The 72,089-nt window shown below is 33.5% G+C and overlaps 1 protein-coding gene across 1 annotated transcript; it reads left to right on the forward strand.

The window, feature by feature from the left end:
* Window positions 1-15,430: 15,430 nt before the first annotated feature.
* LOC131803403 (uncharacterized) lies at window positions 15,431-42,543 on the forward strand. Its single transcript, XM_059124688.1, has 4 exons — window positions 15,431-15,755; window positions 15,826-18,046; window positions 24,034-24,336; window positions 42,379-42,543. The coding sequence occupies exons 1-4, from the start codon at window positions 15,433-15,435 to the stop codon at window positions 42,541-42,543; spliced, it is 3,012 nt and encodes a 1,003-aa protein (XP_058980671.1). The 5' UTR covers window positions 15,431-15,432.
* The last annotated feature ends 29,546 nt before the right edge of the window (window positions 42,544-72,089 follow it).

Here is a 72,089-nt window from a genome sequence, read left to right on the forward strand (position 1 = left end):
CCTTTAGACCAATAAACGTGGATTTTTTAAAGAATTTTTAACAAGGACCTTTAGACCAATAAACGTGGATTTTTTAAAGAATTTTTAACAAGGACCTTTAGACCAATAAACGTGGATTTTTTAAAGAATTTTTAACAAGGACCTTTAGACCAATAAACGTGGATTTTTTAAAGAATTTTTAACAAGGACCTTTAGACCAATAAACGTGGATTTTTTAAAGAAGGACCAAGGACCAAAAGACCAATAAACGTGGATTTTTTAAAGAATTTTTAACAAGGACCAAAAGACCAATAAACGTGGATTTTTTAAAGAATTTTTAACAAGGACCAAAAGACCAATAAACGTGGATTTTTTAAAGAATTTTTAACAAGGACCAAAAGACCAATAAACGTGGATTTTTTAAAGAATTTTTAACAAGGACCAAAAGACCAATAAACGTGGATTTTTTAAAGAATTTTTAACAAGGACCAAAAGATCAATAAACGTGGATTTTTTAAAGAATTTTTAACAAGGACCAAAAGACCAATAAACGTGGATTTTTTAAAGAATTTTTAACAAGGACCTTTAGACCAATAAACGTGGATTTTTTAAAGAATTTTTAACAAGGACCTTTAGACCAATAAACGTGGATTTTTTAAAGAATTTTTAACAAGGACCTTTAGACCAATAAACGTGGATTTTTTAAAGAATTTTTAACAAGGACCTTTAGACCAATAAACGTGGATTTTTTAAAGAATTTTTACAAGGACCTTTAGACCAATAAACGTGGATTTTTTAAAGAATTTTCAACAAGGACCAAAAGACCAATAAACGTGGATTTTTTAAAGAATTTTTAACAATAAACGTGGATTTTTTAAAGAATTTTTAACAAGGACCTTTAGACCAATAAACGTGGATTTTTTAAAGAATTTTTAACAATAAACGTGGATTTTTTAAAGAATTTTTAACAAGGACCTTTAGACCAATAAACGTGGATTTTTTAAAGAATTTTTAACAATAAACGTGGATTTTTTAAAGAATTTTTAACAAGGACCTTTAGACCAATAAACGTGGATTTTTTAAAGAATTTTCAACAAGGACCAAAAGACCAATAAACGTGGATTTTTTAAAGAATTTTTAACAATAAACGTGGATTTTTTAAAGAATTTTCAACAAGGACCAAAAGACCAATAAACGTGGATTTTTTAAAGAATTTTTAACAATAAACGTGGATTTTTTAAAGAATTTTTAACAAGGACCTTTAGACCAATAAACGTGGATTTTTTAAAGAATTTTTAACAATAAACGTGGATTTTTTAAAGAATTTTAACAATAAACGTGGATTTTTTAAAGAATTTTTAACAAGGACCTTTAGACCAATAAACGTGGATTTTTTAAAGAATTTTTAACAATAAACGTGGATTTTTTAAAGAATTTTTAACAAGGACCTTTAGACCAATAAACGTGGATTTTTTAAAGAATTTTCAACAAGGACCTTTAGACCAATAAACGTGGATTTTTTAAAGAATTTTTAACAATAAACGTGGATTTTTTAAAGAATTTTTAACAAGGACCTTTAGACCAATAAACGTGGATTTTTTAAAGAATTTTTAACAATAAACGTGGATTTTTTAAAGAATTTTTAACAAGGACCTTTAGACCAATAAACGTGGATTTTTTAAAGAATTTTTAACAATAAACGTGGATTTTTTAAAGAATTTTTAACAAGGACCTTTAGACCAATAAACGTGGATTTTTTAAAGAATTTTTAACAATAAACGTGGATTTTTTAAAGAATTTTTAACAAGGACCTTTAGACCAATAAACGTGGATTTTTTAAAGAATTTTTAACAATAAACGTGGATTATTTAAAGAATTTTTAACAAGGACCTTTAGACCAATAAACGTGGATTTTTTAAAGAATTTTTAACAAGGACTTTTAGACCAATAAACGTGTATTTTTAAAAAAAATTTAACAAGGACCTTTAGACCAATAAACGTGGATTTTTTAAAGAATTTTCAACAAGGACCAAAAGACCAATAAACGTGGATTTTTTAAAGAATTTTCAACAAGGACCAAAAGACCAATAAACGTGGATTTTTTAAAGAATTTTTAACAAGGACCTTTAGACCAATAAACGTGGATTTTTTAAAGAATTTTTAACAAGGACCTTTAGACCAATAAACTTGGATTTTTTAAAGAATTTTTAACAAGGACTCTTAGACCAATAAACGTGGATTTTTTAAAGAATTTTTAACAAGGACTTTTAGACCAATAAACGTGTATTTTTTAAAAAAATTTTAACAAGGACCTTTAGACCAATAAACGTGGATTTTTTAAAGAATTTTCAACAAGGACCAAAAGACCAATAAACGTGGATTTTTTAAAGAATTTTTAACAAGGACCTTTAGACCAATAAACGTGGATTTTTTAAAGAATTTTTAACAAGGACCTTTAGACCAATAAACGTGGATTTTTTAAAGAATTTTAACAAGGACCTTTAGACCAATAAACGTGGATTTTTTAAAGAATTTTTAACAAGGACCTTTAGACCAATAAACGTGGATTTTTTAAAGAATTTTTAACAAGGACCTTTAGACCAATAAACGTGGATTTTTTAAAGAATTTTTAACAAGGACCTTTAGACCAATAAACGTGGATTTTTTAAAGAATTTTTAACAAGGACCTTTAGACCAATAAACGTGGATTTTTTAAAGAATTTTTAACAAGGACCTTTAGACCAATAAACGTGGATTTTTTAAAGAATTTTAACAAGGACCTTTAGACCAATAAACGTGGATTTTTTAAAGAATTTTTAACAAGGACCTTTAGACCAATAAACGTGGATTTTTTAAAGAATTTTAACAAGGACCTTTAGACCAATAAACGTGGATTTTTTAAAGAATTTTTAACAAGGACCTTTAGACCAATAAACATGGATTTTTTAAAGAATTTTTAACAAGGACCAAAAGACCAATAAACGTGGATTTTTTAAAGAATTTTTAACAAGGACCAAAAGACCAATAAACGTGGATTTTTTAAAGAATTTTTAACAAGGACCAAAAGACCAATAAACGTGGATTTTTTAAAGAATTTTTAACAAGGACCAAAAGACCAATAAACGTGGATTTTTTAAAGAATTTTTAACAAGGACCAAAAGACCAATAAACGTGGATTTTTTAAAGAATTTTTAACAAGGACCAAAAGATCAATAAACGTGGATTTTTTAAAGAATTTTTAACAAGGACCAAAAGACCAATAAACGTGGATTTTTTAAAGAATTTTTAACAAGGACCTTTAGACCAATAAACGTGGATTTTTTAAAGAATTTTTAACAAGGACCTTTAGACCAATAAACGTGGATTTTTTAAAGAATTTTTAACAAGGACCTTTAGACCAATAAACGTGGATTTTTTAAAGAATTTTCAACAAGGACCAAAGACCAATAAACGTGGATTTTTAAAGAATTTTCAACAAGGACCAAAAGACCAATAAACGTGGATTTTTTAAAGAATTTTTAACAAGGACCTTTAGACCAATAAACGTGGATTTTTTAAAGAATTTTTAACAAGGACCTTTAGACCAATAAACGTGGATTTTTTAAAGAATTTTTAACAATAAACGTGGATTTTTTAAAGAATTTTTAACAAGGACCTTTAGACCAATAAACGTGGATTTTTTAAAGAATTTTTAACAATAAACGTGGATTTTTTAAAGAATTTTTAACAAGGACCTTTAGACCAATAAACGTGGATTTTTTAAAGAATTTTTAACAATAAACGTGGATTTTTTAAAGAATTTTTAACAAGGACCTTTAGACCAATAAACGTGGATTTTTTAAAGAATTTTTAACAATAAACGTGGATTTTTTAAAGAATTTTTAACAAGGACCTTTAGACCAATAAACGTGGATTTTTTAAAGAATTTTTAACAATAAACGTGGATTTTTTAAAGAATTTTTAACAAGGACCTTTAGACCAATAAACGTGGATTTTTTAAAGAATTTTTAACAAGGACCTTTAGACCAATAAACGTGGATTTTATAAAGAATTTTAACAATAAACGTGGATTTTTTAAAGAATTTTTAACAAGGACCTTTAGACCAATAAACGTGGATTTTTTAAAGAATTTTAACAATAAACGTGGATTTTTTAAAGAATTTTTAACAAGGACCTTTAGACCAATAAACGTGGATTTTTTAAAGAATTTTTAACAATAAACGTGGATTTTTTAAAGAATTTTTAACAAGGACCTTTAGACCAATAAACGTGGATTTTTTAAAGAATTTTTAACAATAAACGTGGATTTTTTAAAGAATTTTTAACAAGGACCTTTAGACCAATAAACGTGGATTTTTTAAAGAATTTTTAACAATAAACGTGGATTATTTAAAGAATTTTTAACAAGGACCTTTAGACCAATAAACGTGGATTTTTTAAAGAATTTTTAACAAGGACTTTTAGACCAATAAACGTGTATTTTTTAAAAAAAATTTAACAAGGACCTTTAGACCAATAAACGTGGATTTTTTAAAGAATTTTCAACAAGGACCAAAAGACCAATAAACGTGGATTTTTTAAAGAATTTTCAACAAGGACCAAAAGACCAATAAACGTGGATTTTTTAAAGAATTTTTAACAAGGACCTTTAGACCAATAAACGTGGATTTTTTAAAGAATTTTTAACAAGGACCTTTAGACCAATAAACTTGGATTTTTTAAAGAATTTTTAACAAGGACTTTTAGACCAATAAACGTGGATTTTTTAAAGAATTTTTAACAAGGACTTTTAGACCAATAAACGTGTATTTTTTAAAAAATTTTAACAAGGACCTTTAGACCAATAAACGTGGATTTTTTAAAGAATTTTCAACAAGGACCAAAAGACCAATAAACGTGGATTTTTTAAAGAATTTTTAACAAGGACCTTTAGACCAATAAACGTGGATTTTTTAAAGAATTTTTAACAAGGACCTTTAGACCAATAAACGTGGATTTTTTAAAGAATTTTTAACAAGGACCTTTAGACCAATAAACGTGGATTTTTTAAAGAATTTTTAACAAGGACCTTTAGACCAATAAACGTGGATTTTTTAAAGAATTTTCAACAAGGACCAAAAGACCAATAAACGTGGATTTTTTAAAGAATTTTCAACAAGGACCAAAAGACCAATAAACGTGGATTTTTTAAAGAATTTTTAACAAGGACCTTTAGACCAATAAACGTGGATTTTTTAAAGAATTTTTAACAAGGACCTTTAGACCAATAAACGTGGATTTTTTAAAGAATTTTTAACAATAAACGTGGATTTTTTAAAGAATTTTTAACAAGGACCTTAAGACCAATAAACGTGGATTTTTTAAAGAATTTTTAACAAGGACCTTTAGACCAATAAACGTGGATTTTTTAAAGAATTTTTAACAAGGACCTTAAGACCAATAAACGTGGATTTTTTAAAGAATTTTTAACAAGGACCTTTAGACCAATAAACGTGGATTTTTAAAGAATTTTTAACAATAAACGTGGATTTTTTAAAGAATTTTTAACAAGGACCTTAAGACCAATAAACGTGGATTTTTTAAAGAATTTTTAACAAGGACCTTTAGACCAATAAACGCGGATTTTTTAAAGAATTTTTTACAAGGACCTTTAGACCAATAAACGTGGATTTTTTAAAGAATTTTTTACAAGGACCTTTAGACCAATAAACGTGGATTTTTTAAAGAATTTTTTACAAGGATCTTTAGACCAATAAACGTGGATTTTTTAAAGAATTTTTACAAGGACCTTTAGACCAATAAACGTGGATTTTTTAAAGAATTTTTTACAAGGACCTTTAGACCAATAAACGTGGATTTTTTAAAGATTTTTTTACAAGGACCTTTAGACCAATAAACGTGGATTTTTTAAAGAATTTTTTACAAGGACCTTTAGACCAATAAACGTGGATTTTTTAAAGATTTTTTACAAGGACCTTTAGACCAATAAACGTGGATTTTTTAAAGAATTTTTTACAAGGACCTGTAGACCAATAAACTTGGATTTTTTAAAGAATTTTTAACAATAAACGTGGATTTTTTAAAGAATTTTTAACAATAAACGTGGATTTTTTAAAGAATTTTTAACAAGGACCTTTAGACCAATAAACGTGGATTTTTTAAAGAATTTTTAACAATAAACGTGGATTTTTTAAAGAATTTTTAACAAGGACCTTTAGACCAATAAACGTGGATTTTTTAAAGAATTTTTAACAATAAACGTGGATTTTTTAAAGAATTTTTAACAAGGACCTTTAGACCAATAAACGTGGATTTTTTAAAGAATTTTTAACAATAAACGTGGATTTTTTAAAGAATTTTTAACAAGGACCTTTAGACCAATAAACGTGGATTTTTTAAAGAATTTTTAACAATAAACGTGGATTTTTTAAAGAATTTTTAACAAGGACCTTTAGACCAATAAACGTGGATTTTTTAAAGAATTTTTAACAATAAACGTGGATTTTTTAAAGAATTTTTAACAATAAACGTGGATTTTTTAAAGAATTTTTAACAAGGACCTTTAGACCAATAAACGTGGATTTTTTAAAGAATTTTTAACAAGGACCTTTAGACCAATAAACGTGGATTTTTTAAAGAATTTTTAACAATAAACGTGGATTTTTTAAAGAATTTTTAACAATAAACGTGGATTTTTTAAAGAATTTTTAACAAGGACCTTAAGACCAATAAACGTGGATTTTTTAAAGAATTTTTAACAAGGACCTTTAGACCAATAAACGTGGATTTTTTAAAGAATTTTTAACAATAAACGTGGATTTTTTAAAGAATTTTTAACAAGGACCTTAAGACCAATAAACGTGGATTTTTTAAAGAATTTTTAACAAGGACCTTTAGACCAATAAACGCGGATTTTTTAAAGAATTTTTTACAAGGACCTTTAGACCAATAAACGTGGATTTTTTAAAGAATTTTTTACAAGGACCTTTAGACCAATAAACGTGGATTTTTTAAAGAATTTTTTACAAGGATCTTTAGACCAATAAACGTGGATTTTTTAAAGAATTTTTTACAAGGACCTTTAGACCAATAAACGTGGATTTTTTAAAGAATTTTTTACAAGGACCTTTGGATTTTTTAAAGAATTTTTAACAAGGACCTTAAGACCAATAAACGTGGATTTTTTAAAGAATTTTTAACAAGGACCTTTAGACCAATAAACGTGGATTTTTTAAAGAATTTTTAACAATAAACGTGGATTTTTTAAAGAATTTTTAACAAGGACCTTAAGACCAATAAACGTGGATTTTTTAAAGAATTTTTAACAAGGACCTTTAGACCAATAAACGCGGATTTTTTAAAGAATTTTTTACAAGGACCTTTAGACCAATAAACGTGGATTTTTTAAAGAATTTTTTACAAGGACCTTTAGACCAATAAACGTGGATTTTTTAAAGAATTTTTTACAAGGATCTTTAGACCAATAAACGTGGATTTTTTAAAGAATTTTTTACAAGGACCTTTAGACCAATAAACGTGGATTTTTTAAAGAATTTTTTACAAGGACCTTTAGACCAATAAACGTGGATTTTTTAAAGATTTTTTTACAAGGACCTTTAGACCAATAAACGTGGATTTTTTAAAGAATTTTTTACAAGGACCTTTAGACCAATAAACGTGGATTTTTTAAAGATTTTTTACAAGGACCTTTAGACCAATAAACGTGGATTTTTTAAAGAATTTTTTACAAGGACCTGTAGACCAATAAACTTGGATTTTTTAAAGAATTTTTAACAATAAACGTGGATTTTTTAAAGAATTTTTAACAATAAACGTGGATTTTTTAAAGAATTTTTAACAAGGACCTTTAGACCAATAAACGTGGATTTTTTAAAGAATTTTTAACAATAAACGTGGATTTTTTAAAGAATTTTTAACAAGGACCTTTAGACCAATAAACGTGGATTTTTTAAAGAATTTTTAACAATAAACGTGGATTTTTTAAAGAATTTTTAACAAGGACCTTTAGACCAATAAACGTGGATTTTTTAAAGAATTTTTAACAATAAACGTGGATTTTTTAAAGAATTTTTAACAAGGACCTTTAGACCAATAAACGTGGATTTTTTAAAGAATTTTTAACAATAAACGTGGATTTTTTAAAGAATTTTTAACAAGGACCTTTAGACCAATAAACGTGGATTTTTTAAAGAATTTTTAACAATAAACGTGGATTTTTTAAAGAATTTTTAACAATAAACGTGGATTTTTTAAAGAATTTTTAACAAGGACCTTTAGACCAATAAACGTGGATTTTTTAAAGAATTTTTAACAAGGACCTTTAGACCAATAAACGTGGATTTTTTAAAGAATTTTTAACAATAAACGTGGATTTTTTAAAGAATTTTTAACAAGGACCTTTAGACCAATAAACGTGGATTTTTTAAAGAATTTTTAACAATAAACGTGGATTTTTTAAAGAATTTTTAACAAGGACCTTTAGACCAATAAACGTGGATTTTTTAAAGAATTTTTAACAATAAACGTGGATTTTTTAAAGAATTTTTAACAAGGACCTTTAGACCAATAAACGTGGATTTTTTAAAGAATTTTTAACAATAAACGTGGATTTTTTAAAGAATTTTTAACAAGGACCTTTAGACCAATAAACGTGGATTTTTTAAAGAATTTTTAACAATAAACGTGGATTATTTAAAGAATTTTTAACAAGGACCTTTAGACCAATAAACGTGGATTTTTTAAAGAATTTTTAACAAGGACTTTTAGACCAATAAACGTGTATTTTTTAAAAAAAATTTAACAAGGACCTTTAGACCAATAAACGTGGATTTTTTAAAGAATTTTCAACAAGGACCAAAAGACCAATAAACGTGGATTTTTTAAAGAATTTTCAACAAGGACCAAAAGACCAATAAACGTGGATTTTTTAAAGAATTTTTAACAAGGACCTTTAGACCAATAAACGTGGATTTTTTAAAGAATTTTTAACAAGGACCTTTAGACCAATAAACTTGGATTTTTTAAAGAATTTTTAACAAGGACTTTTAGACCAATAAACGTGGATTTTTTAAAGAATTTTTAACAAGGACTTTTAGACCAATAAACGTGTATTTTTTAAAAAAATTTTAACAAGGACCTTTAGACCAATAAACGTGGATTTTTTAAAGAATTTTCAACAAGGACCAAAAGACCAATAAACGTGGATTTTTTAAAGAATTTTTAACAAGGACCTTTAGACCAATAAACGTGGATTTTTTAAAGAATTTTTAACAAGGACCTTTAGACCAATAAACGTGGATTTTTTAAAGAATTTTTAACAAGGACCTTTAGACCAATAAACGTGGATTTTTTAAAGAATTTTTAACAAGGACCTTTAGACCAATAAACGTGGATTTTTTAAAGAATTTTTAACAAGGACCTTTAGACCAATAAACGTGGATTTTTTAAAGAATTTTTAACAAGGACCTTTAGACCAATAAACGTGGATTTTTAAAGAATTTTTAACAAGGACCTTTAGACCAATAAACGTGGATTTTTTAAAGAATTTTTAACAAGGACCTTTAGACCAATAAACGTGGATTTTTTAAAGAATTTTTAACAAGGACCTTTAGACCAATAAACGTGGATTTTTTAAAGAATTTTTAACAAGGACCTTTAGACCAATAAACGTGGATTTTTTAAAGAATTTTTAACAAGGACCAAAAGACCAATAAACGTGGATTTTTTAAAGAATTTTTAACAAGGACCAAAAGACCAATAAACGTGGATTTTTTAAAGAATTTTTAACAAGGACCAAAAGACCAATAAACGTGGATTTTTTAAAGAATTTTTAACAAGGACCAAAAGACCAATAAACGTGGATTTTTTAAAGAATTTTTAACAAGGACCAAAAGACCAATAAACGTGGATTTTTTAAAGAATTTTTAACAAGGACCAAAAGATCAATAAACGTGGATTTTTTAAAGAATTTTTAACAAGGACCAAAAGACCAATAAACGTGGATTTTTTAAAGAATTTTTAACAAGGACCTTTAGACCAATAAACGTGGATTTTTTAAAGAATTTTTAACAAGGACCTTTAGACCAATAAACGTGGATTTTTTAAAGAATTTTTAACAAGGACCTTTAGACCAATAAACGTGGATTTTTTAAAGAATTTTTAACAAGGACCTTTAGACCAATAAACGTGGATTTTTTAAAGAATTTTTAACAAGGACCTTTAGACCAATAAACGTGGATTTTTTAAAGAATTTTTAACAAGGACCTTTAGACCAATAAACGTGGATTTTTTAAAGAATTTTTAACAAGGACCTTTAGACCAATAAACGTGGATTTTTTAAAGAATTTTTAACAAGGACCTTTAGACCAATAAACGTGGATTTTTTAAAGAATTTTTAACAAGGACCTTTAGACCAATAAACGTGGATTTTTTAAAGAATTTTTAACAAGGACCTTTAGACCAATAAACGTGGATTTTTTAAAGAATTTTTAACAAGGACCAAAAGACCAATAAACGTGGATTTTTTAAAGAATTTTTAACAAGGACCTTTAGACCAATAAACGTGGATTTTTTAAAGAAGGACCAAGGACCAAAAGACCAATAAACGTGGATTTTTTAAAGAATTTTTAACAAGGACCAAAAGACCAATAAACGTGGATTTTTTAAAGAATTTTTAACAAGGACCAAAAGACCAATAAACGTGGATTTTTTAAAGAATTTTTAACAAGGACCAAAAGACCAATAAACGTGGATTTTTTAAAGAATTTTTAACAAGGACCTTTAGACCAATAAACGTGGATTTTTTAAAGAATTTTAACAAGGACCTTTAGACCAATAAACGTGGATTTTTTAAAGAATTTTTAACAAGGACCTTTAGACCAATAAACGTGGATTTTTTAAAGAATTTTTAACAAGGACCTTTAGACCAATAAACGTGGATTTTTTAAAGAATTTTTAACAAGGACCTTTAGACCAATAAACGTGGATTTTTTAAAGAATTTTTAACAAGGACCTTTAGACCAATAAACGTGGATTTTTTAAAGAATTTTTAACAAGGACCTTTAGACCAATAAACGTGGATTTTTTAAAGAATTTTTAACAAGGACCTTTAGACCAATAAACGTGGATTTTTTAAAGAATTTTTAACAAGGACCTTTAGACCAATAAACGTGGATTTTTTAAAGAATTTTTAACAAGGACCTTTAGACCAATAAACGTGGATTTTTTAAAGAATTTTTAACAAGGACCTTTAGACCAATAAACGTGGATTTTTTAAAGAATTTTTAACAAGGACCTTTAGACCAATAAACGTGGATTTTTTAAAGAATTTTTAACAAGGACCTTTAGACCAATAAACGTGGATTTTTTAAAGAATTTTTAACAAGGACCTTTAGACCAATAAACGTGGATTTTTTAAAGAATTTTTAACAAGGACCTTTAGACCAATAAACGTGGATTTTTTAAAGAATTTTTAACAAGGACCTTTAGACCAATAAACGTGGATTTTTAAAGAATTTTTAACAAGGACCTTTAGACCAATAAACGTGGATTTTTTAAAGAATTTTTAACAATAAACGTGGATTTTTTAAAGAATTTTTAACAATAAACGTGGATTTTTTAAAGAATTTTTAACAAGGACCTTTAGACCAATAAACGTGGATTTTTTAAAGAATTTTTAACAATAAACGTGGATTTTTTTAAAGAATTTTTAACAATAAACGTGGATTTTTTAAAGAATTTTTAACAATAAACGTGGATTTTTTAAAGAATTTTTAACAAGGACCTTTAGACCAATAAACGTGGATTTTTTAAAGAATTTTTAACAATAAACGTGGATTTTTTAAAGAATTTTTAACAATAAACGTGGATTTTTTAAAGAATTTTTAACAAGGACCTTTAGACCAATAACGTGGATTTTTTAAAGAATTTTTAACAATAAACGTGGATTTTTTAAAGAATTTTTAACAATAAACGTGGATTTTTTAAAGAATTTTTAACAAGGACCTTTAGACCAATAAACGTGGATTTTTAAAGAATTTTTAACAATAACGTGGATTTTTTAAAGAATTTTTAACAATAAACGTGGATTTTTTAAAGAATTTTTAACAATAAACGTGGATTTTTTAAAGAATTTTTAACAAGGACCTTTAGACCAATAACGTGGATTTTTTAAAGAATTTTTAACAATAAACGTGGATTTTTTAAAGAATTTTTAACAAGGACCTTTAGACCAATAAACGTGGATTTTTTAAAGAATTTTTAACAATAAACGTGGATTTTTTAAAGAATTTTTAATAATAAACGTGGATTTTTTAAAGAATTTTTAACAAGGACCTTTAGACCAATAAACGTGGATTTTTTAAAGAATTTTTAACAATAAACGTGGATTTTTTAAAGAATTTTTAACAATAAACGTGGATTTTTTAAAGAATTTTTAACAAGGACCTTTAGACCAATAAACGTGGATTTTTAAAGAATTTTTAACAATAAACGTGGATTTTTTAAAGAATTTTTAACAATAAACGTGGATTTTTTAAAGAATTTTTAACAATAAACGTGGATTTTTTAAAGAATTTTTAACAATAAACGTGGATTTTTTAAAGAATTTTTAACAATAAACGTGGATTTTTTAAAGAATTTTTAACAATAAACGTGGATTTTTTAAAGAATTTTTAACAATAAACGTGGATTTTTTAAAGAATTTTTAACAATAAACGTGGATTTTTTAAAGAATTTTTAACAATAAACGTGGATAGTAGTGTGCTTATGGGGATGTTGGGAATTCACCACGATTTATCACGGCAAATTCTATTGGGGATGTTGATTTGGGTAAATTCACCACGGTGAATTTTAATGGGGATGTTGTCTTGGGAATTGTACCACGGCAAATTCTATTGGGGATGTTGATTAGGGTAAATTCTCCACGGTGAAATATATTGGGGATGTTGTCTTGGGAATTGTACCACGGCAAATTCTATTGGGGATGTTGATTGGGGGAAATTCAGCACGGTGAAATATATTGGGGATGTTGTCTTTTGAAATGTACCACGGTGAAATATATTGGGGATGTTGTCTTTTGAAATGTACCACGGTGAATTATATTGGGGATGTTGTCGTTTGAATTGTACCACGGCAAATTATATTGGGGATGTTGTCTTTTGAATTGTACCACGTCAAATTTTATTGGGGCTGTTGGCGTTGGCGTTGCTAGTTTTAATATGAACTACTAGATGGCGCTAAGTTTAGCGCAGACACAATCCAAAACTGTGTATGGGATGGTGAAATTTCAAGTTTTAATATTCACCACTAGCAGAGACACCCTCCGAAAAAAAAAATGTATTATGATCATATCGAGTGGGGCTAAAGAGATTCAACATGTGAGAAGTGAATATAGCAGAAACACATCTGAAAGAGGTAAGTATCGAAGAAAATCATTTTATCTAGATGGCTCTCAGAATGCTTTTACATAGTCAACATGCTGATTACTGCAGTCAAATGTGCTTATTAATTTATTTGAAAACATATATTTCAAGAAATCGACTTCAATAAATGTGATATATTATAGAAGAGTTTCAATTGACAAATATGCTGCAATTATTGATATTTCAGGGGTTTTAATTTCAGCATAGATGAAAATATAAATGAAAATATAGACAAAGAAATGACATCGAAAAATTCCGGAATAATCAAGTGAAATTCTTGAAAAACGATAACGAAGTCGAGTGGGTTGAACACGAAAATCAGCATGTTGGCTATGCAAAACATGATGAGATAAAAAGACAAAACTAACTTTTCGTTGTACTTGTTTTAATTTGTCTATAATTTTAGCGACTCAAAAATGTTCAGTTATTCCCATCGAAACGATATAGGCGACATCTAACGGTGAGTTCTATCTATACTATCCATAAATTATGTTGTAGCATAGACACACTCCAAAACTATTGAAATATGATCATATCAAATGGGATTAGAGAGATCCACCATATGAGAAGTGAATATAGCAGAGACAAATTTGGTTAGTATCATAGTCAACAAGAAGATGTGTGTTCTATTATTTTGTCCAGATGGCTCTCCAGTCATTTCCCTCGAAACGATATAGGCGACATCTAACCACCAATTAATGTTGTAGCATATACACACTAAAAAAATGCTGCTGTAGCCAATCAAAGCAAATTCTTCTTGTGTGGACAGGCATTTTGGTACATTATATCGATCGCTTTTTGATAGTTTTGTCGATGAAGAATTTGTTTACATTATGTAGCAATTTGAGAGAATTGAAACTGAAAGAGTTTCATGACAAACCCTGCATCAATTCGGTATTGAAGATTGAAGGGATTTGAAGAAGGAAACACCATTGTTTACATTAACTAACAATTGGATTTCTGTGAAATGGATATGAGAATTTGGGGGGAAGCGTTGTTGCAGAGTTTCATGACAAATTCTGCTTCAATCATAGAATTTCTATTTGTTTACAAAATGTAGTCAATAATGTATTGATTGGATTGGAAGAAATTTCAGTACTCAACAAGTCACAGATTAATAAGCATCGTTTCTTAATATTTTTAAAAAAGTTTTTATAATGTCTCAAAAAATTTGTTGGTCATGCAGCCTTTATTTCAAGGAAAAAAGTGAATTTGTGAAACATATGAAAAAGCATTGTATGTTTTGTGATGTTTTATGTGAAAGTGTAAACGATTTAGAATTGCACTTAGAGAACCATCATGGAGATGAGCATGTAATAAAACAAAATCGGGATCAACAACAAGAAAAACTAAAGCAGCAGCATGAAAATAAATCAGCTGTGAAGGTGGAAAAGTTTTGTGGTGATTGTGATAAAATTGTGAATAATATACGATCACACGTTCGTAGCGAAGAACATCGATCCACCGTGAGAAAAAATCTGGATTCTGACATAAAAATTGTTAAAAGTGCATTTAACAAAAATATACTCAGCTATGAGATACAAAACAATAAAGACATTTTGTACCCGATCGATTTTCTTAATGCTTCAAAAGAATTAATAATTAAAACCTTAAAAAATGAGTTAAACGGTAAAACGCTCATAAAATTTAATATGGAACTCCAAGGACTATATGTGAAACCAAACAATGAAAAAGATGGACCTTCAACTTCCAAAGAGTTAACTATTGAAAATATATTTAATCATATTTCAAAAACAACGCTATTAACCCTGGGAGATGATTTGGAAGAGGTCGTTTTCAACCACTGTGTGGAAATTATAGCTAAATCAGAAGAGTTCCAAGAAAGAGGCTCTAATTGGGCCCTGGAGAAACTTTTAAAACTTGACATAAATGTGTTGAGAGCCAACTTAACACGTGGCTCACATTATATTCCAACTCCGAAATCATTAAGCAACAAGAAGGGTGCGTGCCTTAACATCAAAACTATGATGACTTTTGTTTTAAGTGGTGTATGGTTGTTGCATTGGGGGAAACTGCATATGGAGATCCGAGTATAACCTCTTCATATAACGTAGACATACACCAAGATGTCATTATTCTGCAGTCTGGAATATCGCTAAATTTCGAACAATTAAATTTCCCATTGGGTCTTAAATATATAAAAAAATTTGAAATGAACAACCCAGAGATTAGCGTAAATGTTTTCGGTTATGAAAACAAGTCGGTCGTTGGTCCATATTACTTAACAAAGGAGACGAAAAGCAATCACATTAATTTAATATTGCTGCACAACGAAGAAAATTTCCATTACATTTTGGTTATGGATATGTCTTGGTAATTATAAACAAAACTTATCAATCAAAACCATATCATAATAATCATGTATTTGTTCTTTTTTTTTCAGTCTTATGCGGTCTCAATTCACAAGTCATAAGGAGAAAGGTTACTTTTGTTTTGGATGCCTGCAATGTTTCCACGATGAAAATAAATGTATGACTCACAAAAAGCAGTGTGGAAAAGTAGTCTGTGCCCTGCCGAACAAAAAAGAAGCCGTACTAAAGTTCGTCAATCACAAGAAAAAGGATAAGGTGCCTTTCGTTATTTATGCTGACTCCGAAAGTGTACTGGAAGACGTGCAGGAAGATGAGAACAATGGGGCGAGTAAAAAAACGGAAAAGGTAAAGAAGCATATTCCATGTGCTTTTAGTTATTTTATTAAATGTAGTTTTAATGAAAATTTAAATAAGTTATTTATATATAGTGGTCCCGACGCAGCAAATGTTTTTCTGAAAGAACTAATTCAGGATTGTAAATTTTTGTATGATAGTTACCTAACCAAAACGAAACCTATGAATACTCTAACCCCCGAAGAAGAGACAGCCTTTCTTAGGGATATCAATTGTCGTATATGTGGCGACATTTTAGGTAACGATAGGGTGAAAGATCATTGTCACTTAACGGGGCAATATCGAGGTGCGGTACATAACCATTGCAATCTGCAATATCATCTACCTAAATTTATTCCAATATATTTCCACAATTTTTCTTCGTACGACTGTCACCTCTTCTTTAAAGAGTTAGTTGAATTTGGAGGTGAAATAAGAGTCATACCTCAAAACAAAGAAAAATATATTTCAATGTCTTATTTCATTAATATGGATAACGAGTCAACCGACTCTAGTTCTTTAAAAAGTACAGTTGTTGTAGGAGAAGAAGAAGATTCGAGTGAGGAAGATGATGAGGAATTCCAGCAAGAAGAGGAAAGTGAGGGCAAAAAAGAGAAGAAAAAGAAAATGAATAGATTAGAGCATCGTTTCTTAGATAGTTTTCGATTTATGCCTACTAGTTTGGATAAATTAGCAAGGAATTTATCTCGAGATTCTTTTGTTGCTGTCAGATCTCATTTTCCTGATGATGAATCATTTGAACTTATGACTAGGAAAGGAGTATTTCCCTACGAATATATGTCATCATTTGAAAAATTGAAGGAGAAACAACTTCCCCCTATAGACCAATTTTATAATAAGTTGACCGATACTGAATGCTCGTCAGACGATTATAGGCATGCAACAAATGTTTGGTCACATTTTCGATGTCAAACTATGCAAGACTACATGGATTTGTACTTAAAAGCTGATGTCTTGCTTTTAGCAGACGTATTTGAAAATTTCAGGAGCTTATGTATGCGAATTCACGAACTGGACCCTTGTCAATATCTCACAGCACCATCTCTATCTTGGGATGCAATGCTACTATGTACTAAAGTCGAACTTGAGCTACTCAGAGATATAGACATGTACAATTTCTGCAAAAATGGTATTCGGGGAGGGCTTACCCAGTGCTCAAACAGACACTCGGTAGCAAATAATGAAGATGCTCCCAATTATAATAGTGCCAAACCAGAGGTAAATATCTATTATTTGGATGTAAATAATTTATATGGTACAGTTATGACTGAGTGTCTCCCTGAAAAAGATTTTAGATGGGTGGAGGGTTATGAAATGGAGAAATTCAATGATCCAGCTGTAATATTATCTATTCCTGACAACGCTCCTACTGGTTTTATTTTAGAGGTTGATATTGAATATCCACCGCACCTTCACGACAAACATAACGATTTACCTTTTTTGGCGGAGAAAAAGTGTGTTGAAGGCTCAAAAACTGAAAAACTGATTGCAGATTTTACTGACAAAACATCATACACCATACACTACAAATTACTTAAGCAATCTCTGAAACATGGACTAATTCTTAAGAAAGTCCATAGAGTTTTGGCTTTCACACAAAGCGCTTGGTTAGCTCCTTACATACTGAAGAATAATGAACATAGGGAAAAGGCTGAAAATGCCTTTGAAAAAGATTTTTTTAAATTATTGAATAACTCTTCATTCGGTAAGACAATGGAGAATATCGACAAAAGAAAAACTGTGAAAATTGTGACAATGTGGGTAGATGAGGCAAACCAAAGAAGAAGGAATGTTGCTAGTAAATTAATCTCGAAGCCAAATTTTCACAGCCTTTCGATATTCTCCGAAAATATGGTTGCTATTCAAATTAGGAATGTCAGAGTAAAATATGATAGACCATTGTACTTAGGGTTCTGCATATTAGATTTATCAAAGTGGGTGATGTATGATTTTCTGTATGATTTTCTAAAAGTGAAATTTGGTGAGGATTTTATTCTAAATTATATGGATACAGATTCGTTCATATTAACATTTTACGGACGGAATTTGTATTCCGAATTATCTTTAGATGAAATATTGGCTAGATTTGACACCTCAGGGTTTTCAAAAGAAAATAAATATAAACTTCCTCTAATTAATAAGAAAAAACTTGGCATGATGAAAGATGAGAATGACGGAAAAACAATGGTTGAATTTGTAGGCCTTCGTCCTAAAATGTATGCCATCAATGTAGTTGATAGCGAAGAATTAAAAAAATCTAAGGGAGTTAAAAAGTCGGTCCTAAAAAAGTATACTATAGATAAATATCGAGAATGTCTTTATAACAAAAAGGTTTTTTACGGTACCATGTTTTCGTTTAGGTCAAGGCAGCATACAATATATACAGACAAAATTACTAAAATATCGCTAAGCCATCAAGATGATAAACGATTTATTCTAGAGGATGGTATTCACACCTATGCTTGGGGCCACTATAGATTAAATAACCTTCATGAAACAAATGTAAATAACTCAAATGAATCTGTCTCAATGGACTTGGATTAAAATATAAATTTAATTATGATTTAAGTTTCAATATACAGATAAAAGAGCATAGTAATAATATTAATTTAATTGTCTTTATTCACTACAAATGTCATCATATTAATATTTTCTCGCAACACAAAATGTTTAATTTTTAAGTAAATATAAGTGTATTATATTTTAACTAGTCTTTAACTATTCTTATTATAAAATAAAACAAAATATTTTTGTTTATAAATTTATGTAAATTGCGTTTTATTGAAATATTCTTGCAAAGGTGAGTATAAAATAGATTATACTACTTTTCGTACAATTCCTGTTAATGGAACGTACTCGACCAGACGATCATGTATAATTAAACAGTACGCAGAAGTGTTTTGTGGAATTGGTTTATTGGTTTCAAATTGGATTTTTAAATCGATTGGTCCATTCTTAACAGCTTCGTTTTGATTGCTAATGTCAATAACGGCGATGGGCTTGTCTTTAAAACTTGCATATGTAAGAAGTGGTTGTGGCTCCCTCATGTAATATGATTGTTGAAACTTTGTATACATGTCATATAGTACTGCATAGCCATTTTCTTCGAACTTTACATTCAAATCATCGTAAGGATAGGTTTCAGAGTTCAAGTGAACTTTGATGTTTTTAAGTTCGCAATGTTCCAGCTTGTTGTCTTTTTCAAATATCAAAGCAACATATCGTGGTCTTTCATGATTGACAGACAATTTAACACTCCAACTGTGTTGTCTTCCACCAGCAAAAGTTGGATTAAAGTAGCAGTCCCAGCTGCGGAATGCTAAAGGCAACGCTTTTCCATCCTTAATAGTTTTCAAGAAGCTGATTTTTCTATAGTCTGATAATTGAATGTGTTGTACTTTCCATACAACATTTGTTATGGTGAGTTTAATTTCCTCCGTATCCATGGTTGAATAACACACATTTTTATCGTTGGCACTACGCAAAAGAATCAAGTCATGCTTGCTGTTGCAAATTACTTTATCAAAGTCCTCTGCGAACCCTAGTAGACGGTTTAAGGGTACACAAAAATTAAAGTATCCTACTGATAAATCATTATCAGCTTTCCATCCCGCTTTGCTCATAACCTTACTTTCGGATTCGCTTAGAGAAATCCAATTTTTAATTTCTGTAGTTATTCCTAGATAACGAGTACGATCAATTTCAACACCATTTAGTTCATAGCGAATTTCATCAAACATGTATCCCACACAATTATTTCTCAGTCTTGCATTTTGCGATACTTCTCCCTTGCTATTTTTCAAATTTCCTTCAATGAATAGATAACTCTCCGATGGAAGTATGTAAAGATCCTGATTTTGTATACTTATCCGAATTTCATCATTATTTTTAAATGATTGAATATATGGAACATAGCTGTGGTAGTCTCTCTTTACAATATTCTCATCCGAGAATGGACGCTCATTAATGTTAAGTATTTCAGACATTTGGTTTGACTTTAAGCTTAATAAGTTTTAAAAACTCTTTATTTTCCTTTGAAATTGTAGGTCTTGTCGGTTTGACAACTTTGTGTTGAATGTGTCTTGGTATTTGTTTATGATTGTATTTATTGTAGATAATCATGATTGCATTGGTCTTATATGAATACGTAGCGTGATTTCTTCCTCTCTAAAATTTATAAAGCGACCTTCTTGATCTACTATCTTTATCTCCAGACGACCGATTTCTTTGACGTTCACTGGTAAATAAATGAGATTCATTGGCCTCTCTACCAATTTATATCCCGGAGGAACATTAAGAGCAAATTCATGTAGAATATGCGTTGGCGACCCATTCATGAATGATCCAGTTACAATATTGCAGTGTATTTGTATGGCATTAACCTTTAAAATGTCGACTTGAAGGTTTGAAGTATGTTTTTTCCCAGATTCTAAGATTTTTTCGGTAAAACCAAAAAGCTTGCCTATAGATTTTTCTTTATCAAAGTAAATAGGATCATGAGAAGACATGATTTCTACTTTTAGCGTATTATTATTCGCCTTAATTTCAATGGATCTATTCTCGTGGATAGTTTTATATTCCGTTTCCAAGTAATTCGCAATATCTTGCAATTCATAGGATCCTATAGGTATTTTTATAATATTGTCTCCAATGTGAAAGAGATTGTTATCATTATCCACATTGGGTATTGAATTGTATGATTGGAAATCTATTAGGCAACACTCATAACTACTATTTCCCAATTCAATTGGGGGTAAATATGTTGAATGTAGAATTGGAGATTTACCGGACACAGTAAACGTTCTTGACATTGCAAAATTCTTTGTCGTAATAATTGAAACACAAAATATGCATACGTATATATGGGTTTTTATTTATTTAAATATATGCTTGTATATTGTATATCTACATATTAAGATTATATGATATGATTCTTATCTATCCATGAATTATGTTTGTCTGAGAATCCCAGCCACTTAACCAAGACTTTATTACCTTTTGTTTTTAAAATTTTCTCAACTAAATACGTGTTGGGATATTTTGTGGGTAAAAGTTCTTCTTTGTAGAAACATCCTTGGATGGGATTTCCTTCATAGTCTTCTAATAAATAAGTAGCGGGGTTTGTTATTCTTATTGTTCTTATCTTGAATATTTCCGTAGTCCAATTTGGCGTGTATCCCTTTTCAAATTGATGTTTATATTTGCTAATGCGTACATGATCACCCACACGAAAGTTTTGTCTCCTAAAAATTTTTAAGTGGTTATAAGCAGATTGCAACAATGCCTTCTCATTCGATGAATTTACTTGAATAGGGGCCATTTTTATTGTTCGATGAGGTGTTTTATTGTATTGTTTAACCAATTCTCTATAAACGTCAATCCATAGATAATTCCCATTATAACTGAACTCCTTCCACATTAGCGACTTCAAAGTTCTATTAAAACGCTCAACAATTGAGGCCTTCAATACACTATATGTGGAGTAGTGGTTTATGGAATATTTCTGCATTAGTTTTTTAAAATCTGTGTTGAAAAATTCTTTTCCATCATCGGTTTGCAAATTTTTTGGAATTCTTCCTCTTTGTAAGATTTTTTCAAAAGCCATAGAAACATCCGTTGCCGTTTTTGTTTTAAGGGCTTCACACCATGCGAATTTCGAAAATGTATCGATGACAGTTAACAAAAATCGGAACCCCTTGTTTGCTTTTGAGTAACTGCCCATTTCAACTAAATCTGCTTGCCAGAGATCATCAATACCCTTTGTAATAACCCTTCGTCTAGGAAAGTTTTTTCGTGCTTGATGATGAAGTTCATTTACCAAACCCCGCTTTTCCATTGTTTTATTCGGTATGATATATTAAAGCTGGTGAGTTGAATGGAGCTTGCGATAAGGCTTTAAATATTTCGTTTTGTGAACGTTTGAGTTGTGATATTTCTTCTCTTAGGAAGGTGCACTCTTGAATGAATTTTTTCTTTAAAATTTCTTGAATGTGCTTGATTTGCGTATGTACGTATGCTTGGTTGACCGCATCCGCTCCTTCTGCTGGAGATGCAACATTCCTAATCTTTTTATTTTGCACGTTAAGGTTGTTATCTTCATCAATATTGACTCCCAATAATCTCGAAACATTTTCTCTCACTGCTATTGATTGATTTTTTTGATTGTAATGATGTCCAAACTTGTCAACAGTCATATGTTGTATGCTCCTTGAGAGTATTATTTAATATATTATATTTCCTTCTCGCAGTTCCTCGATAATAGAAACAATTTCATTAGTATGGTTATTGTTTCCGGCTTGTTGTGATGCCAACAACAGCTTTAATCGTTCTATCAATTCGTTGGGATCGTCCCAGTATATATAGTTGGGTTTACCAGGATTTATTGTCAGTAAGCCTTTGCCGCTGTGAGTATCCTCTATTATATTTTTTATTATTTTCTTATATTTTTGTCCCCTGTTGGACTTTGTTCGTCCATTAGATTCATAGTTTATTTATGCGCATTTGTGTCTAATAATATTGTTTTGTAAATATCGAGTTCTGTATGATCATAGTTCTTGGGGTCTTGATAAAACAACAGTTCAAACAAACCGGGTGTTAATGCCCAATTTTTATTTCCAATCATAATCTTTTCATTGCTTATTTTGAGTGGTTGGTCCCCAAATCTCCATTCTCCATTGTTATCTTTGTGTGGACCATAGACTACATCTAGTTTTTTAATTTTCTTCAAGAATGATAGATTCATAGGTTCCTCATTGTTGGAATAAAATTTGTCGTCGTCTTGTGATGTATTAAAGGAATCGAAATTTTGTGTGTAATCTACTTTATGCTTTAACCCCTCCAATGCATTGGAATCTAACTTAACATCTGGTTTATAATTCTTAAGGGGTGTACTTGTAATAATAGAATCTCTGTACATTTCCATTTTCTCTTTCTTAGGCATAATCATTTTGGAAGTATTTTCAGTTGAAAGCTTTAGTAGTTTGTTTATTGGCTCCGTTATTGGTTTGAAAGTATTTTTCAATTCTGTAGTTTTAGCTTCTTCACCCATTTTAATGCTTTGAAATTTCTTTTTCAAGACATTTCTGGACTTAACAAGCCGTTTCAGCATTTCCTCCTCCATGGCTGTAGGTGCACTAATATAAATTAACATTTGCAAATACTTTAAATAATATTAAGGTTGAATAAATATATGAAAGCCTTTTCTGTATCTTCCAGAGTGAATTTCGTCATCCTTGGAAATCGTTAGAAATCCATACTTTTCCTTCCAGCATTCATGACAAATTTTTTGAAATCTTCAAAACTAATGTCACATCCGACGTGATCATTAAATATATGTCTTAAATTCAGATCATCTTGTTTAAACACGATTATAAAATTCGCATTATCACGCAATAAATGTTTTGGTATACGTGTGTATGTTTGACACAAATAAAACGAATCAACATTCTTATGTCGCCCCATACTGAAGTAATTTTTAATGTTGTTTTGTTTATCGCATGCAACATCATCAAAAATCATGATTGAGTTTGGCTTTATTTCGTCCGTTTGTATAACATCGTCATTGTTATTAAATGTATACAATCTCATCCCCTTTATAGTGGATATCAGTTTCTTTAGGTACTCATATTTTGTCTGATATAGCGATTTTGAGTAAATGTAAACATTTTCAAATTTTAATCCATTGGGGCTTTCTATCAAACTAAGCATCACATTAGTCTTTCCACAATTTGATGGTCCTACTATTAAGGCTCGTATAGAATCAGGCAGCAAAGTACTATGTCGAGGGGTCTTTCTTTGCATAAAATCCACATTTTTAACAATTATTTTAGCTTGTTGTTCCATTAATCTCATGATTTAAACTAATGAGTTTTAAGAAAACATTCATATTTATAATATAATCAAATATCAATATTTCTTTCGTTCAGCGTCCCGCTAAAAAGTATAAAATGATTGTTTACAACACGAAGCGATTTATTAGAAAGAAACACGTTCAAGGAGGAGGACTGGTAAATAAGTTGATTAACTCTTTACCCGTTGAACTTCATTTACCAGGATATCAATTTTGTGGACCTGGAACAAAGCTAGAAAAACGTATTCAAAGAGGAGATCAAGGTATTAATCCATTAGATGCAGCGTGTAGAGCACACGATATTGCCTATTCACAAAATAAAGATATTGAACAACGTCACATTGCTGATCGTGAACTAACTGAACGGGCTTGGGAGCGAGTAAAATCGAAAAATAGTAACATTGGAGAAAAAATTAGCGCATATCTTGTAACTAACATAATGAAGGCTAAGACAAAGCTAGGCATGGGTAATAAAAACCCCAAACAAATATTGGGTCAACAACTTTTTAAAAACGCTTTAAAAAAAGCTACAAGTTCCCTTAAAAGCAAAAAACCAACTGATATTGATGAAGCCATAAAAATAGCCAGACATGAAATACAAAAGACGTTTCGAGGAAAAAAATCAAAGGTCGCTATACCGCGAGTAATAAGCGTGCCCAAAAGAGGTGGATTTCTTCCTCTCATTCCCATTCTAACTGGATTAGGAGCATTGGGAGCCTTAGCATCGGGTAGTTCAGCAATTACCAATGCCGTTTTAAATGCAAAAAAAGCCAAACAAGAGTTGGATGAACAAACCAGACATAACAAAACAATAGAAGCTATAGCTATGGGTAAAGGTCTCTATCTCAAACCATATAAAAAGGGCTATGGAATTTATGTTGATGAAAATAAAACTCCAAAAAACTAATTAAGCAGCTACCCAAAGGTCCTCTAACCGATGTAAATATTAGTTTTTTTGGGAAAAAATATATACCTCACTTTAGAGGTGTTTATATGCGTGATAATCTACCTAAGAAACCACATCGAATTGAATGTGGTATCATAAATTTGGATGTTAGCAGTGGACCTGGCACGCATTGGGTGGCATATAATAAAATCAATAATAATATCGACTATTACGACAGTTTCGGTAATCTTCAACCCCCGATAGAAGTTTTACGCTATTTGGGACCAGCTATTACATACAATTATAAAAGAGATCAACGATTTCATACATACAATTGTGGACATCTTTGTTTAAAGTTTTTATTGGACATGAACAAAATTTTATAAATACTCCAACATCGATGATATCCCCTCCATTCAAATTCAACTTTCCTAAGAAGATGATTGAAATCAATAGATCGGATATTGCACTGGTTGATTTTCAATATTGCCATGGAAACCACAAGAGTATTTTCGTGAAGGAACTATCATATATGTGTGGTGCTTCTGTTGTTCCAGATTATTTTTTGTTTCGTCCACCTTTTAATATAAAAGAACTTACTGGGGAAGCATGCAGAACAAATGCCTACACCAAGACACATGTGAATGGCTTAGATTGGACAGATGGAGAAAAAAATTATAATGATGTCGAGAAAGCTCTTACACCATTGAACAATTATCAATATATTTTTGTTGTTGGACAAGAAAAGAAAATCTTTTTACAGAAATATATTCATTCTACCATTATAAATTTAGAAAATAATATGAAACTTCGAGCTTGCCAAAATTATTTTACAAACTGTCCTATACATTTGGACACTAGATTTAAGTGTGCCGTAAATAATATATTTAAGATATTTGTATTCATTGAACAAAACTGGAAAGAACTTGGCTACATACTAGACGATGAAATTAATAAAGTTAATAAATAAAAACAAGCAACTGTATTATTTGCATAAAACTTTATTTAAAGCATTAAAGGTAATGAAAGTGAACAATAATAAGAAAATGGGTGAACATTTACTCGCTCCACGACCACAAACATCTACACCAATTTCAGAAGGTGTACAATTCCAATTTTTTGAAATAGTTGGGACATTAGTTGTTTCACGCCCTTCCAGTAATGGGCAACGATATGTCAACCTTGAATGCTCAGTAACAGGACAATCAGTTTGATCCCAACTATGAATGTTTACTTTACAAAAATAACATCTGGTAATATCTCCTACTCCAGTATAATAAAGTCCTACTGCAGCCATTGTCTTGGGATCTGGATAATTTAAAGGCCAGCGAGCAAAGGTTTTTAAGCGTTCGTCTTCCTTATTAAGAAGAGACATCTTCCTTTCTAAAGCTTCACTAATAAACTGAAATATTTCTCTGCACACATTAAAATGAAAACAGCTTGCAATTTTTAGTTTCAAACAAAATATTTATTTACTTTTCAGTTTATGTTAAATATGGTTGATAAAAATAATCTGGTTGATCCAAATGTTTTAATTCTAGTTTGTAAAGACTCTTTCCGCTTCCATCTTTCAACACAGTTTTCGTCACAGAATAACCCCCACCAGCTATTTCTTTTATGTATTCATCCGCCAGCGAGAGGAATCTTGACGGCAAATAGAGGATAGCATCATTAATTTTCAGCACAATTCTTTCCCCATATTTTGTATTTGTTCTAAAGGCGCCATGGATGTTGTATTCTTTGTTATCCTCCATTTCTTTCAAAGTTATTATTTTTTTATAACTGAAAGAATTGAATAAGTTTATTAAATCTGCGTTCGCCATAATATCACGTTCAATGTTTAATTTTATACTGTGAGCCTTACTTGAAATTGTCTTCTATATATACGAATATTTAACGCGAATTTCACAATATTACAGAGTTACTAGAGTTTTTAATTTTGAGCATAGTTAAGCATGTTCTCATTCATGCTCCAATCTATCGTTGAAGCAGAATTTGTCATGAAACTCTGCAACAACGCTTCCCCCCAAATTCTCATATCCATTTCACAGAAATCCAATTGTTAGTTAATGTAAACAATGGTGTTTCCTTCTTCAAATCCCTTCAATCTTCAATACCGAATTGATGCAGGGTTTGTCATGAAACTCTTTCAGTTTCAATTCTCTCAAATTGCTACATAATGTAAACAAATTCTTCATCGACAAAACTATCAAAAAGCGATCGATATAATGTACCAAAATGCCTGTCCACACAAGAAGAATTTGCTTTGATTGGCTACAGCAGCATTTTTTTAGTGTGTATATGCTACAACATTAATTGGTGGTTAGATGTCGCCTATATCGTTTCGAGGGAAATGACTGGAGAGCCATCTGGACAAAATAATAGAACACACATCTTCTTGTTGACTATGATACTAACCAAATTTGTCTCTGCTATATTCACTTCTCATATGGTGGATCTCTCTAATCCCATTTGATATGATCATATTTCAATAGTTTTGGAGTGTGTCTATGCTACAACATAATTTATGGATAGTATAGATAGAACTCACCGTTAGATGTCGCCTATATCGTTTCGATGGGAATAACTGAACATTTTTGAGTCGCTAAAATTATAGACAAATTAAAACAAGTACAACGAAAAGTTAGTTTTGTCTTTTTATCTCATCATGTTTTGCATAGCCAACATGCTGATTTTCGTGTTCAACCCACTCGACTTCGTTATCGTTTTTCAAGAATTTCACTTGATTATTCCGGAATTTTTCGATGTCATTTCTTTGTCTATATTTTCATTTATATTTTCATCTATGCTGAAATTAAAACCCCTGAAATATCAATAATTGCAGCATATTTGTCAATTGAAACTCTTCTATAATATATCACATTTATTGAAGTCGATTTCTTGAAATATATGTTTTCAAATAAATTAATAAGCACATTTGACTGCAGTAATCAGCATGTTGACTATGTAAAAGCATTCTGAGAGCCATCTAGATAAAATGATTTTCTTCGATACTTACCTCTTTCAGATGTGTTTCTGCTATATTCACTTCTCACATGTTGAATCTCTTTAGCCCCACTCGATATGATCATAATACATTTTTTTTTTCGGAGGGTGTCTCTGCTAGTGGTGAATATTAAAACTTGAAATTTCACCATCCCATACACAGTTTTGGATTGTGTCTGCGCTAAACTTAGCGCCATCTAGTAGTTCATATTAAAACTAGCAACGCCAACGCCAACAGCCCCAATAAAATTTGACGTGGTACAATTCAAAAGACAACATCCCCAATATAATTTGCCGTGGTACAATTCAAACGACAACATCCCCAATATAATTCACCGTGGTACATTTCAAAAGACAACATCCCCAATATATTTCACCGTGGTACATTTCAAAAGACAACATCCCCAATATATTTCACCGTGCTGAATTTCCCCCAATCAACATCCCCAATAGAATTTGCCGTGGTACAATTCCCAAGACAACATCCCCAATATATTTCACCGTGGAGAATTTACCCTAATCAACATCCCCAATAGAATTTGCCGTGGTACAATTCCCAAGACAACATCCCCATTAAAATTCACCGTGGTGAATTTACCCAAATCAACATCCCCAATAGAATTTGCCGTGATAAATCGTGGTGAATTCCCAACATCCCCATAAGCACACTACTGTGGATTTTTTAAAGAATTTTTAACAAGGACCTTTAGACCAATAAACGTGGATTTTTTAAAGAATTTTTAACAATAAACGTGGATTTTTTAAAGAATTTTTAACAATAAACGTGGATTTTTTAAAGAATTTTTAACAAGGACCTTTAGACCAATAAACGTGGATTTTTTAAAGAATTTTTAACAATAAACGTGGATTTTTTAAAGAATTTTTAACAAGGACCTTTAGACCAATAAACGTGGATTTTTTAAAGAATTTTTAACAATAAACGTGGATTTTTTAAAGAATTTTTAACAAGGACCTTTAGACCAATAAACGTGGATTTTTTAAAGAATTTTTAACAATAAACGTGGATTTTTTAAAGAATTTTTAACAATAAACGTGGATTTTTTAAAGAATTTTTAACAATAAACGTGGATTTTTTAAAGAATTTTTAACAATAAACGTGGATTTTTTAAAGAATTTTTAACAAGGACCTTTAGACCAATAAACGTGGATTTTTTAAAGAATTTTTAACAATAAACGTGGATTTTTTAAAGAATTTTTAACAATAAACTTGGATTTTTTAAAGAATTTTTAACAATAAACGTGGATTTTTTAAAGAATTTTTAACAATAAACTTGGATTTTTTAAAGAATTTTTAACAATAAACGTGGATTTTTTAAAGAATTTTTAACAAGGACCTTTAGACCAATAAACGTGGATTTTTTAAAGAATTTTTAACAAGGACTTTTAGACCAATAAACGTGGATTTTTTAAAGAATTTTTAACAAGGACCAAAAGACCAATAAACGTGGATTTTTTAAAGAATTTTTAACAAGGACCTTTAGACCAATAAACGTGGATTTTTTAAAGAATTTTTAACAAGGACTTTTAGACCAATAAACGTGTATTTTTTAAAGAATTTTCAACAAGGACCAAAAGACCAATAAACGTGGATTTTTTAAAGAATTTTTAACAAGGACCAAAAGACCAATAAACGTGGATTTTTTAAAGAATTTTTAACAAGGACCAAAAGACCAATAAACGTGGATTTTTTAAAGAATTTTTAACAAGGACCTGTAGACCAATAAACGAGGATTTTTTAAAGAATTTTTAACAAGGACTTTTAGACCAATAAACGTGTATTTTTTAAAAAAAATTTAACAAGGACCTTTAGACCAATAAACGTGGATTTTTTAAAGAATTTTCATCAAGGACCAAAAGACCAATAAACGTGGATTTTTTAAAGAATTTTTAACAAGGACATTTAGACCTATAAACGTGGATTTTTTAAAGAATTTTTAACAAGGACCTTTAGACCAATAAACGTGGATTTTTGAAGAATTTTTAACAAGGACATTTAGATCAATAAGCTTGCATTTTTTTAAAAATATTGTTTAAAGGACCAAAAGGTCAATAAATGTGGCCTTTTGTAACAAGGATCTTTAGCCCTTGGGAAATTCTATTTAAAAATCCTCGTCCTTGGAATATTTTCTTTAAAAAATCCTCGTCCTTTGAAAATTTTCTTTAAAAAATCCTCGTCCTTTGAAAATTTTCTTTAAAAAACTCTTGCTCTTGGAAACTTATCTCGAAAAAATCCACGTCCTTGGATTTTTTTAATTCACTTCTTTGAAAATTTTTGCAAAAAAACCACATCCTTAGGAAAATTTTCACGTGGGTGAATTTTTATTTAGAAATCCTCGTCAATAGAATAATGGCCAAAAATCCACACCCTTGAAAATTTTTTCTTGAAAAATATTCTATTAAAAATGCACGTCCTTGAAAAAAATACTTAAAAAGATACACGGCCTTGGAACAATGTATTAAAAATCAACGTCCTTGATTTCTTTTAAATCCGTGTCCTTTGGATTTTTTTTAAATCCGCGTCCTTGGAAACATTTTTTTTTAAATATCCACGGCCTTAGAAAAATGAATTCAAAAATCCACGTCCTTAGAAAAATTATTTTAAAAAATCCACTGCTTTGGAAAAAATCTTCAAAAAATCGTCTTTATTGGTCCGAAAGTTCTGAAATTTTTTAAAAATCTACCATTACGTTTCCGGATTAAGTTTTCCCAAGTTTTGTGACGAAAGGATATCTTCTTTAGAAAGAATACCTTTCGATGTTTTTTATGAAAAGCCCTTCTGTGTGCCTCGGTGGAAAGAAGTCATTCTGGAGATGACATCTTAAAGATTTAATTACCCCTCTTAATAGAAAACCTCTACTGAAGGTCTCCTATACAGAAGGCATTCTAAAAGTCTCCTATTTCTAAAACATCTCTCTTTCTCTCGCAAGCAATACACATCCCCTTTCATTCTCTATCTCCCCCTCAACTCGTTTGCATTTTAATAGTCCATGTATTTACACATGACCTTCATTATATTCCCATCTAAGTGTGTACATAGTTTCTGGCCCCTTGTCACATATGCTTAGGAAATTTCCATTGAGACCAGAATTTTCAAAGCAAGAGTAGAACAGCAAAAACCAGAGTAAAAGTCTTTGAACAATTAAATAAACACTGTTAATGAGCAAAGGTAAGAATATTTAATTTAATTTAATTTAACCAAATAACGAGGACGACGACGACGTTGTGTAAATGCCGCACACAAAGCTATGCGGCGTTATAGAATAAGATATACATATAGCAGCTCTTCAAGGCAATGGTGGCCTTAGGGGGAGTAGGAGAAGAAGAAGTGTTAACGGTGTTTCCAAAGAAAGGTTAAAAGTAAATGTTTTACAAAATATTTTACACAAATATGCCTTTCATGGCTGCATGGAAATTATAAATGAATTCAACAGGCTTAAACTTAAATGAAAACAGACACAACCGGTCGAGCCGCACAACCAACCAACCAGCCAGACAGACAGCCAAACCAGTCAGCCAACATGGATGCGAGCATGCACAAGTCAGACGGACGGACGTGCGAAAGTAGAAATCAACTAACCAACATACTTATGGATGATTCTCTTTTGCACACGTGCCCATAGACGCACAGAAATTCCCACACACACACACTCACACATATGTATTATCTGAAATGTACACACACACACATACACACGTTCATAAATAGATATGAATTGATAGACACATGTACGCCTAATAATGCAAACATGCTTTCTATTATTACACTGATAGCAAATTATTCGGAAATAGACAGCTCGAGATTCATTCAATTAGGGGGGTCTATTTTGGATGAAGGGCGGGATATTGTTGGTGGTTTGAAAATGATAATAAAGAGAAATATCTGGAAATCCCGTTGGAATTATGAATCTAATGAATTATTATAAACCAGACCCTTGTGTAATAGGAGGTTTGAATTACGGGAAATTTCGGAGCTACCTTCGATTATGCCATACAGCTGCTTACATATCCAGAAGTCCCTTTTCCGACCTCCAGGATCAATAAAATTAAGGCAACAAAACTTAGGGCATTCTCACATAATAAACTTTTTAAACCATCTATCTAAAAATATATACAGGGTGAGATGAAAAAACTGCATCCAATTGCAGACTGCAGTCATTTCTGGGGCACTCGTCCGACAGCGACAAGCGTACAAAAGCATTTTGGTTAGAATTTTCCAGAAAAAAAGTTATTCGTAATGGAATTTAAGCGTGATAGTGTGATTTCTTGATACTGGGCTGGAAAACTACAAGTGGCTATTGTTAGGGCACTCCAGCATTTTAATGTGAATAAATCTTTTGTGTCTCGCACCATCGCTCGTTACTCGGTCGGTGATACTGGTAGCGTAACCCGACGTCAAGGAAGTGGACGGAAAATAACATCAACATCAGCAGAAATTGTTCGAAAAGTAAAGAAGCGACTTGATCGAAACCCGAGTCGCAGTGGCCGAAAAAAATGGCTCGAGAGCTGAACATATCGCAATATTCCATCCGGCAAATATTGAAAAATGCCTCGAGCTCAGGGTAAAGCCATTGAAAGTTCCAAAAAGTGCAAGAACCGCAACCGAAAAAAATAGACTCAAAAGAGCTAAAACGTTGCTTCGCTTGACTGAAAGTGGTAACTGCCGTATTCGGTTTTCTCCGTCTCCGATGAGAAAACATTTGATGTCCAGAAGTTTGTAAACAAAAAAAATGATCGTGTTTACTTACCAAAGAGGTCAGCTGAAAATGTGCACCGTCATAACAACCGCCGGTCGCTCACCGCTCGTATTAATCGAAAGTGACATCAGAATAAATGCCGAATATTATCGCGAAAATATTCTGGACGGTGTATTAAAGCCTTGGACACGCAAACATTTTGGTCGCAGAGCTTGGACATTCCAAGACGACTCAGCAACATAGCACTTAGCACGCCACCGCCACCCATGAATGGTTCCAAATGAGGTTCCTCGCCACTTCATTTCCAGCGCACAATGGCCACCAAAATCTCCGGATACCAATCCGTTGGACTATTGTGTCTGGAGTATTTTGGAAAGCAAGGTTGGCACTAAAAAATACCAAAGTGCCGATCACCTCAAGCAACCGCTTCGCTGGGAATGGGGCAGCGTGTGACGGTTTCATTGGCCGTTTGAAGGCTATAATTCGATTAAAAATATTCGTAGTTTAATGGAAAATTTGACTTTTATTTAAAACAAATGTTGTGGTCTATTTCACCAACGATGACCATCAAAAATCCTAACAAATCCTTGAAAATTGCTTTAAAAGTCCCCCGCTTATCATTGAAGAATATCCTTAAATTCACATTTGATTGTATTTCAATATAACTATCCTACTTTTCTGAAAATATATCCCTTAAGAATCCAGGCTTCATTGACCTGCTTGTCCTTGGAAAATATCTTCAAAAAATCCACATATCATAAAGCTGCGTGTTTTTCCCTAAAAATCCAACTTTTTCCCTAAAAATCCAACTTTCATTGGTCATTTTTCAAATTCTTAAGAGTATCCTTAAAAAATTCGAATATTCTGAAAATATTTACATTTTAAAGTCTTTCGATGCTTCAAAAAATATCTTTGCAAATACTTGAAAATTCATCTAAAAAATCCTGGTTCTGTTTGTCCTTCAAAAATATCCTCAGAAAATTCATAAATCATAGGCTCCGCTTGTCATTGAAAGTTATCCATTAAAAATCCAGATTTCATTGGCCAGCTTGTCCTTGTAAAATATATAAAAAATATATTTAAAATTCCAAATTTCATAGGTTCTGCTTGTCTAAAAAATCTAGGTTTTATTAACCTATTGTCTTTGAAAAGTGTCCTTAAAAAATGCACATTTCATTGTTCTAATTGTCCTATAAAAATTTTCCCCAAAATAATCTACGTTTCATTGCCGTTTTTGACCTTAAAATAAACTTCTCAAAATCACTTTTCTTTGTCATGCTTGCCCAGAAAAATGTCCTTTAAAATCCTAGTTGAATTTGGCTGTTTGTGTTTGGAAAATATCACCAAAAATTAATGTTCGTTAGTCCTTTAAATTTTTTTATTAAAAATCCACATTAGTTGACCTCTGAAAGGAGCCATATTAAAAAAAACCGTGTAATGGTCTTTCAAAAAATATTGGTCCTTAAGTAGGAGTCTCCTCTAGAAAAACACATTTAAGAATCCTTGAATAAATCCGTTTATAGTCCAAAAAAAAATATATTGTAAAAAATCCACTTTTTTTGGACCTTGAAATGTTTTTTTAGCTCCTGGAAGTGTTTTTTAGATCCGAAGCTCCTTTTTATACCCTTCACCATACTATGGAGGGTATATTAACTTTGTTATTCCGTTTGTAACTCCTCGAAATACTCATGTAAGACCCAACAAAGTATATACATTCTTGATCAGCGTAAAATTCTAAGTCGATTTAGCGATGTCCGTCTGTCTGTCTGTTGTAATCACGCTATCTTCTTTATTTTGCCAGTATGCAAGTTAAGGTCGTAAATGGGCTATGTAGGTCCACTTTTTCATATAGCCCCCATATAACGGTACCTCCCGATATTCGGTATTTTAAAGATTTTAGCGACATTATTCACCGGAGTTGTTTAAAATTTGGTATTTGAAGTTCGTAGTGGATACTACAGCCTAAGGCAGATAATCTGTGCAGGTACACGTCTTCGTATAGCCCCCATATAACGGTGTCTTCCGATATTCGGTATTTTAATAATTTAAGCGACATTATTCATCGGAATTGTTTCAAATCTGATATTTGAAGTTCGTAATGGATACTACAGCCTAATACAGAAAATTGTCTGTGCCGGCCCACGTGTTCGTATAGCCTCCAAATAACGGTACCTCCCAATATTCCGTATTTTGATGATTTTAGCGACATTATTTATAGGAACTATTTCAAATTTTGTATTTCAAGTTCGTAAAGAATGCTACAGCTTACGACAGAAAATTGTCTGTGCAGGTCCTCGTCTTCGTATAGCCCCCATGTATCTGTACCTCCCTATATTCGGTAGTTTGATGATTTTAGCGACATTATTCACCGGAATGGTTTCAAATTTGGTATTTGAAGTTCGAAATGAATACTACAGCCTATGACAGAAAATTGTTTGTGCAGGTCCACGTCTTCGTAGAGCCCTCATATAACGGTTCCTTCCGATATTCGGTATTTTGATGACTTTAGCATCATTATTCATCGGAATTTTTTCAAATTTGGTATTTGATGTTCGTAGTGGTTGCTGCAGTCTATGACAGGATATTGTCTGTGCAAGTCTACGTCTTCGTATAGCCCCCATATACCAGTACCTCCCTATATTCGGTATTTTGACGTTTTTAGCGAAATTATTCATCGGAATTGTTTCAAATTACGTATTTAGAGTTCGTAATAGGAAATACAGTCTGTGACAGAAACTTGTCTATGCAGGTCCTCGTCTTCGTATAGCCCCCATGTATCTGTACCTCCCTATATACGGTATTTTGATGATTTTAGCGACAATATTTACTGGAACTATTTCAAATTTTGTATTTCAAGTTCGTAATGGATACTACAGCCTATGACAGAAAATTGTCTGTGCACGCTTATGTCAAAAGTTGCGTATGCAGGTCCACGTCGTCGTATAGATCCTAATATACGACTACATTTGGTATTTTTAAGATTTTAACAGAATTTTTAATGGATTTTAATTTTTTGAAAAATTCCAAATTTGTACCAAATGGTGGAGGGTATTCAAAGTTTGGCTCGGCCGAACTTACAGCTTTTTTAATTGTTTACTACGAAATATGCATATGCATATCATAACGTCGGCTCGCCCGACTTTTAGACTTTCTTTACTGGTTTAACCTTGAAATATTTTCCTTAGCTCCGAAGCTCCTTATATCAACCATTTTACCCCCTATTAAAAATCAATCAATGAACTTAATTAAAATAGTGCCCCCTCCTCCTCATCTCGTACCCCTCAACATAACTGAGATTGCATCGATATTGTCACCCATTCCTAACCTTGCTTCAATTTGTTAATTCTTTTTTTCTGACAGTGTGTTCGACTGCATAAAACCAGAATATCAAGTCTTAAAAAACCAATTTGGAGTGAAGCACTGGGACAACAACAAAAACAAAACATGGGCATGTATTACAACAATATTATGATGTGAGCACGTGAATGTATTAAGGACCTGCAGGAGTATTTGTTTAGTCGAACATGCATGTAACTTCATTACACACACACACAACACAACTACACACACATGCACACTGATGCAACTAAGCGCATATCATATAATCATCCAGCCATCCATCTATCCAGGCGGGCAGGCAAACATTCATCCATGGAAACGTGTACATACACACACATACTCACACACACACACACACACACACACACATGTACACACATACCCCCATTGCATTAAAATTAAAAACATCGTTAGTATGGCATCACAAGGTACAAGACCACATATTTGAGGGTCTGTTTGGTATCAAGAGGAACAACTGCAATCAGACAGGCAGGCAGTCAGCGAGCCAGCCAGTCCAGGCAAGGTATGGAGTGCAGCTCAGTGCTCCACATCAATATCATCATCGTTCTCATCATCACCATCGTCGTTTACATTATGTTACCGGTTCCACAGATGCAGATATGGACCATTTTGATATCCACATTGTTGTTGTTGTTGCATATCTTCAGAACGGAGACCCAATGGAGAATGTGATGATGTTAAGAAATGTCGGATCTTAACTCTTGCCTCGTTCATTTACTCATTCGTTCGTTCATTCATTTATTCATGTTTTATTCTTCCAAGAGTATGTGGATGAATGCAAAAAAGCGGCAACAAGAAATGAACCACCCTTCCCTTCCCCCCCCCCCCCCCCACACACACACACAAAACAAAAACGAATAAAACTGTAATGAAAGGAAAATTAAATGAGATTTATTATTTAAGATTACAATTACGGCCCGATGCAAACAACAAAAAAATCTAGAATACCAACCGAAGGTACCTGGCGCCAGGCAAAAGAGGAAACGAGACTTTCGCTCAGGTATATATTTCAAGGTTTCTTCTCTTTGTTTAAAACAAAAAGAGGAAAAACAGCACACACATACATACATCGAGAAAATTACGACATTAATGTGTAGTTCTATGGAATATGATCGGAAACACACACACCCACTCACTCGTACGCTGAGAGGATGGAGAAAAAACGTGAAGCAAGCAACCAAAACTGGAACAAGTTTCCTTTCATTTCTTAAATAACAAAGCATTCCGCATACAGACAATACCCAGGGGGGAATTAATAGGTCATCTTCTGTGTGTTGGGAAATTAATCTCGGATTTTTAAAAACAAGGGCCAAAATGAAACCAAATAGGGGTTTCTCATCCTTAGCCACTACTTTGTGGAAATTTGAATATTTGAGCAAAGAAATGATGGGCCTGACAAACCATGTGAATTTGGAGGATAGTTGGAATTTTGGTTAATTATTATTTCGAGAAACAAAGTTTTGAAATTCCAAGTATGATTTTTATTTGCCTTTTTGTGGAAGTTGTAATATTTGGTGTATGGACCTATTGGAAAATGGAGAATAGCTAGCAAAGATTGGACGTCTTCATAATAACATAGTGTTATTACTACCTGTCTTGAGAAATCCAGTCATGGGGAAAGTTGTTATAAAGAAAACCTGTAAGGAAAGCTCAAAAGTCGGGCGGGGCCGACTATATGATACCCTACACCACTATGAATATTTAGTAGAACTCTCGTAAAAGAAAGGTTTATATTGGGCATTTCTGAGCTCTATGACATATCTGGTACAAAATATCATTATGGTAGGGTGCATATTCCGAAAGATGGAGATTTAAAAAACCAAATCGGATGAAACATATATATGGGAGCAAATTTGAAACTCTCTTATTCTATGCTAAACTCGGTTGAATTTCGAAAATTCACTCTATTTGGGCTAATATTAGTTACTTGGTGCACAATAAACCTGAAATCGAATAATGATATATATGGAGGCTACATCCAAATCTGAGCCGATCTTCATAAAATTGAAAACAGCTATTTCTTGGCTGCATCTGATATCTGGTACCAATTTAATATTCTTGTATCGTGCACCAAATTTGAATGACTTATTTCTATACTAAATTCGGTCTGAAGTGCCGAAAATTCACACCATTTGGTGCACAAGAAACCTAAAATCGGCTGAAGATATATATGAGAGCTATATCCAAATCGGAATCGATCTTGATAAAATTTGAATCATGAATTGCTAGGCTGTTTCTGATATCTGGTGCAAAATATCAGTCTCGTGGAGTGCTTATTACGAATGTAAGGGACTTAAACACCAAATCGGATCAAGATATATATGGGAGCTATAGCTATATCTCAACCGATTTTCACCAAATTTGATGCACATGCTTGTAGGCTGAGTTCGGTCGGTTGTAGCAAAATTCACACCATTTGGACTGATATTAGCCATTTGGTGCACAAGAAACCTAAAATCGGATGAAGATATATATGGGAGCTATATCTAAATTTTGGACCGATTTTTACCAATTTCAATAGGGTTCGTCCTTGAGCCAAATAAAATGTTATCTAGAAAATTTCATCTCAATCGTATAATAAATGCGACCTGCATTTTGTTTACAAAAATACATGCACAGACGGACGAACGGATAGACGGACGGACATGCATAAATCGACTCAAAATGTGATTCTATGCTGATCACCAAAAGGAACTATGGGTCTATCTCGTTTTCTTCTTCATGTTACAGACAAATGCACAAAGACATAATACCCTTATCACTATGTGGTGCAGGGTATAAAAAACATGCTGTTTAAAATCTGAATAACCCAGGACAGCCGAATGTCGGAAATCAGCACTCGAATTGAAGGGGGTCAGATACTACGAGAAGGAATTGTTGACCTCATAGAAAGTTATATCTCAACCCAGCGTTTAAGGACAGACGCTAGCCTAAACTTTGACATTGCTAACAAAAATAAAACCAAGCCAATCAAGATGGAGTTTTAAAAAATTCTTTCCAAGGATTTCTAAAAAAAATTGGGAAAAAAGTGGGGAAAATCATCAAAATAGCAGATATCGGGAGGTACCGCTTTATGACAGTTATACCATTTTCAATACCAACCATACTAGACACAATACAAATGTTTCTGCCAAATTTTGAGGCTCTACGTCATATATATCAAATGACAGACGGACAAAAAGACAGACGGACTTCATTGAATCGACTTAGTATTTAATGCTGATTATGAAAATACAGGGTGAGATAAAAAAGCTGCAACAAAGTCAAACACCATAATTTTTACATTTTTTTAAAAAAATTTATTGATTGAAAGCAAAAATGTCGGAAATAGCATCAAATCTTACAATTAGTTTAGATTTGTTCGAATTGATCCACTTTGTCACCAATTATGACCTTTAAACGGCCAATGAAATCGTCACACGCTGTCCGAATATTGTTCTGCGGTTTTTTGGCCCATTCCCGGCGACGCGCTTGCTTGAGATGATCGACACTTTGGTATTTTTTAGTGTCAACCTTGCATTCCAAATACTCCAGACACAATAGTCCAACGGATTGGTATCCGGAGATTTTGGTGGCCATTGTGCGCTTAAATGAAGCCAGGAACCTCCATCCACCATTCTTGGGTATGGGTGCCGCGTGCTGAGTGCGATGGTTCTGAGTCCCGTTGGAATGTCCAAGGTCTGCGGGCAAAATGTTTGCGTGCCCAAGGCTTTAATACACCCTCCACAATATTTTCGCGATAATATTCGGCATTTTTCTGATGCCACGGCCGATTAATACGAGGGAGAGCGACCATCGGCTGTTATGGCAGCCCACGCCATCACAATGGCCGGTTCTTGATTTCTGGTGGCCAGCCGAAGGTGCACTTTTTCCGCTGACCTCTTTGGCAAGTAAACACAATAATTTTATTTGTTTACAAACTCCTGGACAACGAATGATTTATAATCGGAGAAAAAAAAATTCGGCAGTTAACCATTTTCGGCCAAGCGAAGCAACTTTTTAGCCCTTTTGAGACTATTTTCTTTCTGTCGCGGTGTAAGTTCCAGCACTTTTTGGAATTTCAATGGCTTTACCTCGAGCTAATTTTTCAATATTTGCCGAATAGAATATTGCGATATGTTCAGCTCACGAGCCATTTTTCGGTCACTGCGACGCGGGTTTCGATCAAGTCGTTTCTTTACTTTTCGAACCATATTTGCTAATGTTGCTGTTTTCTTCCGTTCACTTAAACCACCTTGACGTCGGGCTACCAGTATCACCGACTGAGTAACAAGCGATGGTACGAGACACAAAAGATTTATTCACATTTAAATGCTGGAGTGCTCTAACGATAGCCACTTGTGGTTTTCCAGCCAAATATAAAGAAATCACACTATCACGCTTGAATTCCATCACGAATAACTTTTTTCTGAAAAATTCTCACCAAAATGCTTTTGTACGCTTGTAAACAATATAAAGAGCTGTCACTGGAATAATTTTAACAGCGGTAGGACGACTGGCTTAGAAATGACAGCAGTGTGATATTGGTTGCATTTTTTTTATCTCTCCCGATTTGGTCCAACCTTGTTACATCGTAATATTATTATCAAATTTAAAGTTCGGAGATGGGCAATATCTGTCCACTATTTTTGGTACCAAAACCACACACTAGCACGAAATACGAAAACTTAAAAAAAAAATCCGGTGAATAATGTAGCTAAAATCATCAAAATACCAAATATAGGGAGGGGCCTGCACGAAGACCTGGACCTGCATAGAAAATTTTCTGTCATTTTCCATTACAAATTTTAAATACGAAATTTGAAACAACTCCGTGAATAATGCCGCAGAAATTATCAAAATACCGAGCATTGAGCTGTACCATTATATGGAGGCTATAGGAAGACGTGGGCCTGCATAAGCGATTTTTTGTCATAGGCTATAGTACCCATTACGAATTCTAGGTACGAAATTTGAAACAACGTCCCTAAAATCGTCAAAATATTGAATATCTGGCGGTACCGTTCTCTATGGGCTAAACGATATCGTGGACCTATGTAGATATTTCTCTGGCAGGTAGTAAAGTGCTTGGAAAGAACTTCTACCATAGATTTTTTGACAATTCCAATATTTTTTTTTTTGTTAAAATCATTAAAACACCGAATATAGGGAGGTACTGTTATATTGGGGATATACAATATCGTGGACCTATATAGACAAAAATCTTCCAGGTCAAAGTACTCAGAAAGAAATCCTTTGGTGGATCTTCAGACAATTTTATTGCAAAATGTGGCTAAAATAATCAAAATACCAAATATCGGGGGGTACCGTTGTATGAGGGTTATACGATATCGTGGACCTATAAAAAAATTCTCTTCCAGGGAGTAAAATACTTGCACAGAACTCCTTGTGTTAATTTTAAGACAGATCCATTGAAAAATGTGGATAAAATCATTAAAATACCTAGTTTCGGGAGGTACGTTAGAATGGGGGCTAGACGATATCGTGGACCGATATACCCCATCTTCGAACTTGACCTGCCTGCAGACAAAAGACTGATCTGTGAAAAATTTTTGCTTCCTTAATATTTATTCTGTTTGACTCTAGCGTGATTACAGCAGACGATATTGGCCCACGATATCGTATTTCTTCCTAATAACCGATATTCGGTATTTTGATGATTTTAGTCACATTTTTCAATAAAATTGTCTACGCAAGGAGTTCCTTTGTCTATATAGGTCCTAGATATAATATATCCCCCATACACCGGTACCCCCGACATTTGGTATTTTGGTGATTTTACACCTTTTTACCGGAATTGATGTAAATTTCGTATTTAAAGCTCGTAATGGGTAATAGAGAAATTGTAAATACGGGAACACGTCTTCGTAACGGTTTTCCTTTGAGCGGTATTTTTGGAAAATTTTCAAAATCCTTCAAAACGGTGGAGGGTATTAAAAATTCGGACCCGCTGAACTTTGCTGCATTTATAATAGTTAAAAATTAATATTAAAGCTTATCGGCATTCCCCTTGAATTTAATAATTCCTCAGTCAGTCAATCAGCCACATTCCAGAATCTTCTTAGACCCCTCCAGCACCAACTAATTTCTTTAGCAATATTTCCAGCATCCTTCACTCACCCCTTAAGTCTACGACTCGGTCAGTTCATAATTTTACAATTTCTACATATGTATGTAAATTACGCAATTTTCTACTACATGCTACTGCTCATAAACAACCATCCAATCGAGTTAAGAAATATTTAGGCTACCGAAATTTCAAACATCTAATCCTTGCCATAATTTTCTAAACATTTTCCATTGGCCCGGCCCATCATCGTTTGCTCTGCCATCCATAGCTGAACAAACTATATTTATTTATACATTTCATGTCTAGACTTTTTTAAAACATATTGTTATTATTATTATTGTTTTGTTACATAACAAATAATCACCTTGTGATTTTCTGCAACAGCAACAACGACAACAACAACAAGAACACAAAAGCAATTCAAGGCAACAAAAGCAATTTGAGGAAAATATGTGTGGGCGTTTATTTGGCAGACAGGAGCGTGGGCAAAAGGGGGATTTCCACATGAGTGAATTAAGGATTTCTAGAAAATACTATTCCAAATCGTAAATCGTAAAAACCTGTAAGTAAAGCTCAAAAGTCGGGCATGGCCGACTATGGGATCACCTACACCACTATGTATATTTGGTAGAGCTCTCGTAAAAGAAAGGTTTATATTGCGCATTTCGGAGCTCTATGAGATATCTGGTATAAAATATATGACTATGGTAGAGTGCATATTCCGAAAGTTGGAGATTTAAACACCAAAATCGGGGGAAACATATATATGGAGCTAGAGCTATGTCTGAAGCGATTTTCCTCATATTTTAAGTATTAACTTCTTGAATGAATTCGCTTGGAAGTGCAACTTTACACTCACTTTGGGCTGAAATTAGACATTTGGTGCATAAGAAATTTAAAATCGGATGAAGATATATAGGGGACCTATATCCAAATCTGATCCGAACTTGATAAAATTTGAATCATGTATTGCTGGACTGAATCGAATATCTGGTGCCAAATATCATTTTTATGGGGTATAAATTACGAATGTGAGGGACTTAAACACCAAAATCGGATGAGACATATATATGGGAGCTATAGCTTTATCGGAAGCGGTTTTCACCAAATTTGAAGCACATGCTTGCAGGCTGAATTCGGTGGATGTAGCAAAAATTCACATCATTTGGACGGATATTAGCAATTTGGTGTACAAAAAACTTAAAATCGGACGAAGATATATAGGGGAGCTATATCCAAATCTGACCGGAACTTGATGAAACTGGATCTATGAATTGCTAGGCTGTATCTGATATCTGGTGCTAAATATCAGTCTTGTGGAGTGCATATAACGTATGTAAGGGACTTAAACACCAAAATCGGATGAAACATATATATGGGAGCTATAGCTATATCTGAAGCGATTTCCCCCAAATTTGAAGCACATGCTTGTGGACTGAATTCGGTCGGATGTAGTAATACTCACACCATTTGGACGGATATTAGCCATTTAGTGCACAAAAAACCTAAAATCGGACGAAGAATTAAGTCCCTTAAACACCAAAATCGGATGAAACATATATATGGGAGCTATAGCTATATCTGAAGCGCTTTTCCCCCAAATTTGAAGCACATGCTTGTAGGCTGAATTCGGTCGGATGTAGCAAAACTCACACCATTTGGACTGATATTAGCCATATAGTGCACAAGAAACCTAAAATCGGATGAACAATATATATGGGAGCTATAGCTATTTCCGAACCGATCTTCACCAAATTTGACATTGACTAGCTTCTAGGCTCAATTCGGTCGTAAGTGCCAAATTCCATCCCATTTGGACAAATATTAGACGTTTGGTGCACAATAAAAGGTAAATCGGACGAAGTTATATATGGGAGCCATATCCAAATCTGAACCGATCTCGAAAAAATTTAGCAAAGGTATTTCTGAGCTGCATTTGATATATTTCCCCAAATATTGTTGTTACAGAGTGTATTTACAGAGGCTGTGGAGGACAAAAATAACAAATCAGATGAACAATATATATGGGAGCTATAGCTATATCTGAACCGATTTCGATCAAATTTGGCATACTTATTTTCAGGCCTAATTTGGTTGTATGTGCAAAATCTCATACTATTCGGGCAGATATTACTCGCTTGTTGCACAATAAAAGGCAAATCGGACGAAGATATATATGGGAGCTATAACTAAATTTTGACCGATTATCTCCAATTTCAATAGGGTTCGTCCTTGGGTCACACAAATAATTTGTGCAAAATTTCATCTGGATCGGGTAATAAATGCGACCTGCATTTTGTTTACAAAAATACATGGGCAGACGGACGGACGGACATGCATAAATCGACTCAAAATGTGATTCTATGGAGATCCTCGAAAGTAGCTATGGGTCTATCTCGTTTCCTTCTCCATGTTACAAACGAATGCACAAAGACATAATACCCTAACCACTATGTGGTGTAGGGTATAAAAATTCAGAATTTTGAAAATCTCTTGGCGGAGGGGGAATTCCATATCCATGTTTATACCCTACACCACAAGGTGGTCAGGGTATTATGTCTTTGTGCATTTGTTTGTAACATGGAGAAGGAAACGAGATAGACCCATAGTTCCTTTTGATGATCTGCATAGAATCACATTCTGAGTCGATTTATGCATGTCCGTCCGTCCGTCTGTCCATGTATTTTTGTAAACAAAGTACAGGTCGCATTTATTGCCCGATCCAGATGAAATTTTGCACAGATCATTTGTTTGGTCCAAGGACGAACCCTATTGAAATTGGAGATAATCGGTCAAAATTTAGATATAGCTCTCATATATAACTTCGTCCGATTTGCTTTTTATTGTGCACCAAACGAGTAATATCAAGTCGAATAGTATGGAAGTTTGCACGTACGATCAGATTAGACCTCAAAATAAGTATGCCAAATTTGATCGAAATCGGTTCAGATATAGCTATAGCTCCCACATATAACTGTTCATCCGATTTGTTATTTTTGTCCTCCGCAGCCGTAATAAGCTCTCTGTAACAACAATATTTGGGGAAATCTATCAAATACAGCTCAGAAATACGTTTGCTAAATCTTATCCAGATCGGTTCAGATTTGGATATAGCTCCTATATATAACTTCGTCAGATTTATCTTTTATTGTGCACCAAACGTCTAATATTTGCCCAAATGGGATGAAATTTGGCACTTACGACCAAATTGAAGCTAGAAGCTGGTATGTCAAATTTGGTGAAGATCGGTTTAGATATAGCTATAGCTCCCATATATACTGTTCATCCGATTTGTCATATTTGTTACCCACAGCTGTAATATGCACTCCGTAACGACGATTTTCAGGGAAATATATCAAATACAGCTCAGAAATATCTTTGCAAATTTTATCGAGATAGGTTCCGATTTGGATATAGCTCCCATATATATCTTTATCCGATTTCAAATTAATTGTGCACCAAATGGGCAATACAAGTCCGAATTTAAAAGATACAAATGCTTCGGCATATTCAGTCCTTTGAACTTTAAATTATAATTATAATTCTCCCAAAAAATCTTTTAATTGTTATGTGGAGCTCTACTAAATTAGCAAAGTGGTGTAGGGTATCATAAAGTTGGCCCCGCCCGACTTTAGGACTTTCTTAACCGGTTTTCTATTTTCTCCGCTTCGACTCTGGTCAAAAATATTAAAAGTAATATTTAAGTATGGCCAGGAAAAATATTATCATCATTAAATTCTTCCACATGTGTACATTTGAAACGAACATAAAGATGTGTAATTTTTCTAATGAAAATGTAAACATTTTAATTCTGCATATTAAAATGCAAGACACACACATACACTCACATGAAGCCCGACACACACACACCCACACACACACACTCGCAAGCACATGTGCAGAAACTATTTAATTTTTTTTTTGTCAGTCTTTTTGAAGAAATATCAAAACTACTGACCGACAGACCGAGAGCGACAGTTGGATGGACAACTGAAATGTAAATTAATAGACAGACATTCGTAGGATAATCACACAGAGAGAGAGGATTAAAGAAGAAGAAGAAGAAGACGACGAAGCAGAAGAATAAACGACAAGAGTCCTTTCATTTCGAATAGTATCGTCATTAAAATTGTAAAGTGAAATTCTTTTATTAAATTCTTTTGACAAAAAGGATAAAGAAAAAAATATTCAAAAAGAAATTAGAAATGACAAATGAAAGGATGTAGCCATTGTTTTTTTTTTTTCTTATTTTTTTAATAATAATAAAAATAATTTTTTTTATTATTAGGTCTGGCAAATATTTTTATTATGAAATCATTCAGACGAAAGATGGAATGCCCGCACGCATCATGGTACAAATAAAAATGTTGTTATGGCAAAGTGGTTAACCCTATAATTGGGAAATGAGGTCTTTGGGGGGATTGTTTCAGTTATTCATACGTTAAGTATTTTTATACCCTACAACACTATGTGTTGGGGGTATTATAAGTTTGATTGGGCCACAAATTATGTAACACCACGAAATATTGATTTCCCACATAGGAAAGTATATATGGATCTTCCTAGCTCGCCGAGCTGAGTCGATCTAGCTATGTATGTCCGTCCGTCTGTCCGTCTGTCCATGTTAATTTGTAATCACTCTACGGGTCGCAATTATGGCCCCATCTTCACGAAATTTAGAATGTAGGTGGGGCTTGGACCAGGATAGAACCCTATTTCTTTTGGAGATGATCGCCAAATGTTTAGGGGTTGAAATGGACCAAATACTGAAAAAATGTCGGATTTTGCAGTAGCTATACAGGTCGCAATTATAGACCAATCGATGCGGTATTTCGCATGTGGCTAGAGTTTAGGGCAGGGAAGAAGCCTACCAATTTGGGTGGTCATCGGATAATATTTAGCGGGTAAAATAGACCATATCTTTTGTGTTGAAAAAATTCAAAAAATTTCATTAAACCGCGAATATTTTAAATCCCGGCGAAATCACAAAGCAATGACAAGGTTACCTCGGATCTTTACATTGATGTTAACATCCATCAAATCGGATATATAGCAAAATATGTGCGATATATATGTCTATCAAAGAAGATATGCTTGAAAGATCTCTTATATGTCGAGAACGACTGAACTGATTTCAACAGTTCTCATTAATTCAGAATGGCCTCTTGGCAGGAAAGAAAAAACGTCTAAAAAATCGCATAAAAATATCTCTCTAAAGATGAAAATATTGATTTTTTAAAATTTTCTCATATTTTTCAATTTTGTCACATTTATGCCAATATTTTCATTTTGAATTAAACATTTGGTAATATTTCTACAGCTAACAAAACTAAGTAGTTGAGATATCAGGATATCATATACAGATCGCATTTATGGACCGACCCTTACGAAATTTTGCATGGGGATAAAATGAGGGTCAGAATAGAAGCCTACTCTTTTTGGAGATGATCGTCATATATTTAGGGGTTGAAATGGACCAAAAAAAACCAAACCAAAAATTGTCGGCAGGTCGTAATTATCGCCCGATCCTCACGCACATTTGAATGGGGGTTACCGCACATTGCAAAAGCCAAGCAGTTTCTAATGGCCATCCAAAAATATTCAATGTGTGATATAGTTTGCCAACTTTTGTAGACAAAATACGAAAATGTCCATTTCAGATACTTTTTGGAGAATTCACAAATACAGGAAAGACGCACTTCTGACTATTTCGTTGAAGAATATAGTCAAATGTCTGTATCTCATATAGATGCGCTTCAGTCAAAAACCAATAATAAATATTAATCTTTTGCCACTTCTGAGAGATTATAGGTCTTTGGGAAATATTGGTTCCAGATCTAGGAAGACCATTTACGTGCAACATCTACCAATAAATTGGAAATGAACAATTAGTTTAAGTTGCTATTATTCGAAAATTAGAGAACGAAACCTGATGGTTTCACAATATCTTGTGGAATTCTTTCGAGTATCTCGCCTATATAAACTGTATCGTTTATTATAGTGTTGTAGGGTATTCAACGGTCGGCCCCGCTCTACTGTAGCCTTTGCTTACTTGTTCCATTTATAATTAGGGGATTTACCTTTACAGGACCATATAACAACACCTACTAGGGTTTTCATTTCCACATGTTTAAGAGAGTATTGTTTACGTTACTGGATCAAGGGTCAGATAGGTGTGAAAGTTCCTCAAAAATACTCCTACATGCATCACTGTTTAAATACAGCCAGTTGTGCCATTCGAACAACTAGTTCGTTCGTGGACTGCGGTCGTTTGGATGAGCACTCTGCGTATGAGTAATATGAAATTTATAAAATCACTCATACGTTTAAAAAATTGGTGTACTGAACTATGAATTAAATTGAAAAAATCCTACTTGTGAAGTCCAAACATTTACGACCCAATTCCGACTCTAGTAGCATTTTCATGAAAAGTCGACTGAGAATCCGCAATATGTGGCCAGGATATTATGTATCGGTACATTTGCTTGTAACATAAAAAAGGAACCGATATAGACCCATAATAGACCCATCTCATTCTGTGGCGATTTATGCATGTCCATACGTCTATACATATTTTTTTTTGTAAATAAAATATAATAATAAAAAAAATATGAAATTTTGCACAAAAAATTTGTTTCGCCAAAGGACGAACCCCATTGAAATTGCAGATACTCGATCAAAATTTACATATAGCTTCGATTTAAATATTTTTTATCAGCGCAAAATTCTTAGTCGATTTTGCGATGTACGTCTTTCTGTCTGTGTGTCTGTCAGTCCGTCTCTCTGTCGGTAGTAATCACACCATCTTTCGAACGAATTGAGATAGAAAGCTTTTATTTTGCACACATGTGTATTTTGGCAGGAGACCATATCGGTTTACGTCTTCGTATAGGCCCCATATAACAGTACCTCTCAATATTCGGTATTTCAATGATTTTAGCAATAGTTTATACTGGAATTATTTTAAATATTATATTTAAATCTCGTAATAGGTACTACAACCTATTATAGAAAAAAATTGTTTATGCTGGTTCACGTCTTCGTATAGCTCCCATATAACGATGCCTCCCGATTTTCGGCATTTTAATGATTTTAGCTACATTTTTACGTTTTAAATTTAATATTTTTTAGTTCGAAATGACCTATAACAAACAAGTTAAAAAGCAGTACGTTTTGCCGGGCTGAACTTCGAATACCATCCACCATTTGGAACGAATTTGGAACTTTTCCAAAAAAAATTTAAAAAAATTCTGTAAAAATGCTGGACCAGCATAGACAATTTTCTGTCATAGGCTGTAGCATCCATTACGAACTTTAAATACGACATCTCAAACAATTTCGGTGGGTATTGTGTCTAAACTCAAAATACCGAATATAGGAAGCTACTGATATATATGGCCTTTACGAAGAGACCTAGACCTGTATAGACAATTTTCTGTCTTAGACTGTAGTATCCATATCGAACTTCAAATACCAAATTTGAAACAATCCGATGAATAATGTCGCTAAAATCATCAAAATAACGAATATTGGGAGGTACCGTTATATGGTGGCTATATGAAGACGTGGACCTACATGACCCATTTACGAACTTAACCTACCTACTGGAAAAATAAACACATGTGCAAAATGTATGCATTTCATCTCAATCCGTTCGAAACATAGCGTGATTACAACAGATAGACGGACAGACAGACAGACGTACATCGACTTAGAATTTTACGCTGATCATCGACTTAGAATTTTACGCTGATCAAAAATATATAATTTATTGGGTCAACATGAGTACTTCAAGGAGTTACAAACGGAATGACAAAGTTAATATACCCTCCATAGTATGGGGGAGGGTATAAAAATCGCGTAAGCACATCCACGTCTTCGTATGGCCTCCTTACAACGATACCTCCCTTTATTCGGTATTTTGGTGATTTTAGCGGGATTATTCACCAGAATTATTTCATATTTCGTAATTGAAGTTCGTAATGGGTACTACACATGAAGGAACACGACATCGTATCCCCCACATAATGGGTTTAATTTGAGAGGTATTTTTTTCAAAGGATTTTTTATACCCTCAGCCATATGGCTAGAGAGGGTACATATCATTTGATGCGGCCAAAGCTCGCCTCATAGAAATAACGGTTTTAGACTCTAGGTTTCTTTGGACCAAATCCGTTCAGGACATTTGTCCTTTCTTCTGTCTGTCTGCTGGCTAATGTGCACGATAACTCCCGAAGACAGTATTTGATTTGGTCCAAACTTGGTACATCGTAATATTATTGTCAAACTTAGATCGAGTTCGCAGATGGGCAATATCGGTTCACTCCTTTTGGTACAACCCCCCAAAAGGTCGAAATTTTCATAGAAAAAAAATATAAAGAGAAACGATAATCATATTTTACGCCAACTTTGCAAAACCAAATATTTGCATCAGTGCCATGTCTGGTGCGAAAATGGACAATATCGGTCCACTCCATCAAGTACCTCCCCCGCAAAGGGTCAACATTTTGAATAATTATAACTCTTAATAAATGAGATGCAAGAGTCCTATTGTCTTCACATTCCACACATCACAATCTTTTTGTTAACCCAAAATCTTGTATGAAGATTGGAAATGTCGGTCCACTCCTTCTGGTACCTCCCCCACTAAAGGTCGAAATTTTCAAAAAAAAAAAAAAAAGAAAAAAAAAAATATTTTGCTGCGCAGAAAGAGAAGTAATCATCCGATTTGGCTCCAACTTTGCAAATCCTAATGTTTGCATCAGTGCTAGGTCAGGTTAGAAAATGGCCAATATCAGCTCACTTCTCTTGGTGGTCCATTCCTTCGGAGCCTACGCCATAGAGGGTCATAAATTTGAATAATCATAACATAAGTCAAAATATAGTTAAATATTCGAACATTGGCTGATGGTATACATCTGAAAATCCGACTAATACTATTTAACTTATTATTTATTTTTTAGGAACTCACAGAGCAAGGAATTGCATAAAGAATATTATATTTTTAACTAATTATCAAAAACTTCCTCCCTGCAATTGGTATTTTTTAAAACTTTTTTACGATTTTGTAATAGTTAACAATCCCGGTCTCGTCCCATATTTATTTTTATTTATTTTTTAAGGACTGCTCAACCAGGAATCATCGATTTATTTCATTTTTTAAATATTATTAAAAATATATTCTTCGAAAATTTTTAGATCAGTAATTGGCGAGCTACGAAAATTTTATCAAAAACTTCTTGCAAAGAATTGTGGATTTATTTCATATAATTCTCAACAATTTCTTTTCCGAGAATCGTTAATTTTTTTTAGCTTTTTTGTACAAGAACTTGCAATCTAATCAGGGCAGATTTTTTGTTTTTTTTTTTCTTAGTCTTTTTTTAATTTCCCAGTCCTCATCTTTATTTCTTTTTAATTTATTGCCTTATTTGTAATTTTTTTCAAGCAATTCAATTTTATTGTACAAGAACTTATAGATCTTCGACGATAAATCTAATTTTTGGAATTGTGATAATGTCAGGAACTTTTCACCAAGAACCTTATATTTTTAAATATTTTACAAGGTCTTGCAGTAATAGAAAACTTTTTAATTTTCTTCAAGGACTTCCCGATAAAAAATAATGAAAATTTTTTTGTCAAAACGCCAAGACAAGGTATCGTCGATGTTTTTAAAATTTTCAAGGAATTCTCGTCCAGGAATCCAAGAAAAGGGATTTTTTTTTAAATATTTTCAGGTACTCTTCGACCAAGAATCATGAGTTTCTGATTGGTTATCGCTACGAAGCAGACGGTTAGACCATTTATTCACTGCCACCAATTGAGTAGTCTTTTATGGAGTTGACTCCATGTTTGATGTTCCCGAAATAAGATCATCGTCTACCTCTCCTCATATTGGGCCTCGACATTAAAGCTGTAGAGGAGCTCAGAAAAAACAACCTTCAGACTTTTTTACTAGGTATTTCAACTACAATTGCATCCTTCTGACAGTACCAATTTTTTATAGAACAGAAGAACCGCATATGCAAGTTGAGAATATTTAGGTCCATTTTTTCCGTATCATAACCCAGTTTTCCTTTCCGATATTTTTTTTACTGTAGTCTCAAATTTCTCTTACAACCTTTTACGTAAAACTCTCCTCGTCTGGGTACAGACTGGTCGGCACTAGAAGAAATTATTTAGAGCCTACACCACTCTGTAAATATATATATATTTTTTTTTTTTTTTTTTTTTTTTTTTTGTTACAGGTCGGAATAAGAACCATTTCTTAAAAAAAAAAATATATATATATATACATATATATATATATATATATATATATATATATATATATATATATATATATATATATTTTTTTTTTTTTTTTTTTTTTTTTTTTTTTTTTTTGAAGGTTATCGGCATTCCCTCTGACATTTTGTGAGATAGTCTTTGTGTCGTCCTTGTCCCTATTTCATTTCACATAGGCCCATTGGATGCTGGCTTGAATTTCGTAGATATCTGTGGGGTAGATAACCTTAAATATTACATGGAAAAGTTCTAAGGCTAAAAGTGTAGGTATTTTAATATTTCAAGAGGCTTTAAGTTCGTCTTGTTCGATTTTTGGTTACATCGTTCGAAAGAACTATTATTTTTGACGCTTCTCAAAAAGTATAAGGTTTTCTATTTCTCGAAAATTGCTCCTTAATATGATGTAGCCGTATTAAATATTTGAAAAAAAAGTTTTTAGCACCTCCAAAATTTTTCTCCAAAATAGAACATTCCAAATAGTATTTTCCCAACATTTATTTAAATATTCAATTTTCATAATGAAATTCCTCTTAAATAATTAAATACCTATGTATGTGTGTGTGTACAGCACCCATGAAAGGGTTAATGTATGTATGTCCTCCCGTTCATTCTATTCCATTCGTTGGTGTGTTGTCACAGCTTTCAATGTTAATATTCTTCCATTGCTCGACGTTGTTGTATTATTTGTAGAATGTCGCTCTTTGAATTGTTTTCTGCTGTCATTCATTTTCTGTGTGTGTGTGTGTCTGTTCTGTCATTGTCCTATCTTTGTGTACTTTAGTTATTTGTGTTTTGACTCTGCTTGTTTGAACTCAACGAGAAAATTTCCCAAGAAAAATGAATTATAAGTCGTTCTCCGAATAGCCTTACGGTGACTGTCGCGAAGAAAATTAAGCCTAAATTAGAAATGAAAAAATGGAAAGGAAAAACAAAACGAAAAAAAAAAACAAATAATTTATGTTATTTAATGGAAAATTTAAAAAGATTAAAATATTATAAAAAAATATATATTTTATATAAAAATATATAAATATATGGTATTGTTAGTAGTTTTCTTGGGTCCATGTTTCGACAAATACCAACAATTGGCTGCGTAATGATTAAAAATCATTTATAGTTTGATATTCTAGTTATCAGTAGGCAGAAATTCTCTTTGTAAAAATGTTTCAAAATAAGTCCATCCAATAAGTAAAGCCCTTCCGATTTATTTTTCATCCAAATAAGCTTAATTTTAGCCATGAATTTTAATAAATTTTACCTGCCGAAAATTCCATCCAATATGTGTCTATTCTTTAGTAAAACCTCCATGCAAAGGCACCTACGAAACTGTTTGACTTTGACTTTGTGTTTTTTTTTTTTTTTTTTTTTTTTTGGGACATCAGTGGACAGAAATGTTCTCTCTCAAAAATTGTCAATTATGGATCCACCATTTAATATTGCAGAAGCAGCAGATTTCAGATGTTTTAAGGTCTATCTAATTTAATATATTCGAATCTCAATGGATAAAAAATTAAAAAAAAACAAGTAAAAAAGCTGTAAGTTAGGCCAGGCCGAACTTTGAATGCGCTCCACCATTTGGAACGAATTTGGCAATTCTCAGATACAATAAAAACCGTTAAAAATTATGTTAAAATCTTAGAAAAAAAATTGGTAAATAATATAGCTAAAGTCATCAAAACACTGAATATCGGAAGGTACCGTTATATGGGGGCTATACGAAGACGTGGACATGCACAGACAATCTTCTGTCTTAGGCTGTAGTATCCATTATGAATTTCAAATATCAAATTTAAAATAATTTTGAAGAAAAATGCCCATAAAATCATTAAAATACCCAATATCGGGAGGTACCGTTATATGGGGGCTTTACGAAGAAGTGGACCTGCACAGACAATTTTCTGTCATAGGCTGTAGGAACTTCAAATACCAAATTTGAAACTTTCCGGTAATAATGTCGCTAAAATCATCAAAATACCGAATATCGGGAGATACTATTATATGGGGGTTATACCAAAACGTAGGCCTACATGGCCCATTTTCAATATCAAAAGTCCTGCAGACATAACATACATTTGAGCAAAATTTTATCAATCTACTTCAATTCGTTCGGAAGCTAGGGTGATTTCCACAGAGGGACAGACGGGCAGACGGACGGACTTTGCTAAATCGACATAGAATTTTATGCTGATCAAGAATATATATATATTTTGCGGAGTCTAAAATGTATATTTCGAGGTGTTACACACGGAATGACAGACTTAATATACATGGAGGCTATATATACTATGCTGGAGGGTATATAAACTGTAACTTAATATTTTCGAAACTCAATAGATAAAATAACGCAAACAAAGAAATATTTTCAGATTTTGTATTATATTTTTTGTAACGAAACCTCTCAACTATTTATATTTTTAAAGTCATAGCCTATTCTGACGGAATTGGGTGCACTTTGATATTTGGTACATCTTAACCGATTTGGTTCACTTGGTCTGCCTTATAATTGAAGGTATGAAAAGACTAGCCCTACTGAACGTAACGGCAAACAGTGATTCAAAATCGGTTTTTTGCGGCCACAATCCAAAAACTGTTTGTTCGGTTATTTATTCTTTCATATACGGGGTGAGATTACAAAAATTGCAACAAAGTTAAACGTCATAATTTTCACATTTTTTTTATTTTTGTTGAAAAATGTCGGGAATAGTATCAAATTTTAGAATAAGTTTAGATTTGTTCGAATTGGTCACCTTTGGCATGAATTATGGCCTTCAAACGGGCAATGAAACCTTCACACGCTGCCCGAATGTTGCTCTGCGGTATTTTGTGACATTCCCGGCAAAGCGATTGCTTAAGGCTATCGACACTTATTTTATTTTTTAGTTCTAACTTTGACTCCAGAATACTCCTGACACAATAGTCCAACGGACTGGTATCCGAAGATTTCGGTGGCCATTGTGCGCTGGAAATGAAATGAGGAACCCAATTTTTTAATCATTCTTGGGAGCCGAAGTTTCACATTTTCAGCTTTCAGCTGACCTCTTTGGCAAGTAAACACGACCATTTGTTCATTTGTTTGTTTACAAACTGCTAGACAACGAATGTCTTCTCATCGGGGGAAACCAAATTCGGCCAATCGAAGCAACTCTTTAGCTCTTTTGAGTCTATTTTCTTTCTGATGTGGTGTAAGTTCTTGCACTTTTTGGAGTTTCAATGGCTTTACTCCGAGCTCGTCGCATTTTTCAATATTTGCCGAATGGAATATTGCGATATGTTCAGCTCACGAGTCATTTTCGACCAATGCGACGCAGGTTTCGACCAAGTCGCTTCTTTACTTTTCGAACCATTTCTGCTGCTGTTTCTTCCGTACACTTCCTTGACGTCGGGCTACGCTACCAGTATCACCGACCGAGTAACGAGCGATGGTACAAGACACAAACACCAAAATGTTTTTGTACGCCTCTAAACAATATAAAGAGATGTCACTGGAATAATTTTAACAGCTGTCGGACTAGTGGCTTAGAAATGACAAAACCCTTGAAAAAAAATCTTAGAAATACACCACTTTTTATCAAGATTTCCTTGAAGTAATTTTCTCGAAAATTCATTATTTCTCATCAGAATTTCCTATAAGTTATTTTTTGGTCCATGAAAGAAAATCTTTAAAATCCACAATTTTTTATCAAGAGGAGGATATTCATAAAAAAGTGTTTGAAAATTTGTTACTGAAAAAAATTATTAAAAAACTGGATTAATTCTTAGAAGAATCTTAGTTTTTTTAAACTACAAATATTTTTAGGAAGCGCTTAATAACATTTTTAAAAGGTATTTGAGAGGATGTTCTTAAAAACAAAACACAATTCTTCATAAGAATGTCCTCGAAAATTTACTAGAAAAAAATCCACGATTTTCTTAAATCTAAACTCCATTAATAATTTTGACCTCAAATTCCCCAAAAATTACTGAACCCATTTCAAATATATATAACCATTTAAAAGTTACAAAGTTTCGAACTATTCTGAATTAATATACGGCATAGACGTCTTGGAAGCAGGATTGCAATTGACTTCGAGGAGAATTGGACTTTTATTTATGTAAAAAGGCTTTCACTAAAGATGTCAAACTTCGATTCGAAATGTGATGGGATACTCGAGAGTTTGTAGAATTCATTCGACTTGAGATCTTGATAATCACTTGATAATCATTTGGAGAGACAGAAAAAGCTGGAGTTGGTAGACCAAGTGCCCGGTTTTTGTTGTTGGTCATAGTCCCCATAATAAAGTGGGAATTATGTCCGCTTCCTATGGGGAGTATGACCGTTTGTCCCAGAAAGAAAACAAGATTTATGTTGAGTTTAGGGGATATGCTCGGATTGACCTGAAATTTTTATCACAGATACAAAAGTTATAAAGTTTAGAAAAATTATGGATCACGTAGCCGGTGTTGGACATACCACAGAGCAAAAACAAAACTCAAGACCCAATACATATCTTCGGAACTACTATCGAGAGATGTCGACATATTTGGCACCATTTTGGAAGAGTGCAGACTATAATGTAATATGTAGAACTCTATACCCCATAACGGGTCCATTTTCTTGTATTTTTCAGGAACCTGTTCAAACAACTCCATCATATGACCACTTGTTGGATATGAATCTCAATAGGCTTTTAAATGATACCCATTTATACATCAAAATTGTAGAACCGGATAAAAGCCGGATTTCTATCCAAAATTTCGGGTCAAAGAACTGGATAACTAAATATTTCCCCACTTTGCGGTAATCAGATAAAAAATATGTAATCCTTAATGGGGTTGATTGATTTCTTTGGACATAATCCAGATTCTATTACCGCATTAATGTTCTCGCAGATTATGACACGGCATCGGTAGACGGTCGACCAGATTAAATACTCTGATCTTCATAAAAATATGGGAAATGTCTTCTACAATGATAAGCTACGATAATACTGCAAGGGGTCTTACAAATTACTCCAACAAGGATATACAAGGATTCTACTGTCAGCTATCTCAAAAAGACATTTATAAGTACTTAAGTAAGACTCTGCATTGATATACAAGTACTCAAACAAAAGTCTACAAGGATGTACAAGGATTCTACAAAAAAGCCAGTGATATGTATTCAAACTAGAGTCCTGTTGAATATCAACGGATACTACGGCGAAATACGTTAATATGTATTTAATCAGGACTGGGCAAGGATACTACTTTAAGCGACCTTAATACGTACCCATACAAGGCTCTATCAGAGTACTCAAGGATACTACTGCAAGAGACCTTAACAAGTATTAATGCAAGACTGTCGAATATTATCCCGCCTTAGACTTCAACAAATACTCAAGCTAAGCTCTTTGCAAAGATATTACTGTGAATTATTTTTATACTTAGTCAAGCAATGACATACAAGGATACTATTGGAGGAGACCTTAACAATGTTCATGCAAGACTCTGTAAGGACATGCAAGGATTCTGCTACAAGAGACAAGTACTCAAAGAAAGCTCTACAAGGATATACAAGTATACTACAACGAGAGACTTTGATCAGCATTCAAGCGAGGTATTATGCAGAGATACTATGCAAAGAGTCTTTAATAAGTACTCAAACGTGCCTCTACAAGGATACTACTGCGAGAGACCTAAATAACAACTCACACATGACTCTATAAGGATATGGAAGTATATTACAGCAAGGGGAAGGTATAAGTATTCTGGAAGGATATACCAGGCTACTACTGTGAGAGACCTAAAAAAAGTATTCAATCAAAGTTCTACAAGGATGTCCGAGGCTAGTTTAAATTGGTCATATTTATACAGGGATTGATGATGTCTTCTTCGAAGTCTACAAGGATAAGAAAGGATATTACAGCAAGTAACCGGTATAAGCACTCAAGAAGGATTCTGGACGGATATACCAGTATACCACTGCAAGAGACCTAAATGAGTATTCAAGCAAAGCTCTACAAGAACGTGGGAGGTTAGTTGAAGCTAGTCATATATATTCAGGGATTGATGATGTCTTGTTCGAGATCTACAAGGATAAGAAAGGATATTACAGCAAGTAACCGGTATAAGCACTCAATAAGGATTCTTGACGGATATACCAGTATACCACTGCAAGAGACCTAAATGAGTATTCAAGCAAAGCTCTACAAGGACGTGGGAGGTTAGTTAAAACGTTAACCCCGAAAAAACTGATATATATTGTTGAACCGGTCTTCCTGAACAAGACAATCAATATTTCCAATAAGGAAACTTAATTGGAGGGACCACATCCAAGAAAGAGCAAACAAAGCTAATAGATGTTCGGCAACGTGTAAAAGGGTTTCAATCCAAAGATGACACACTGGCTATTCAAAAGCGTAATTAGACCTGTTCGACAGTCTATGGATAAAAAAAAAGTAACATCAAAATACTACAGAAAGTCCCACGAATGTGCTGCTTAAGCATCTGCGGAGCAATGAGGACAACACCAACTAAATTCTAATTGTGCACACGCGGCCTTAAGGCTCGGGGTGACGGACGAGTGGATAAACAAAGGCCACGCTATATACCATCAAACAGTTTTACAGTTATCAACGGGAGAATCTATAGAAAATTTTGCATCGAACCGGATATCTGAAACTTTTGTCGCTGCCTCATGTAAAACATTAATCCCTACCAGAAATTCGTGGATTGACGGATTCCTACCACAAATACCGACTGGAAACTGTTGTTATAGAGACGGCTAAGTGCTAGAGGAGAGAGCGGGAATGTGACTTCGCACCTCTTTTCAGCCTAACCTAACCTAACCTAGTTAAAGCTAGTAATATATATTCAGGGATTGATGATGTCTTGTTCGAGGTCTACCACAAATACCGACTGGAAACTGTTGTTATACAGACGGCTCAGTGCTAGGGGAAAGATCGTGACTGGGACTTCGCACCTCTTTTCAACCTAACCTAACCTTGTTAGAGCTAGTAATATATATTCAGGGATTGATGATGTCTTGTTCGAGGTCTTGCATCACTGCCCCCAATTCTACAATTGTTTGCCCTTTTTGACCTGGCTCCAAGTTCCAAGTATATTTAGTGTGGGCAAAAATGATCAGATCGACATTGATACCTCTCTGTAATGAATATTCTCCCGTACTTCGTTCCTAACACCATTTGGGCTCCTTAAGTCATAGAAAACAATATCAAGGACCTTTATGGACATTTCATGTTTTACCTTAGGGAAAATCTCTATCGTCCATCGAAACCTCAAACCTGTAGGCACCCTCATATCAAATGTCAAGTTTCCACCATTAGCGTCATTTCACCTGAACACTAAATACCACTCAACCGGTCAAGTATTGCGATTCTAAATAATTCAAAATATTACCCCCCCCCCCCCCCCCCCCAAAAAAAATTACATAGAAAAGAACTCATCGCTTATTTGAATAAAAATAGCCCAACTACTCGATCTGAAATTTCTATTTAAAAATTCTTACGAAACGGAATAGTACTGGAAAGAACGAAAATGTAATAAATATTACATTCCTTGGGCACAAACAAACAACAACAACAACAACAAAGACAATACCAAAGTAATCATTCGAATTTATTGCCCTTCATTCGGTAGTCATTCAAAGAAGCAGGAGAAGCACAAGCAGAAGAAGACCAGGATGATGACGATGATAGTGATGGTGATGGTGACTACAAACAAATTGTTCTCCAGTGGACGATTATTGCTGTGCAATATTCACATGTATCATCGCAACAAAGCCAGCGGGGAGCAGGAAGCGAGAAGGCAAGGCGAAGAGGATGGGGAGGTGAAGCAATGAAAACAAAATGCCGAATGATGTTATTCATCATTCGGTCAATCGTTCAAATGACAGTAGAACTGATAAAAACAATATTGGCCAGCAGGATGATGGTGGCATACATACGCACAAGAGAAGCAACAGCAACAACGGCAACAACAACAACAACAGCAACGATTTTTAACTTTTTAACGTTTATTTATTATTTTGACAGGTTCACTTGCATTCAAACACACACCAGGATGCAAAAATACTCTCTCACACACACACACACAGACACACGTGCGGATACATATACACTTGCATTTTTCGCTATACCATTTTTTTTGCATTTCTGACTGAGATATCAGAGAAAAAGCAACGACGACGACAACGATGCTTGGCGACTGCCACCGATTCGTGTAAAGAAACAACAACAACAACAAACAAACGCTCACACACACACACACTCAGGGCCCGTAGTCATTCGTATACAAATACGAAACACAACAGATAATCATACAAAGGACAGCCATCCAGTCAGCCAGCCAACAAACCAAGCAGCCAACCAAACAACCAACCAGACAGACAGCCAGCTGGACAGACGGACGGACACACATATTTTCGCTTATTTTGTTATACATGACCGAATGGAGCACCAAATATTCATCATTCATTGATACATTTCTCACTTCTGTATGGCTGCAAAATTAGGTCCATTCGGCCCCCATCGCGGCGGGTGGCAACTCACAGTCGATTGCATTGCAACACCCGCAACACCCACACCAGCTCACACTCACGCATCTCTTGGCTGCAATGCGGTACAGGCGCACTTGCATCTTGCATTTTACTCTCTGTTTTGGGCCAAATGTCAAACTGCTTCTCTGAGAATGTGGGCTAACATTTTTTACTCTCTGTAAACTAACAGCGTGAAATTTCAGGAGTATAACAGTTGTTAACATTTATCGTAAATGTTAGCACTTTACAGAATAGTGGGGAATTGGTGGAATGTTATCTGGTTATGTTAAAATGTCCTTTAACACAATTGGGGGTGTTATGTTAAGGGATGCCAAAACATAGAAAATGTTAAATATCCCCCTTCCTCAGCACTTGAGTAATGTTGGGTGGGTGGTTAACATGAGTGGTTCGTCTGTTGCGTCCTTTGAGCGAATTTTAAATTTTTCTTTGGTATAAATGAGCCATTTTGCTGAACATATGTTTGGTTTGGCAAGGAATTTTCCAGTAACAGAATTTATATTTATTAATGGATGGTATGAAGAAAAATCTCAATGACACAAACAAATGCCAAAACAAATGGAGGAGTTATATTGGAAGGACCGGACAAGGTGATCCCTATGCATTTTTGCTTGGAAATTGAACCTATGGTGAAGTAAAATCGATTTTCGGAAATCGAAATGGTTTGATTCAATGGATGACTTATATGAGAGAAGCATATTTTTGAATATCAGAATGCTGCTGTGGTAGTGAGAGAAACTAAATTACGGTGAAGTTTTATAATCCTCACGGACATAATCCTGATTACAATTATGGAGATTATGACTTTTTTGAAATTAGGAAGTCGGTCATAACCCCCCAAAAAGCATTGAACAGAAACTCCATAATAATAAGGATTATATCCAAAGCGATTGCGGATATAAACCATATTATATGGTAGGTATTCTTAAGCTAATTATGGCAAAGTATTTTTATACCCTACACCACATAGTGGTAAGGGTATTATGTCTTTGTGCATTTGTTTGTAACATGGAGAAGGAAACGAGATAGACCCATAGTTACTTTTGAGAACCTTCATAGAATCACTTTCTGAGTCGATTTATGCATGTCAGTCCGTCTGTCCGTCCGTCCGTCCGTCCGTCCGTCTGTCCATGTATTCTTGTGAACAAAATGCAGGTCGCATTTATTATCTGATTGAGATGAAATTTTCCAAACAATATTTTTTTGGCCCAAGGACGAACCCTATTGAAATTGGTGAGAATCGGATCAAATTTAGATATAGCTCCCATATATATCTTCATCCGATTTCGGGTTAAATGTGCACCAAATGTCCACTATCAGTCCAAATTACCTGAATTTTGGCACACCCAACCGAGTTCGGCCTAGAAGCAAGTATATCAAATTTGGAGAAAATCGGTTCAGATATAGCTATAGCTCCCATATATATCTTTCATCCGATTTGATCTTGAAGTCCCTCACATTCCTACTATGCACTCCACAACCGTGATATTTGGTACCAGCTATTAGATGGAGCACAGAAATAGCTGTTTTAAATTTTATCGAAATCGGTTCAGATTTGAATATAGCTTCCATATATATCTTCATCCGATTTCGGGTTAATTGACCACCAAATGGCCAATATCAGCCCAAATGGCCCGAATTTTGGCACATGTGACCGAGATTAGCCTTAAAAATGGAGAAAATCGGTTCAGAAACAGCTATAGCTTCCATATATATGTTTTATCCGATTTGGTGTTTAAGCCTCTCAAATTCGTAATATGCACTCCACAAGAATGATATTTGGTACCAGATATAAGATACAGCCCAGAAATAGCTGTTTGTAATTTTATCGAAATCGGTTCAGATTTGGATATAGCTCCCATATATATCTTCATCCGATTTCGGGTTAATTGTGCACCAAATGGCCGATATAAGTCCAAATGGACTGAATTTTAGTACATCGGACCATATTCAGCCTAGAAGCAAGTATATCAAATTTAGTGAAAATCGGTTCAGATATAGATATAGCAACCATATATATGTTTCATCCGATTTAGTGTTTTAGTCCCTTACATTCGTAATATTCACTCCACAACCGTGATATTTGGTACCAGGTATTAGATGGAGCACAGGAATAGCTGTTTTAAATTTTACCGAAATCGGTTCAGATTTGGATATAGCTCCCATATATATATTCATCCGATTTCGGGTGATTGACCACCAAATGGCCGTAATAGCATCAATTTTGGCAAATCCGACCGAAAACGAAACTAGCTTAGAAGCAAGTACACCCATTTTAGTAAAAACCGGTTCAGATATAGCTATAGCTCCCATATATATCTTCATCCGATTTCGTGTTAATTGTGCATCAAATGGCCAATTTCAGCCCAAATGGCATGAATTTTTGTACATAAAACCGAATTCAGTCTAGAAGCTAATACGTCAAATTTGGAAAAACCCGGTGCAGAGATAGCTATAGTTCGTAAAATGCACGATAGAATTAGATAGATTTTGATTTTGTACCAAATATCTCAAAGAGCTCTGAAATGCCCTGTATAAACCTTTTTACGAGAGCTCTACTAAATATGCATAGTGGTGTAGGGTATCATATAGTCGGCCCCGCCCGACTTTTGAGCTTTCCTTACTGTTTTTTTTTTTTTTTTTTTGATGGAATACCTGTTTATCCGGTTTTTTGACCCGAAAGTTTGAGAACCCCCTAAAAATGGGGTATTAAGATCTACATACCACATTATAGCATACACTCTTGCTTTTCCGGTATTGTACCTGATCTATTTTGTAGTTTCGAAGATATTGATTTTAAAATCTAAGGCCGGCTACTTATAAAAGTTATAAAGTGTAGAAAAACTATGGATCGCGTACCCTGTGTTGAATATACCCAGAGGAGGGGTTAAGAGCAAAAAAAAAACGGGCATTATCCCCATAATTGCAATGGGGACCATGTCCGTAGGGATTATGCCCGGTAACCCAAAATTACACCTACTGACTTCATAATTGTGATGAATGAAATGTATTGAGAAGGGAGGATTTGCAATGTTGTAGGTATTACCGTAAACCAAGTCATGCTCATCGGATAACGGAAGACTGTTTCATCATAATCCGACTAATCCATCATATTCCAAGTGCTGACGACTAATGTAACTTGTCAGCCTGCCATTTCACTAGTCTCAGACAAGCTCCACATTATCACATCCATTCGATTTTTTCACCACGGAAAAGTCAAGAATTCAGAGTATTCAAAAAAAAGCCCCTTCAGAGAACTACTAAAAATTCATCTAATGTTCCGAAAGAAGTTAAATGTATCCGATACATCATCACTGCTTTATCGCTCTTTATATTCACTTGCGTATATAGCATGTATGGCATATAAAAATATATACAACCACTTATATCTTAAGAATGGATGGAAGAAAAGAATAAAATCTAAAAAAAAAAACAAGTAAAAAAGTTCTGTTCGGTTCTGCCGACAGACAAATACCCTCAACCAATGTTCGATTATTTAAATATATCTTGACTTCTGTTATAATTATTCAAACTCTTGATCGATCTAGCGATGTACGTCCGTCCGACTGGCTGGCTAGTGCGCCAAATTTAGATCGAGTTAGGATATGGGCAATATCGGTCCACTTCTTATGGTACCTCCCACAAAAAAATTCAAGATTTTCAAAGAAAAACATTTACTGCACAGAAAGAGAAAGGATAATCCTATTTTTTCCAACTTTGCGAATCCTAACTGACGCAAACCAGTGCTAGATCAGGAGCGGACGATATCAGGAATGGACGATATCGGTCCACTTCATCAAGTGCCTCTCCCATAAAGGGTGAACATTTTGAATAATTTGAACTCTTATAAAATGTAATGTAAGAGTCTTCAAATTACACACATGACAATAATTCTATTAAGCCAAGATCTGGTGTGAAGATGGAATATATGGATCTACTCCTTTTGGTACCTCCCCCACAAGGTGTCAAAATTTTGAATATCCATAAAGCTCATAAAATGCGAAATTAAAATTCGATTCCATCCAGACTTGGCACATTTTAATATTTGTATCAACACAAGATCTGTTATAACGAAGTTAGACATCGGACTATTCCTTCTGGTACCACCCCTACAAAAGGGTCAACATTTTGAATATCCATGAAGCTCATAAAACAGCGAAATAAAAATTCGATTCCATTTAGACTTGGCACATCTAAATATTTCTATCAACACAAGATCTGTTTTAACGAAGTAAGTAATATTGCCTTAAATTTTTAAACCAAAAATATGAAAAAGCCGTTCCCTATCCCCTGGTCACCACGTAACGGTACCTCCCAATATTCGATATTTTGATGATTTTAGCGACATTATTTACCGGAATTGTTTATTTATTTATTTATTTTTTTTGAAGTTCGGCATCGGTACTACAACCTATGACAAAATATTATGCAGGTCCCCGTCTTCCCCGTGCAATGCAGGTCCTCGTCTTCGTATAGGTATTTCGGTATTTTCCTGACGGATTTTTTTCTTGTTGTAATTTTTCCATTTCTTTCCAAATGGTGGAGCATTTTAAATTGTTAGTAGGCTGTTCTTAGCTGCTTTTTTACTTGTTATTTATTTATGAGATTGGTACTTGAAAGATTTTATCATAAATTTTTGGCATCGGACGTTATCCGTTTATCAATATTACTATCCTCCAAATCTAGACTTTTTTTTTAATTTGTAAGAATAGAGCACCAACTTTTTTTAAATTCAGAATAATTATAAAATGGAAAAAAGTTTCGTGTGTGCGACACGCTTCCCGAATGTCGCTCTGCGGTATTTTGGCCCATTCCCGGCGAAGCGCTTGCTTGAGGTGATCTACACTATGGTATTTTGTTAGTGCCCACCTTGCTTTCCAAAATACTCCAGACACAATAGTCCAACGGGTTGGTATCTGGAGATTTTGGTGGCCATTGTGCGTTGGAAATGAAACGAGGAACCTCATTTTGTGACAATTCTTGAGTGGCGCGTGCTGAGTGCGATGGTGGTGAGTCCTGTTGGAATGTCCAAGGTCTGCGGCCAAAATTTGCGTGCCCAAGGCTTTAATACACCCTCCAGAATATTTTCGCGATAATATTAGGCATGTTTTCTAATGCCACGGTCGATTAATGCTAGCAGAGAGCGACCATCGGCTGTTATGGAGGCCCACACCATCACCATGGCTTGCGCTTGAGTTCTGGTGCCCAACCGAAGTTGCACATTTTTAGCTGACCTCTTTGGCAAGTATACACGATCATTTTGTTTCGTTACAAACTGCTGGACAACGAATGTTTTCCCATCGGAGAAAACCGAATTCGGTAGTTCACCACTTTCGGCCAAGGGAAGCAACTCTTAACTCTTTTGAGTCCATTTTCTTTTCGTTGTAAGTAAGTTTTTGCACTTTTTGGAATTTCAATGGCTTTACCCCGAGCTCATTTTTAAATATTTCCGAAATGAAATATTGCGATTCGTTCAGCTCACGAGGCATTTTTCGGCCACTGCGATGCCAGTTTCGATCAAGTCGCTTCCTTACTTGTCGAACCATTTCTGCTGATGTTGCTGTTCTCTTCCGTCCACTTCCACCACCTTGGCGTCGGGCTACGCCACCAGTATCACCGACCGAGTAACGAGCGATGGTACGAGACACAAACAATTTAATAACATTTAAATGCTGGAGTGCCTGAATACCATCACGAATAACTTTTTTTCTGGAAAAGTCTCACCAAAATGCTTTTGTACGCTTGTAAACACTATAATGAGCTGTCACTGGAATAATTTTAACAGCTGTCGGAAGAGTGGCTTTGAAATGACAGCAGTCTGAAGTTGGTTGTAGTTTTTTCATCTCACCCTGTATATGTGATTTTTATTCCGAAATTTTTGTGGAGGCGTATCAGAATAAGTGGACCAATATTGTCCATTCTCGAGCCTGACCTATATCTTATCTAAATTTTGCAATGTACCCAGTTTAAGGGACATCGCGTACACCCATCGATAAAAACGAGTTTTTGCCTCCTTTTTAATATCTTTTTTTTTTTGTGGGAGGTACATTATAGGACAGGGCAATACTGCCTCTCTCTCTCTCTTATCTTGATCTTTGTTAGGTAAAAATATTGCTTTACGATATATTTTCATTAACCAATCCGACAATTGTACAAACCGATGGTTGGACTCAAGACTCTCAAGCTATTAATTCGATGAGGCTTTATTTATCGCTCTCCAGCAATAAGGCCGAAGGTATGAGAATTCATGACTTTAAGGCTATTTATTGGTGGCCGCGACTGTCTGTTTTCTTTCTATGCTTTTACGTCTTCCCTGTGGATTTAACCTTCCCCCCTTCAATTAAACTCCATTTAGGACTTGAAGCACGAACGTGCAAGTAGTCGTGACGTCAGTAAACTATAAAAATCTTTGAAGTAGTAAGTTTTCAAAATCACATCATTCACACAAGTCCTTGAAAAGGGGCAATTTTCCACTTCCTAAAAGTTTGTCGCACACTGTAATTATCCTTTTGTTCCCTAAAAGAACAACATTAATTCGATATTTAAACTTCGAAACTTGCCTCAGTTCAATATCTCTCGTTTCAGCTTATTTTCCATTTTCTTGCTACTGCTGCTGTTGTTGTTATTGTTATTGCTGGAAAAATATTTTTCGAAAATCTTAAAAATAATATTTCAAATATTTTGTTTTAGTTTCCTTTGGCTGCTGTTGTTGCTGTTGCCTGGGAAATATTCAAAAAAGAAAGAGAGAGACATGCATGTCAGCATGATGTGGCACATATCAAAGATGAAAGATGTTCATTTGATGCTGCTGTTGTTGCAACTAGTTTTGTTGGTGTTGTTGTTGTCATGTGTTTTTTCTCTGGTTGTTGTTTTTTTTTTTTTGTTATGCTCTCCCTTTGTTGTTTTTGTTATTATCTTCATTGTTATGGGAAAAGCGTACACTTTTAGATGTTGAAGATATTGTTGCCAACTACAACTGCACACACACTCTCCTGATGTTCTTATCGTTGTTGTAGTTTTTGTTGTTGTTGTTGCTATTTATGCTGCTGTTGCTGTTTTTGATATCAATGCATTGTTGTTAGTTTGTTATTGTTTTCTGTTGTTATGTTGCAACATCAGCAGCAAGAGTACGGCAGCAGCCGAAGTATCAGCCATCAGCCAGAGGAACAGCTGCTGCAGCAGCATCCTCCTCGTCGTCCTCATCACTGATGCTTTTATGAAAATTGAAAAATAAGGAGCATGCAGCGAGCTGGCGAACAAACGAACACATGAAGAATGTTTTCATATTTTTCATAGACTCACATGGGTGCGTTTATGGATGGTATTCATAAAGACTGGGGGGCTTGATGGTTTCCCTAGCTGGTTGGATGGCTGGCTGGCTGGTTGGCTGCTAGTTCCTTGCATATGACGAAGAGAGTCAGGCAGTCAGTCAGTCAGTCACCGCGTCGTCCTACGTGCTGTTCTTATGATTTTGATATTGTTATTATTCACTGGTTATAATTCATGAAAATGACTGAGTAGATGTGTGGACCGGGATGGGTGCTGGGCGGGCGGGTTTTGTTTCAAAATAGAAAATGGAATTGAATGAGCGTTTAGTTGGTTGCTTGGATGGCTGGTTGGTTGGTTGCCTACTTGCCTGTCTTGCTTGTTGCTTGCGTTCACGTTGAGGAATATAATAAATTCTACAATAACTTTTTCACTTTTCTTGGTTGGCGCAAAAAAACAACTATTCCAGTTTATGTTCAATTATTCGCAGAATTTCCTATACCCTACTGGCGCTCCTTATTCATGTTCCGTAATTGAGGAAAATTAATCAAAATTGAAAATTTCTAAACTTCATGCGATATGCTTAAGCATGTAAAGTTCGTGTAATAATCTGAATATGAGAGGTTTACGAAGGAAGCCTCGAGGTGATGGTTTGCTATAGCGGCATAGTTGTGAACAATGTTGGCATTAAGTGCAATTGTGGTTGGTACAGAGCCATGGCAACTACTTAAATGGAGGGGCAATATAGGGGTCTGGTTTAAAAACAATTATGGCGGAATTTTATAAGAAGGGTTCTCTTTACAGATATGAAGATTGGAGAAAGTTAAGTTAAGGTTTGGGCACATTTATTCTGTTTTTATTAATTTTTTAACCCTCGGAAGAAATTAATTAAAAAATCCACACCTAAGGCACTAATAGTCCTTTGGAGAAAATATTAAAAAAAAATCCACGCCTAAGGCATTAATAGCCCTTGGGAACAATGATTTAAAAAAATCCACGCCTAAGGCATTAATAGCCCTTGGGAAAAATTATTTAAAAAATCCACGCCTAAGGCATTAATAGCCCTTGGGAACAATGATTTAAAAAAATCCACGCCTAAGGCATTAATAGCCCTTGGGAACAATGATTTAAAAAATCCACGCCTAAGGCATTAATAGCCCTTGGGAACAATGATTTAAAAAATCCACGCCTAAGGCATTAATAGCCCTTGGGAAAAATTATTTAAAAAATCCACGCCTAAGGCATTAATAGCCCTTGGGAACAATGATTTAAAAAATCCACGCCTAAGGCATTAATAGTCCTTGGGAAAAAATTATTTAAAAAATCCACGCCTAAGGCACTAATAGTCCTTGGGAAAAAATTATTTAAAAAATCCACGCCTAAGGCACTAATAGTCTTTGGGAAAAAAAATCCACGTCCTTGGAAAAAATTATTTAAAAAATCCACGTTTATTGGGCTTTTTGTCCTTAGAAAAAATTATTTAAAAAATCCACGTTTATTGGGCTTTTGGTCCTTAGAAAAATGATTTAAAAAATCCAGGTTTATTGGTCTATTGGTCCTTGGAAAAATGATTTAAAAAATCCACGCTTATATTACTAATAGGCCTTGGAAAAATGATTTAAAAAATCCACGTTTATTGGGATTTTGGTCCTTAGAAAAAATGATTTAAAAAATCCACGTTTATTGGGATTTTGGTCCTTAGAAAAAATGATTTAAAAAATCCACGTTTATTGGTCTTTTGGTCCTTAGAAAAAATGATTTAAAAAATCCACGTTTATTGGTCTTTTGGTCCTTGGAAAAAATGATTTAAAAAATCCACGTTTATTGGTCTTTTGGTCCTTGGAAAAAATGATTTAAAAAATCCACGTTTATTGGTCTTTTGGACCTTGGAAAAAATGATTTAAAAAATCCACGTTTATTGGTCTTTTGGTCCTTGGAAAAAATGATTTAAAAAATCCACGTTTATTGGTCTTTTGGTCCTTGGAAGAAATGATTTAAAAAATCCACGTTTATTGGTCTTTTGGTCCTTGGAAAAAATGATTTAAAAAATCCACGTTTATTGGTCTTTTGGACCTTGGAAAAAATGATTTAAAAAATCCACGTTTATTGGTCTTTTGGTCCTTGGAAAAAATGATTTAAAAAATCCACGTTTATTGGTCTTTTGGTCCTTAGAAAAAATGATTTAAAAAATCCACGTTTATTGGTCTTTTGGTCCTTGGAAAAAATGATTTAAAAAATCCACGTTTATTGGTCTTTTGGTCCTTGGAAAAAATGATTTAAAAAATCCACGTTTATTGGTCTTTTGGACCTTGGAAAAAATGATTTAAAAAATCCACGTTTATTGGTCTTTTGGTCCTTGGAAAAAATGATTTAAAAAATCCACGTTTATTGGTCTTTTGGTCCTTAGAAAAAATGATTTAAAAAATCCACGTTTATTGGTCTTTTGGTCCTTGGAAAAAATGATTTAAAAAATCCACGTTTATTGGTCTTTTGGTCCTTGGAAAAAATGATTTAAAAAATCCACGTTTATTGGTCTTTTGGTCCTTGGAAAAAATGATTTAAAAAATCCACGTTTATTGGTCTTTTGGACCTTGGAAAAAATGATTTAAAAAATCCACGTTTATTGGTCTTTTGGACCTTGGAAAAAATGATTTAAAAAATCCACGTTTATTGGTCTTTTGGTCCTTGGAAAAAATGATTTAAAAAAAAAATTATTTAAAAAATCCACGCCTGAGGCACTAATAGTCCTTGAGAAAAATGATTTAAAAAATCCACGCCTAAGGCACTAATAGTCCTTGGAAAGAAATTATTTAAAAAATCCTCTCTTGTATCTGGCCCTGGTCCCTAAGTCCTTGAAAAACTCAGTTTAAAAATGAATTCCCGATTATTTATATTTACCCTCACTTCGCTTCCTGCGAAGCACCATCTTCTTCCGAATGTAGCACAATGCCACCCGTAGCTCATTCTAAGAAGCACTTGCAGGATGTTTTTTTTTCCATTTCAAATAGATTTTTTTAATAACAAAATGATGATGAAACTCATATCCGTTGGAAATCCATAACAAAAATGTGTGCATGTATGTGTGCGAGTGAGTGTGTGCGTCTTTGCGTGTGAGTAGTTTTCATCACAATTGAAATATCACACAGCGAATGAGGACAATAAACAAACGGCAGAATAAAAACATAATAACAATAAAAAACAACGACAGAGAAATCCACAATATATTTTTTTTAGAATTCAACGCACAAAATTGCCTTTCGAAACAGATGTTCTGTTCTAACAAATAGCCTCATTTCGTGAGGAGGAAAATAGTTCAGCTTAAAACTAATAACAGTCTATTGCAAATATCAAAAGAGAGGATTAAAAAAAGATCCAAGTTTTAAAGAAAAAATAGACAGCCATTTGAAATTTGTGCAGGAATTAAAAATGTTGAAAATATTAAAAAAAAAAAAAATATTTGAATTTGGTTCATATATTTGGGCTTGACTGTACCCCGCATTCACTTATTTTAATGAACATTTCATAATATCTATTGTTGAAAAGTTCTAGCGAAGCAAAAATAGGCTCTGGGGGACTTATAGTGGATTAGTTTTGTGAAGACAATGAATAATTATGGTTTTGTTGTTGTCGCTGCAAAACATTTGCCATAATCGTATTATTCTGATAATTCCCAGAGACATCTGTCATAGCTGGTGAATGATATTTACTTGATGACTATATTTTTTCGTTTTTTTTTTTTTTTTCAGATTTAATGTAATGGAGGGAAATTGGTTAAAATGCCTCTAAATGGAGGAGATGAGAGGAGCCTTTTTCAGGATTGAATGGAAACTATCTTTAAAATATTACGAAGAGATTGAAATTTGAAAGATTTGTTCAAGGACTATAGGACCATTAAGCGGGGATTTTTTAAATAATTTTTTCAAGGACTATTACATGCATGGATTTTTTAAATAATTTTTTTCAAGGGCTATTGCATGCGTGGATTTTTTAAATAATTTTTTTCGAAGACTAT

Source organism: Musca domestica, unplaced genomic scaffold, assembly GCF_030504385.1.
Source record: "Musca domestica strain aabys unplaced genomic scaffold, Musca_domestica.polishedcontigs.V.1.1 3, whole genome shotgun sequence".
Lineage (NCBI taxonomy): Eukaryota > Metazoa > Arthropoda > Insecta > Diptera > Muscidae > Musca > Musca domestica.

Excerpts from the sequence above, each read along its gene's own strand:
- LOC131803403 (XM_059124688.1), top strand. The coding sequence starts at position 15,433 with ATGGTTGTTGCATTGGGGGAAACTGCATATGGAGATCCGAGTATAACC. Across the intron at positions 18,047-24,033 it reads TATTAGATTTATCAAAGTGG|CGTCCCGCTAAAAAGTATAA; the intron begins GTGATGTATGAT and ends TCTTTCGTTCAG. Across the intron at positions 24,337-42,378 it reads CTGAACGGGCTTGGGAGCGA|CAACAACGACAACAACAACA; the intron begins GTAAAATCGAAA and ends TTTCTGCAACAG.